General features: G+C 52.8%; 1 protein-coding gene across 1 annotated transcript; it reads right to left on the bottom strand.

The window, feature by feature from the left end:
• Positions 1-23,545: 23,545 nt before the first annotated feature.
• Positions 23,546-62,026, bottom strand: Prr5 (proline rich 5). Its single transcript, XM_032918921.1, is given in 11 exon segments — positions 23,546-24,193; positions 24,196-24,276; positions 24,279-24,425; positions 25,797-25,932; positions 27,504-27,644; positions 28,029-28,120; positions 33,246-33,303; positions 33,514-33,562; positions 37,429-37,509; positions 43,874-43,993; positions 61,983-62,026. Coding segments are annotated over 10 exon segments (1,128 nt in total). The 5' UTR covers positions 43,984-43,993; positions 61,983-62,026; the 3' UTR covers positions 23,546-23,960.
• Positions 62,027-71,219: the final 9,193 nt, after the last annotated feature.

Genomic DNA, 71,219 nt, shown 5'->3' with positions numbered 1-71,219 from the left:
CCTAGGCTCAAGAGCCACTGGCCCGGGCCCCAGATGCATACTCGGAATCAGGTTTGCTTCGCTGGCTGGGTACAGGGCACCAACGCCAGGCTCCACCAGACCACCCTCTCTGCAGCACTCCTCAAATCCAAAATCATCCGCACTGGATGACTGGGGACCTAGCTTGTGTGGGATGGCACTCTGGCCGGGACCCTGTGCCTACACCTTAAAGGGAAGATCTATTACAAAGGCCAGCGAAGGAACTTGGACCTCAGCCCACAGCCTAGGACACGCACACCCTGAGGCAGCTGGCCAGGAACCAGTAACGGCTGAGAGGCCAGGCCTCACGCCATCCACAGGCCGTAGTATCTGTGCAGAGCCCACCTCATGGCCTCTGAAGCAGCGAGACTTCCTTTTCCTCTGACCTCGGCTTTAGCCAATCAACATTCGGATCTTTTCCCTTTCCAAGCTCAAAGTCTTTACCCCTTGGCACAGGCCAGGTTGTTTTTCTTCTGAAGTTTGCATAGTCAGCCCTGCACCACTGCCAGGAGGCAGTTTGCTGGGGAGGGCCAGGGGCTCCCTTCCCTCTGCAGCCATTGAGTGGGAATTAAAGCAAGGCTCTCCCAGCATCCTACACTGCTCTCAGCATCACCTGACTCCTGGGGTTCTGAACCGTGGGGAGAGCTCGATATGTAGAGAAAATGATGATGATGATGATGATGATGATGATGATGATGATGATGATGATGATATAAAATATATATATAATATCACACACACACACACACACACTCCAGGACCAACCATATGCTAGGCAATCGCTCTTCCACTGAGACATACCACTCCAAACCTCCATATATATATATGGCATGTGGTTGTACAGACATGCAAACATGAAAGCCAGGGGAAGTCATTAGCGGTCCTGTCTGCCTCTGCCTTACTCCCTAGAGACAGGGTGTCTCACTGAACCTAAAGCTAGGCTGGCAGATAGCAAGCCTCAGAGATCCTCCTGCCTCCGCCCCTCTCCTCAGGGGTGGGGTTATGGGTTCATGGGCACACCCGGCTTTGAGCCGGATGCTGGAGACCTAAACTCAAGCTTTCACTCACTGCAAGCCCCCTTCCTCACTGATCCATCTCCTCAGTCCGCTCCCACCAATGTACGTTTTTAAAACTCCTGTCTCAGCCCTGGCCACAGGCACTGTCTGGCCTCTATCCATCTTCCTCCCTCTGAAGAATTCTCCCTTTCCCACAGGAGGGTCAATCCTCTTAACCCGACGTCACAGCTCCCACTAGGGATGACCAGAAATTCACAACTCCCTGCTCTCCCTTGGTGGAGTAAAGTTTCACAAGGGCTCAAGAGCACACCCGCCCCCACACCCCATGCAGGGCCAGCATAGTCAAGGCCCCTCATAAATGCCAGAGTGACAAGTCACACTGCAAACAGACCCTTTGTCCCGCCTCAGTGCTTCTGAGCCTTAGTCCTGTCCCCCCAGCCCTGCCTGGCTCTGCCTGTGTCCCCTGCCTCCACTAGAGCACCAGAGTCTCCCTCAGGAGGGGACTTATCCCTGGGGGGAGCCAGCGGCATCTATGAAGCTGGGAAAAGCTTCAGTCTTCATCAGCGCCAAAGACCAGAACAGGCGATCCCAGCAGCAGGCGTGCTATGCAAAACAGATTCCAAACCACCCAAGGGGTCTATTTATAATTCACAGCAAAATGGTTTGTTGCTGTCAAAATGTGTTTGCATATTACACAAACAGACCCTTATAGCAATTATCTTAATGTAGAACCTACTTACTTCGGGCAAATTAATGCAGGATTTACCTTAGCCAGCACAGCCGGAGAGGGGAGGGGGGACACACATATAAAGAGCTCGGGGATGTGCACACCTCCTGGCTCTCTCCGAATTCAGGAGAGGGGCCCCATGCCACTACGCCCAGCCCTCCAAGGCTCGGAAAGAAAGAGACACGCGCCTCAGACACACCACAGCCAGGGGCCATTTTTTTGTCTCAGCTACACTCATGGCCGCAAGCCTTCTCATTGCTGCTCATTACACCAATACCACATGGGCCTGGGCCTGGCAGGAGGCACACACTGGGCCAGGGGGAGATATAGGAAGTCACCAGAATCCAGATCCAGGTGAGAGTGGGGGGAGGGTTGGGTGGGGGAGTGGGTGAAGTCCATGGGGCTGACTGGCAGGAGCCAGCTCGAGGTCCCTCCTTGTCTAGCCTCCCTCTCACAGTGTGGGCCCCCTTCTATCACCATTTGGGGCTAGCTGGTAGCTCTGTCACAGCTCTCATCACCCATGTTCAGTGCTGGGCTGGGGCCCTGGCCTTCTTCTACTTTCCCCAGAGGGTGCTGAAGCCCCACATCTTCCCTGCCCTCCCTGTCAATGACCAGTCTCAGAAACATCCCTGTTTTAATTGTTCTTCTGTTGCTGTGATAAAAAAAACTCTGACCAGAAGCAACTTTGAGGAAAGGGATTGTTTCACCTTACACTTCCGGGTCAGGGGTCATCTTTGAGGGAAATAGGATAGGAATGTGCAGGAACTGAAACGGGAACCAAGGGGCCACTGCTAACCGGCTTGCTCACTGACTCACGCTGTTAGTTTTCTTAAAAACCCTGGGCCCACCTGCCTTGGGACGTGCTGCCCACAGTGGGCTGGACCCTACCATGCCAATCATCAATCCAGGCAGTCCTTCACAGACATGGCCGCATAGGCCAATCTGACTTGGGCAATTCCTCAATTGAGGCGCCCTCTTCCCAAGCGACCTTAGGTGTGTTAAGAATAAAAAGCCATCAGAACACACACACACACACCCCGGCCCTAGCTCCAGAGTTGACTTCACAATGCCTACCTGATGTTTCCGTTCCAACTTTCTTCACATCAATGGCTTCCTGGAGCCCCATCCCCCGCCCAAACGCTGCCATCCAGAACACAAGAGGGAACACTTCCACCCCCCCACCCCCCACCCCCGGTCCCTTTTCCTTTAGCCGCATGGGCCTCGGGCACTCTTCAAACACTGAGCTGTGACCACCTCTGAGTTGCTGCACAAACTGTCCTTGTTACCTAGAACACACAGCCCCATACCAGGCAAGGGATCGATCACCAGATTTAACCATCACCACTGGCTGAAGTCCAGTCTGGAGTCAAGTCTGCTCCATGGGAGCTCACATGGGAATCTCAGTGACCCAACGATTCTAGTTGACCTTCCCATGGAGTTAAGAACCATCCCTAACTCTAGTTCCAGGGTATCTGACACTCTCTTCTAGCCTCTGGGGCACTACACACATGGCACCCAGACATATATGTAGGCAAAACACTCATACACATAAAAAAATAATAATCTTTAATAGTTAAACAGGGGCTGGAGAAATGGTTCGGTAGTTAGGAACACTTACTGCTCTTACAGAGGATTGAAGTTCAGTTCCCAGAGTAGATCACAGCCTCTGTGACTCCAACTCCAGGAGATCCAAAACCCCTCTGGTCTCCCTGGACACCTGCACTTATGTGCACAAACCCACATATATACAGACACATAGGTATTCACACATACGTGTAATGAAAAATAAAAAATAAAAGTTTTTTTTTTCCCAAAGTGGAGAAATAGGGGCTGCAGAGGTTTGGCCTCCAGGTCTTTCAAGGATCTGAACTCGGTTCCCAGCACCCACCTCAGGTGACTTACAACTGCCTGGGACTCCAGTTCTAAGGATCTAATGCCCTATTCTGGTCTCTGGGGGTTCTGATCAACAGAGTACATACACACACACATACAGAGAGAGAGAGAGAGAGAGAGAGAGAGAGAGAGAGAGAGAGAGAGAGAGAGAAGAGGAGAGGAAAAACATAAATGAACCTTTTTTTTTTAAATGAACCTTTTAAAAATAGAACTTACTATCACACACACACACATGTACATACAAACATACGTGCATGCACAAACAAAACATGTACACATACACAAACACACACATACAGGCACACACAAACCCACCTGCCCAGCCTGAGAGACAGGTAGCACATCTGCAGAGACCTCAGGGAGACTGAGACACTAACTCAGAGCTTGCCCTAGGACCCCAGGGTTTCAATTTACTGCAAATCACAAGCCCAGCAAACCCCATCCGGGGTACCCAGTCCCTCCGGTGGAGGAAGGGCAAGATGACTCCTAGAAGTCTCCAGAATCCAGACCGGCCTAACCAGTTCCTTCGGAGAGTCCCTGGCTCCTGCCCCTTCCAGCTGAAAGGTCACTTCTTGCTCCCAAGGTGGAGCTGGCTGGCCTTCAGCAGGGAAGGATCAGCAACACACAAATTCACTCGACACCTAGGCTTGCTCCCAAAGGCCACAGACGGAGTGACTGCTCACAAAGCTGTGTGACTGGTTTGAGGCACTCACAAAAATCCACTCATTTTGGCCTCTCCATAATCGTAGAGTGTGAAACTTCACAGTCGAGGAAACCAAGGCACAGAGTGGCTAGAGATTGACTCAAGGTCACACAGCCTGTGACAGGGTAAGGGCCCCCCCCCTTATTCCCAGCTGTTAACCACTGAATGCACACACCATCCTCCAAGCTTCAAATGGCCTTTCGATGATGGCTAGGACAGAGGCGAGAAGACAGGGATCCAAAGAACTGACTTAAGGAGAGCCACCCACCCAGCCCTGCTTTCAAGAACCCAGAAACCTGGGTAGAATGGACTGCCAGAAGCCCTAGGTCCAAGCCTGTGGCTACCCACCGAAGCCACCCAAGAAGCCTCTGGATACCTGTGGGACATCTCCCTCAAGCATCAGACTCAACCAAATAGCAGGGGACGTTGAGCTTCAGCATAAGAGACAGAAAACTTACTTGTATCATCTCGCTAACATCTGTGACACAGGATAAAAAGGAAGGGAAAATTATGAAGTCATGAAAAGAGAAAGGCATCCTCACCCCTGAGTCTCTTCCCAGATGAGAAACAGAATTCTAGCCCATTTGACACCTGATTGAGGTCTCTATTCCTAGCTCTAAACCTTCGACTTTCTAGGGTTTTTCACCCAAAACCCCATATACAGGAAAACATACCCCAAGACCCTTCTATATTTCTTGATTTCACTTTATTAGAATATCACCCATCTCTAGAGCCACCCTGTAATTTTACCTAGCAAAGAGAGGGAGAAAAAAAAAATAAAAGGGGAGAGTCTTCGCCATCTTCTGAGATGTAATGTGAAAGTCCAATTAAAATGGTATAGATGGCTAATGCTAAGATATTTATTAACTCTCTTTTTTAATTTATTTATATTATATATGTGAGTACACTGTAGCAGTTTTCAGATAGGGCATCGGATCCCATTACAGATGGTTGTGAGCCACCATGTGGTTGCTGGGAATTGAACTCAGGACCACTAGAAGAGCAGTCAGTGCTCCTAACCACTGAGCCATCTCTCCAGGCCCCATTAATTCTCTCTTGATAAGCCCACACCCATGCTTGGCTATATCTTAGTCCTTTCCTTAAACCCCTCTTATTCTTTTAACCTTGGCGCTTAACGTTTATGCAAAAATTATCCTTTAGAGGACAGTCATAGTGGTGCATGACTTTAACCCCAGCACTCATAAAGCAAGAGACAAGAGGATCTCTGTGAGTTCGAGGCTAACCTGACCTACATCGCAAGTTCCAGGACAGTCAGGGCTACACAGAGAGATCCTGTCTCAAAACATCAACAAGAGTCGTTTAGGCACTAGAGAGATGGCAGAGGACCCAAGTTCAGTTCCCAGCACCCACCTCAGGTGCTCATAGCTACTTGGAACCCAGCCCCAGGGGACCTGACACCCTCTTAATGTCTCCACAGGAACCTGCACACACACAAATTTAGAATGAAATTTAAAAAAAAAAGTTTTTATAATTTGGGCTGGAGAGATGACTCAGAGGCTAAGAGCACTAATTGTTCTTCCAGAGACCCGAATTCAATTCCCAGCAACCACATGGTGGCTCACAACCATCTGCAATGAGATCTGGTGCCCTCTTCTGGCCTGCAAGCATACTTATCAGCAGAACTCTCTATATAATAAATAAATCTGAAAAATTCTTTATATTTTATTTTTTAGATTTATTTATCTTACTTTACAAATTAGGTGTTTTGCCTACACGTGCCCATTGAGGTCAGAAGAGGGTGTCGGATCCCCTGGAACTGGAGTTCAGACAGGTGGTTGTGAGCCACTACGTGGGTGCTGGACCCGGGCCCTCGGCAAGAGCAATGAGTGCCTTTAAGGGCTGTGCCATCTCTCCAGCCCTTAAAGAGTCTTTAAAGAACCCCAGACCCTTCACTGGGAAGCCTCCTCTTGTATTGCTTTCCTTTTCTTGAGTACCTTCCTTTCTACTTTTAACTAAACTTCGATTCGACCCTATTTCCCACCGCCTAGTCCTGAAATTCCCTTTCAAGTGGAAGCCATGGACCTCTGGTTTGCCTGAGGAGAGGTCTTCCAGAAGTTCCTTGGGCTATTAAGGGTGAGAGCAGTTGCTAGAAGGCTTCCAAACATCTCCAACTTAACCAGCCTGCTCTCACAAAGGCAGATGCCGAGACTGGCATCTATTTTCCAGCACTAAGACCATGGCTCCCCTGCCTCCGTTTCCCCCAGAAGTGGGCAGTGCCACTACCATCTCAGGAGGCTTGTGTGAGGGAGGGACCAAGCAATCAGCATGGATGATTTGACCTCTGCTAGAAAGGGCCAGGCTGGGGAAGAACCATGGGTGGGCCAACAGACCACTTTGCAGATAGAGAGGCTACTCCCCACGAGGAAAGTGGCTGGCCCAAAACCCACTAGTCAGGCTAGGCGAAGTGGTTCATTTTTGTAATGCCAGCTTTTCGAAGGTTGAGGCAGGAGGATTACCTTGAGTTTAAAGCCAGCCTGAGCTAAATGAGACCTGTCTGTAAAAAAGAAAAGATGAGGAGTTGGGGATTTAGCTCAGTGGTAGAGCGCTTGCCTAGCAAGCGCAAGACCCTGGGTTCGGTCCCCAGCTCTGAAAAAAAGAAAAGAAAAGAAAAAAAAAAAAAGATGAGGGTGATTCAGGTATTGGGATGGTTTCCTAGTGTGGTAAGAGTCTAAGGCCAGGCACCTCTAGGTGACAGCTCTTGGCTACCCTATTATATATTTTGGTTTACTATTAGAGACAAGGTCTCATACACTGAGGCTGGCTTCAAACTACTACGTGGCCGTAGATGGCTTTCTGTCCTCAATCTGATAAAGTCCTGGGATTACAGCCTCAGGCCACCACACACCTGGTTTATGTGTCTCAGGGAAACAAACTCAGGGCTTTGTGTATGCTAGGCAGAGGTTCTATATCTCATTAACGGAGGCCACCTCTATGCCCATCACTGACAGGAAACTCCCAACTTTACACAGTTCTCCAAAGTTACACTTCACTATCTGTGAGCTGATCCAAGCCCATATCCGGGACACGTCCACCTCGACCTCTTCAGGACCACCCAGCAATCTACGGGCCACACCCACCTGCCTATCTCCCAACCCATCTACCAGCTCTAAGGCAGCCTCCTCCAGGAATGTCCCCACACCCCCTGGCTTCGATCACAGAGAGTTGATTCTGGGCTCCAGAAAGCTGGGAACAGACAAGAGGCTGACCTGACCTCTGGAAATCAGACTGGGATCAGACTTCCAGTGACCTGCCCCCTCCTCCATCCCGGCTCTGACTGGGGGAAGGGTTTGACGGGGGACGTTCTACAAGGAACTCATAAACATATCCTGAAACAACAGAGGCCAATGAAGACTGCCTACTTTTTAAATTGTCGGGCAAACTGAGCTCTCACCTCGACCCAAGTTCACCCTGTCGTTTGCAAACAGCGCGCACTAGAATCTGCTAGTCTCTGAGCAGAACCTGGGGACCACCAGGCCCCCTCCCCACACCGGCCAAAAGAACTAAGGAATGCCACCCCTCCCCCCAGTGGCCTCCGCAGTTCCCCTAGCAGGGCCCCGGAAGCTAGCTACACTGACTGCACCTCCCTCCTAAGAATTCTCGAATTCTCGGGAGGCCTTTGCCAGGTTTGGGAAAGCGAAAATAGCCCGCGGCAGCCTGCCTTATCTAAGTGGGGACTTCCCAGGCCCACGGCCTATAATCCTGGGAATTACACCCTGTGTGACAAGGTGACCAGACAGACCCCAGCCTCGGGTCCCAAGTGCATCTTCAGCATTCGCCTCAGCCTCAATGTTGCCACCTGTTAGGCGGGAATGATGCCACCATGGTGCATTCAAGTTTGGTGCGAAAGCCGAAAAGGCTACTGCCATGGGATGACCCCGGGGACCCAAGGGGGACCGAAACCGGATTGGAAGGAGAGCAGGGAGCACAGAAAGCCAGGACAAGGTGGGGAGTGGAGGGACACCAGGAGAAGTTGGGGTGGAAAGAGGCTAGGGCCAGGGATAGGAGCCTCGCCTCCGGACCCGAGCAGGTCCCCAAAGTTGGGGAAGGGGGACTCACCGGACCACCGAGCACCTCTCCTGGTCTCAGCTACTCTAGCGGCACACCTGGCTGGCCCCAGGGCAGGCCGGTTCCCGACAGGCCCCGCCCAACGTCAGAGCGCACAGCCGGGAGTCCCCAGGGTAGGCGGGACCAGGGTAGGTGGTTCTAGTTCTAGGTGGGAGGGAGCTGAGGGACACTGGCCCTGAGTGGCCTTCTCAGCCGCTGCCAGCCCTCACATTTGCCCGCATTTGAGATGCGCCCGGTGAGACGGGAAACCTGAGATCTGTGCTGAGTTGGAAAACACAGCCCGCGTCCCCCAAGCGTCCGACCCTGCTCTTCCAGGCCTGTCCCAGGTGCGGGTACGAGGGGCTCTCTATCTGCTGCCTCTGCCCTTGGAGATGTCCGTGTGTCGCTGTCCCTGCCCTTCTGAGTCTCCAGCCCTTCGTCCCGGCAAGAAGTCCGGGCTAGAGGCTCAGAACCACTCCCACACTCCTATGACTTGCCTCCAGGCACAAGGAGGCCTTGGTGTTCCAGGGAGAGCAGACCAGAGGTGGAGGCATGTAGGTGGCTTTACCAGAGCGTGTACTTCTGCCTCCAAGCTTCCTGATGTCACGCTGGGCCCGCACCTCTTTCAGCCTACACCTCATCTCCTGCATCCACTTGCTGTCCACCAACCTACGACCTTGATGATCTCAGCTCTCACCCTAACCTCATGCTCCGGCTCCTAGTCTGCTGGAGACCCAGTCTATGGAGGGTCTCCATACTCCATACATTCACAGGCTCCCAACTCCTTCTCATCTCATTCTTCCAATGGTGGGGTCCAAACCCTCGAGTCCTTCTCATATTCTATGCGTGTTCCACCCTCAAGCCCCAATACTCCTACAAAGTATGTCATTGTACCATATGTTGACCCCGGGAGCCCAAAGGGGACGACGGAACCTGGTTCGGAAGGAAGGCAAGGGGCGCAGAAGGCAGGGACAAGGTGGGGAGTGGGTCAAGTTGGTGATCTCCTGGCTCCCGTCCTCACAGGTTCATTTGTCTCCACACAGGGTCAGGGGCCCCTTTCTGAGGATCCTCACCTGGAACTCCACTCGAAGTTTCCTCAGTAGATGAGTCAGCTCTACCGCCCGGCAGCCCTGCACAAAGTGAACATGGTCCTGCCGAACATTTGTAGAGCAGCTAAGACAGTGCAGTATTGACATCGCTTACCTCTAGAGGGTGTTGTGACTTCAGGGGACGATCAATATAAGCCACCACCTCCAGCTTCCCGAAGTAACTGGGACTCAGCCAAGCGTCCCAGGCCACCACGCAGGGCAAGATCTTCTAGTGGATCTGTTGGACCTTGCTGGATGGAGAAGAAGGGAAAATAGAGTTTGCTGCGTCTGCCACCCCCACTCTAGTGGAGGTGCTAGTGAGAGTGGAAACCATTCCCATCATCCTTTGCTGAGCACACAGCTGAAGTCCTGTCACAGAAGACAGCTTAACGGCTTAATGAGCAGGTAGCATGCCCGATTTCTTCCTGCAAGATTCGAATGTTTTTCCGTTTGTTTTTATTTCATGTGTATGGTGTTATGCCTTCAAGCATGTCCATATACCCCATGCATGCAATGCCCTCAGACATCAGAAGAGGGCATGTGATTCCCTGGAACTGGAGTTACAGAGGGCAGGGTCAAGAACTGCCCTGTGGGGCTGGAGAGATGGCTCTGCAGTTAAGAACACTGACTGCTCTTCCAGAGGTCCTGAGTTCAATTCTCAGCAACCACATGGTGGCTCACAAGCATCTGTAATGGGATCTGATGCTCTCTCCTTGTGTGTCTGAAGATGGCTACAGTGTACTCATAAAAATAAACCTTAAAAAAATAATTACCCTGTGGATACCGGCCACTGAATCTAGGTCCATCTGCATGAGCAGCCAATGTTCTTAGTCACTGAAATATCTCTTCAGTCCCATTGCATGCAAGTTTTACAGGATATGGAGAAACTTCACAAGGGAAAGAGGACCCAGAGAGACGGGCACATTTTGTATTTTCATGTTTGGGTTTTGGGAAGGATATTAGTCATGGAGGAATATGATAGGAGTGCAAAAGGTTATGGCCTAACTGTAATAAACTGGGGGAAGTCCACCCCTCCTCAATCAAACCTCTCTGGAAGCACCCCCACAGCCATGCCTACAAGCATCTCCGAGGTTGAATCTTAACCCTTTAAACTACCACAGCTCTTTCCTGCATCAGTTTTCCCAAGGGTCATGTTTGGGGGCAGTGTGTTCTGAGCCAACATCATCGCTAGCCATCGGTCACCATGGTGGGATCTAGGCTTAAGATGAGATAGAGTTAGCAAGGGTTTGAGTCTCTGGTTAACCCTCCTCATTCATTCCCTGGATCAAACCTGCCTATGCCTCTCTTACTTTAGCTGCAGGTACCCAAACCATCTATGATTGTTTGAGCTTGAGTTTTCTATTCCGTAGGATTCAGAGCATCCTGGTGGAGAAACCAACCTTCCTTCCTTTTTATCTGGCAAGACCAGAGATGGAAGCTAGTGTCTTGCACATGCGCAGAAAGCTATTCATGCGGAGAAAGCTATGCTACCACTGCTCTGGCTTTTTATCCAAGTTGCCAAATTGTTGCCCTTTGACAATGCTAGCAGAACAGGGGTGGGGGTGGGGTTATCCCAGGAGAGACCTCTGATTGACTGAGCCTGAGATACACTGTATTATTCGGGGTTCTCGAGAGGAACAGAATTGATAGAATGTATAGAATGTGGTTCAATTAGCCCAACAGAAGGTCCAACAATCCAGTAGTTATTCAGTCCATGAGGTTGAATGTTTCAGCTGGTCTTCAGTATACACTGGAATCCCAAAGAAGCTCTAAAACCAGTGAGGAAATGGGCTTGCCAGTGAGAGCAAACAGGCAGAGAGCAAGCTTCCTTCTTCCATGTCTTTTTTATAGGCTGCCAGCAGAAGTTATGGCCCAGATTAAACGTAGATGCTCCTATCTCAAAAGATCTGTATTAAAAATGGGTCTTCCTGGGTTGGGGATTTAGCTCAGCGGTAGAGCTCTTGACTAGCAAGCGCAAAGCCCTGGGTTCGGTCCCCAGCTCCGAAAAAAAGAAAAAAAATGGGTCTTCCCACTTCAGACAAAACAAAACACTAACAATCCCAGGGCTAGAGAGACGACTCAGCAGTTAAGAGCACTGGCTATTCTTCCAGAGGACCCAGGTTCAATTCCCAGCACCGACACGGAGCTCATACTTGTTTGTAACTTCAGTTCCTGGGGCTCTGACACCCTTACACAGACACAGGAGCCAAAGCATAAAGAAATATAAAATAAAAATTAACTAAAAGAAAAAAAAGAAACAAAGAAACTCCCTCACAGCTGTGCTCAGCCCTTTGGACTTTAGTAAACTCCAGATTAGTCAAATTGACAACCAGAATAGTCAATTCCAGATAGTCAAGTGGACAACCAAGAATAGTCATCATACACACACGTGGGTCATGTAGATAAGACTGCTCACCGGTTTTGCTGAAGATAACCATGAAATCACTAAATATGTGTTCGTAGAAAGGGGCAGAAGTGACCTGTGCTAAGTAGAGGCTGGTGTGAGGTTGCTTGCTCAGTGCTCCTGCACATAGTAGGACCGCCTCTGGACAGTAGTTGGTGGGGCAATTTCCTCCGGTTTCCCTCAGAATCCTCACAGTTGCCTCCTTCTGAGTAGACAATTTGCCATCATCTTGGCATGTGGCCCTGCCCACCAACACAGCTTGGATATGATTATCTAATGTCTGCCTTCTCACAGAGGACTCAGGGTGGCAGGAAGGAAAAAAAGGAAAAGGAAAAAAAAGGAAAAGAAAAAAAAAGGTTTAATTCTTTCCGATTTATTTATTGATTTGTTGATTTATGCTGTGCTACAGTAGCACACGTGTGCCAGGATGTGTGTAGAGGTCAGAGGACAACCTTTGGGGGTCAGTTTTCTACTTCTGCCAAGTGGACACATACACACACGCACGCACGCACGCATGCACGCATGCACGCACGCACGCACGCACGCACACACACTAAGCCAGACATCTAGAATGACTGCATGGCTAGGAACACAGTTGTGTGTGCGCTGCCACTGACGCAAAAGGGCAGAGGCCCGGAAAGGAGCTACACACCAGGCGCTCTTCCCTTTCTTTCTTCTGCTGTAATCAGCGGGTTGGCCTTTCCCTTCTGCCTCTAGAACAATGACTCTGCATTTCAAAGGCCAAGCAATAAAACACGGAGGAGGATAATGGGAAATGAACAGCTACCTCGGAATGGTGTTACTACTGGCTTTATTAAATTTGTTCCTGCAGATGTTTATGAAGTCGGAGGCTTCTTTTTTCCCCAAGCAGCAAATTCTAAGTTAATGAGCTTGCCTGGGTGGAGCGCTGGAGTCAGGAGAAAGACCCGGCCACCAGCAGAGGTCCTGGATTTCCTGTTTGTGTTCTCCCCAGTGGCTTGCCTAGCCAGCTGCAGGAGCTGCAAGCTTCCAGGAAACCTGCATTTCCGCCCAGCTGCTGACGCATGGGGACAGGCAGGCAGAAAGGAATCTGGGCGTCCCCCAGCCACTCCCTCTGCGGGCCGGCTGAGCCACTGTAACCCACCCGTTAAGGGCCTGCTTTCTTTGGGTAGCCCAGAGCGGAGACAGTGTCATGCTCCTGTTTCAGAACAGAGACCGGTCTGACATCACACAGAGGAACCGTGGTGCTTTCTCCGCTGTGTTCTATGGGACACTATGGCCCAGTGTGGAAACCCTTTACATGCACAGCCTAGTGGTCCCCTGCTCTGTATACCCTACTGACTAAAACGGTTATTATCTCAAAGGGAGTAAGCATTTCATCTGGAGCCAAATTTGAGTGACGCCAATGTGGTATGGTTGCATGAAGTTCTTAGTGACAGAACAAAGAAAATCATAAGTCAACTTCTCAAATACAACGGTGGGGACATCAATCAGGCAAGCAAGGTCCACAAAGGTGGGTAATCATTGCTTAGACCTCCGATGCTATCTGATGACATTCTTAGCTTATAGGTTACACTCGAAGGTCTCTCGGGATAGTCATCAAAGGAGGGCGATGAATGGCTATCAGGGGGTAAGAGATAGCACCAGATAATTTGGCTCTGGATCTGCAACATTCCAACCTCTTCCCAGTGACTCAGCCTTACAGATACAGCGTCTTTTCTGGACCTTCGGTTCACACCTGCTTGACAGAAGCACAGCTGCTGGTGTCCCAGGCCGGCACCCCAGTTCTTCAAATGCCTGTGTTATCAAAGAACCTCCACCTGGTAGACCTCTGCCTTCGTTAAGTTTCTCTGCTGTGATAAACATCATGACTAAAAGCAATTTGGGGAGGGAAAGGTTTACTTCAGCTCACATATCCTGATCACAATCCGTCAGGAGGTCAGAGCTGGAACCCAAGGCAGAAACTGATGTGGACACCACGAAGGAAACTGCTTACTGGCTTGCTCCTTGTGACTTACTCAGCTTGTCACCATCCAGGCCCACCTGTCCAGAGGTAGCACCACCCCACAGTTACCTGGGTCCTCCCACACTAATCATCAATCAAGAATATGTCCCACAGGCTTGCCCACAGTTCAATCTAGTGGGGGCATTTTCCCAATTGAGGTTCCCTTTTCTCAGACGACACTAGCTTGTGTCAAGCTTGCATAAAACTAACCAGACAGCCTCAGGGATGGACAGTGACCTAACTAGCTAACCCAGGCTCCTTCGTTATCAAGGCATGGGCAGTGACAGGCTCCACCATGATGGGGTACACTCTAAGAGAGAGAGCTAACTGGGAAAATCTTGTATCACCGGGACCACTGTGCCCAGCATAGGGCTCTGTGTGTGTGTGTGTGTGTGTGTGTGTGTGTGTGTGTGTGTGTGTGTGTGTGTGTGTGTGTAGGAGGCATGCAGGTCCTTGTGCTCACATCTAAGCACTAGGGGAACCAGGAATGTTAAACACTCAGTTGTCTCTTCCAAGAGAGAGATGTGTATATAACCAGTTTTCTAGCCAGTGTCTGGCTGGGAGCAGACACTGTTCATAGCCTGGTGACCTTTGTGCTATTTTATGTGGTCAAGCTTTCTTCCCCAAGACCCTTAGGCCAAGCCTGTCTTCTTAGTTAATACCTTACAGAAGATGTCACTTGCACTTTAAAAAGAGTTTCGATGTAGTCATGTCCTCAGTTTAGTTGCAAACGCTGGACTGAGTTCATTATGGAAACTTTTCACCAAATTGGGCTGTGCTTACATACACCTAAAACGAATCACTCAAGGTCAGACTCTCCAAGTGTGAACCAATACTGGCTACTGAGCCGAACTGAACCGCCTTCTTGCCTCTCTCAGATCTGCTGGCTGTGGTGTTTGCAGAGACCCCTGCGGTGAGGATAGGGGTGTGTACAGGATGACTTCAGGCTGACTTGGGACCTCCTGGGCATGGCTGCTGGGGCTGTCGGTCTTGGATCAGTGCAACGAGAGTCTCCTGTTGGGTAGTCTCTGTATTGGGTGGGTGTCTCCAGAGACATGGATTCACCTCCGGGCTGGAGTCTCCTGGGGGTTACTGTAATAGTCACTGCTTTGCCCTTAGGCCTCCTTTGCTGTGTGGGGTGGCTTTGGACACTCTTCCTGGAAGCTAAACTTAAGGATGGCTCCCCACTCCTGGCAACTTGGAAAAGCTCCTGCCACCAGGCAATCAGCATTGACTGATTAACAGGCTACTCATGTGGTTCAGGAGTAAGTTCCTCATCAGTATCCCCATGTTGCCCTCATCCCCACCAAACATAGGCTGAGGAGCGTCCCAGAGAGTCCTGGGATGAGAGATCCTTTCTGCAGATAATGTGTGGGATTCTTTACTTTTTAAAAAACTTTTCATTGATTCTTTGAGTTTTCCATCATGCACCCCGGTCCTGTTCATCTCTACATCCCCTCCTATCTGTGCCCTTTGCCCTTGCAACCGCCACTCCAAAATAAAACACCCAAACAAACAAAAAGCATAGACAATACCTCGCCGTGGAAGCTATAGCATTAGCAGTGTGTCCCAGAGTATATCCCTCTGTCCACACAGCTTTACTTGCAAATGTTCGTCGCAATGAGTCAATGGTCTGGTAAGTGGTCCCTGGCTTCTGTGACATCATCAATGTTGGTGTCACAGAATTGGGCCTCCTCCCGGTTATCCTGTTGTCGCCTTGCGTCATGGAGATCCTGCAGCTTTAGAACAGCAGGGCTGGCCCTTTCGTGCGTCCCAACCATTAGCAGATGCTATAGCTTTTAGGGTAGGGCGATTGAGAGCCCTGGATCTGGGCCTGGGTGGTAACTGGGCCAGCTCTTCTTTATCAGCACCACCCGGATGAGCTCTCCAGCACCAGTCTGGCCAGGAGCATGGACAGGAGGCAGGGTCAGCTCTTCTGTTCTCTTGCCCTCAGGGGCGGCTCCGCTGTATTACCCAAGTGAGCTACAGGACCCCAGCTCTCCTAAGTGCTACAGCTAGTGAGGGGATGGGGTTAGCGCTTCTGCTCTCATGATTCCAGGGTCAGCTCTTCCAGCAACCGCAGGTAGCAATGGGGTTGGAGGGAGAGGAAAGGTCATCCCCCCCACACCCATGCCACCTCACACCAGACAAGTGGTGGGATCAGCTCTCCCATGCTTTTGCCCTTGGGGCCAGCTCTCCAGAGGAATACATCCAATGAAGGGAGGGGCCAGCCGAGCACAGCCTCTGAACATCCACACGACAGTATGAGCCACCAACATCAACACCAACCCCTGCCAATGCGTAGCCACAGACTCAGACATGGCCCTCAGTGGCAGCTCAGGCTGGACCTCACCCTGGCCCCAGGTGGCAGGATAGCCACTTATAAGAGGCTCCTCCTCTCCACCCTCAAGTCTCCAGTCCCATCTCTCTACATAATACTCGAGCGGCTCCATTTCTGCTACTCTCCCATCTGACCACCAGATATTCGCATGCTGTGGTGGCTCCTGCTGCAGGCTGGCCACACGGCTGGGTGATACCCTCCATCTGTGCAGTGTGGTGTGGTGGCAGCTGTCTATGACTCACCTGTGCCATGCCCTGGAGGGCAGGTGTGGGAAGGCATGGCGGTCCGCAGGTCTCTGTCTTCCCCTTCCTGAGCTGCTCTGCCTGGATTTGATTTGATTTTTATGTGTCCGAGGCAAAAAAACAGCTTTGGCCACCAAGCCAGAGGCATCAAGCTCGGATGAACAAAGGACGGCCATCTGCTCTGCCCGGCTGCTAGAAGAACATCATCACCAACGTGGTGTCTCTTTGCCATTGCCGGTGTGGGGAGGGTACTTTACATTTTTATAGCCTGTTACAGCTGGTTAGAGTTTTGGCTTGCGTCTCCACAAACGCATCCATCAATAAGGGGGGGGGGCAAAGCCAATGGTTTAGTATTGAGCCCTTATCTCCTGCAGGTCAAAGCCCACTAAGGACCCATCTGCTACTGATCAAGGTCCTTTGTGCAGCGGCCATTCCTGTGGCTTTAAAACCCTACAGCCCTGCTCTATATGTGAGTCACAGGCTCAGAGAAGCCAGAGAAAAGTCACCAGAGCACAGCGTCATATCCTTCACATGGAGAAACCGAGGCTGTTTGACCGCCAGATATCTCACCCGTGATTCATGCGAGTGGTACTGTCCCCAAGAGAGGTACTGGGGACAGATGAACATGGACATCAGCCTTCTTCCCATCTGGGAACCCACAAGCCTCTGGAATCCTGAAAAGATTCATGTGTACTCAGATCACACTGAGTGCCGCTCCCAAAATGACAGCACCCTGGCAACTTTCATTTTTTTCCTTTTTTTCTTTTTTTCTTTTTCTTTTTTTTTTCGGAGCTGGGGACTGAACCCAGGGCCTTGCGCTTGCTAGGCAAGCGCTCTACCACTGAGCTAAATCCCCAACCCCTAACTTTCATTTTTTTAAAGCCTATTTTTAATGATGGTTCTTGTAGCCCACCACCCACCAGAGGTAGTGGATAAGAGAGGCAGGGGAGAAGTGGACCTGTTTAGAAGGGAGCTTTGGAAATTGGCAGTTTAGTTCACAGGTCCGCAGTGGTGGCACTGCCTAGCAGAGACAGCCAGGCCTCAGCCTCAGCCTCCCTCAGCAGGAGGGACCCGGAGGGATGCCAGAAGTTCTCAGCTGTGCCTCTCTCAGCGAAGCAAAGATCAGCAAAGACGAGAGACCAAGTGTTGCACAGCCTGCTCCGTGAGCAAGACTGGCTCAGTCTGTCACTGTCTGTCGAGTCCTATTTATGTCCTCCCAACGTCTCCTGTCCTCCATGAGTCTTGCCTCAGAATGTGCGACTGTCTCAGCTCACTCTGTCCATCAGCCCGAGGTCATGGAAGTGGCGAGAAACTGCAGCACACCACCAGAAGTTTTTTGGTGCACTTCTCTCTATGGAGTCTAGACAAATACCACTCAACTACATAATGTAAGGTGGACCAACACATGTGTGTTGTTAACAAAGAATCCTTCATCACGTGCCCTTTCATGTGCTTGCTTTAGCGGACATCCTCTCTCCTGTGTCTGCTTCAACTAAACGTTCCTTCACGAGTCTGCCTTAGCTTTTCACACCTGTGTCCACTTCAGGAAAACACTCCCTCACGTGTTTGTCCCAGCAAAACACCGTCCAATACAGCATATTCACGGTGGTAGTTGTGTGGGATCATCTAACCTGGGTTCCATAGAGAGATCTGCGAGGGGCTACTGCTGCTGTGTGCCCCTCTGTCTTGTAGGGTCTCTGTTCCTGCCTCTCCCCCTCCCCCTCCCCCAACAAATGTCTTTCAGAAAGGTGTAGGCAAGGTCACTGGGAGGCCCACACCAACACATGCCTGGCAGACAGGCCACTGAGGGGGCGAGGTTCAGGAACCTCCCCCAACTTCCGTCCTTCCCTGCCTTTTTCTAGCCTTTCTTCCTTTACCACTTGGCCACAGAACCTTATCACACTCCATTCCCAGCCCCTTGGTGCTTGCAGCTCGTGGAAACACAAGAATGATACAGGGTGGTGTCAGCACAGGCTTTTAATCCCAGCACTCGGGAGGCAGAGGCAAGAGAATCTCTGCGTTTGAGGCCAGCCTGGTCTTCGGAGTTCCAGGACAGCCAGGACTACACAGAGAAACCCTGTCTCCAAAAACCAAAATAGTAATAATGATGACGATGACGATGATGATGATGATGATGATGATGATGATGATAAGAAGTACCAGTTAATCCAATGCCCCAGCCTCTGTCCCTTTTGTGCCCTCCGAGCTGCGCTGCCTGAGGCCTAGAGCCTGGCAAAACATAGGCAGAGTATTGCTTTCCTGAATCTGCGGTCAGATAGTGGTGCCCAGAAGCCAAGGGGATACTCTAGGAAAATGGGAGTGAGCTGAGGTGTCACAGACCCCTCCATACTTACCTCTCCCAAGGGGAGGGCCAGGAGGCTATCCCTTCCAGGGCTGTGTGTACAGGCAAGTGTGAACATGTACTGTGAGTGGGTATCTAAGCAAGTATGTGTGTGTGTAGGATATGTCTCTGTACATGTGTATGTGAACATGTAAGTAGGGATGTGTGTGTGTGTGTGTGTGTAGTGTGTAGTGTGTGTGTGTGTGTGTGTGTGTATGGGACAGTATGTGTGAATAGAGATAGGGCAGAGAGGCTTCCCAGAGTGAGGTGGGAAGGGCCCTGGAGCTTCAGGAAGCAGGCTGCCAGGTCCTTGGAAGAAGTTTCAAAGGTTTTGAGTGATGGCAGTGGCCCAGTTTTTCCCTCTCCCTGTGCTGTGGCACTCGAAGAGCTGAGGCTGTTGGGAAGGGCACTGAGGAGGTACAATCCTGTGCCCTGAGAGCATGTTCCTGAGGGAGCTGGTGGGAGGGCAAGCACCTCTGTGAAGGAATGACCTTCACCACCAAAGTGGCTTTCATCCCAAAGGGCACTGGGGAATGGTACAGAACTGGGGACAAAGGGACACTGTTCCTTAATCCCTAGGTCTGTGACATCTGGGCCAGGCTGCTGAGGGTTGGGTACAGGAGCCACAGGAAGTATGGTGACTGGACTTGGGACAGGGTGGGAACAGAGGACTCTGGGTAACACGCCCCTATGGCATGCTGGGCCCTAGGGCCTGTGGGTGTGAGGGAGAGGCCAGACAGGAAGCTTGACTCTCACACTAACACTAACCAGGGCCTCATGTGAGGCCACAAAGCACCTCAACTTCTCATTAGCCAAGCTGAGGCTCAGGACCTTGGGCCACCTCTGCCTCTAAGCAGCAGGAGTCTGATAATCGGGTGGAAAAGTGACTTTAAAACAACAACAAAACAACACCCCCACACCAAGGTTCAGTAGACAATAGTGGAACACACCTTTAATCCCAGCACTCAAGAGGCGGAGTCTCTGTGACTTGGAAGACACCTGGTCTATGCAGTGAGAGTTCCAGGACAGCCAGGGATACATAGTGAGACCCTATCTCAAAACAAATGACAGGGTCCACATAGTCCAGGCTAGCCTCAGACTTATTATATAGCTAAGGATGACTTTGAACTCATTTTGAGTGCTGGGATTAGATGGGAATCACCAGATGATTAAACTCAGGGCCTTGTGCATACTAAGCACTCTACCCACTGCTCCACATCTTTAGCCACAACATCTGCAGCTTCAAAGTCTAGTCAAGGCTTGGTTTGCTAGCAGTGAACCCTACCCTGATAGTGTGATCCCAGGGCTCACTGAGATCTTGAATGGCCTGTCATCCATGTTATAAAAGATGGACACACATTCATTCTTCCTAAGTTTTTAAAGGCCATGGCAGCATCCTCTCCTGTAATGGCTATTTCTGGTTGACAACTTGACTGTATCTGGAATGAACTACAATCCAGAATTGGAAGGGTCATCTGTGATCCTGATCTTGAGGCTGGAAGACACAAGTTTCTGACCTGGATCTTGGCATGGAGATCTTGAGGCATAGTGGCTATGAATACCAGGAGACTACGGATCGTAAGTCATCAACAAATTCCCTTACTATACAGAGACTACCCATAAGTTCTGTGACTCTAGAGAACCCTTACTAAGACAGTCCCAGAAGCCTTTGAGAGTTACCACAGAACAAGGCAAGAACCCCTGGAGATGGAATGTTATGGAAGCCTCACCAAGCCATGTCAGTCACCAGCGGTCACTCAAGTTGAATACATGTTTCCAATGTCATTTTATTATTGTTTCGGAACATTGTTTCATCGTGTCACTCCAGCTGGCGATGAACTGGCTATGTAGACCAGGCTGTCCTTGAACTCACAGAGCTCCACTGCCTTGGTGTCCCAAGCACTGGGATTAAAGACAAATGTCATCATACCCCAATTCAACTGTTTCCTATGGGGTCTCTAACCCATGCCCCCAGGAGAGTGGATTAGGGCTAGAGTTGATGGCTAATAGGTAGGGCCTGGTCTCTTCACATGACAGTCAGCAGTGCCACGGGCTTCTTGCATTCTGGGACCTCTGATCAATTAGTAGGGCTTGTCAACTGTGACAAGCACCTGCCTCCCAACCCTACGGGTGGCAGACACACATGAAGATCTGTAGAGGGAGGTGAGCCCACGGAACCCATGGAATCAGCCTAGGACACTGAGAGCCGACCCCCAACCCCTGCCTCCACACTGGACTTCTTGTGCCCCAGGCTGATCTAGTAACTGACAGGACACAGGGCAGGCACTTGGACAGATCTGGGAGCTCAGTGGAAGAAAGATGGAGCTGCCTGGAAAGGGGATGGGGGAGGAGGGCTACAAATGAAGAAACAACTCATTTCAGCCAGCACAAGCCCCGTCTAGGCTCACGAAGCAGAGCTTGGGCTGCCTGGCTAGGGTTCTTCAGGGTGTGGGTGGTGCACTCAGCAACATGTTTGCATGTTACATCCTGGTGCACCCGTCTCTGTACACCTGGTGTGGGGCTATTCTTGGGTTGCCAATTTGACTACAACAGGAATTAACTAAGACCCAAGTGGCCGAGGGCAACTGTGAGGGACATTTTTTTTTCTTTTAAGGTGGGAAGATTCACCTTTAACCTGGGCCACCCCTTCTGGTAGCAGCCTATACATACGTACGACATGGAGGAAGGAGGCTTGCTCCCTCTCTCTGCCTGCCTTCACTCTCGCTGGCGAGTCCGTTCCTTTTCTGACATCAGGGCCTACTTCTTATGTATGTTCTATCAATTCTGTTCCTCTGGCATTTCTCAACCTGTGGGGCGTGACTCCTTTGGAGGATGACTGACTTTCATAGAGGTCACATATCAGATATCCTACATATCAGATATTTCCATTATGATTCGTAACCGTAGCGAAGTTATACTTAAGAAGTAGCAATGAAATAATTTTATGGTTGGGGGTCACCACACCATGAGGGACTGTATTAAAGGGTCACAGCATTAGGAAGGTTGAGATCCGCCACTCCAGAGAACCCTAGCACACCTGGTCAACACTGCTCATTCTGCTTACGGTAGAACCGTTGACACAACGGAACCCTCTACCCATAATTCCACTTCCACTTCTCAAAGGGGTCCCAGAGAAGGGAGGGTTGAAGATGACTTGGAGGGTGTTAAGGGAGGAAGGTGGCAGAGCTTAGCCAAGTCCCAGGCCTGTCTGGCTTCCCTGAGAGCCTGTGGCAATGCTTCCAGCTTAGAGCATTCTCTCCAGATTGAGGTTCCTGCCTGATGCTCTGCGTGTCTCAAGGCTGGAGTGGCTCTTGCTCCCCTGGGTCCCTGGGGAGCACTTTTCCAAATCCTTGTGTGCTGCCCAGTTCTATGTCATCTTGACACAGGCTAGAGTCATCTGAGATGAGGGAAACTCGATCCATAAAATGCTTCACAAGACAGGGCTGCAGGCAAGCCTGTAGGGCATTTTTTAAATTGGTGTTTGATGTGTGAGGGCCAAGTCCACTGTAGGTGGGGTCATCCCTGGGCTGGTGGTCCTGGGTTTTATAAGAGAGCCTGGTGTAATGGTGCAGGCCTCTAATCCTAGCACTCAGGAGGCAAGGTAGGATCTCCATGAGTTGGAGGCCAGCCTGGTCCACATGGTGAGTTCCAGAAGAGCCAGGGCTACGTAGAAGAGACCCTGTTTTTGAACAAAACAAAGCAAACTGACTGAGCAAGCCATGGAGAGCAAGCAGCAATGCCACAGCCTCCATACCAGCTCCTGCCTCCAAGTTTTTGCCTTGACTTCTTCATCACAGCACAAAGGCCCTAACTAAGACACTCTGTGAGGGGATCATGTTCTCTTAGAGGCAACGCAGAAGCTCAAGCAGGCCATTCCTGGCTGGAACAGGTTGTTCCTCCTGCCCTGAAGGGGAGAAAGCCCACAAGCATGAAGTAGCTGCCTCCTGTCCTGACTATTTTCGGGTCAAATCCAGCTATCCGGACCCTGGGTCTATCTGCTTTCTCATTCTCAGTGGACAATCATTTAAGACCCGGAGCACTAGGGGTTGGGGATTTAGCTCAGTGGTAGAGTGCTTTGCCTAGGAAGCGCAAGGCCCTGGGTTTGGTCCCCAGCTCCAAAAAAAAAAAAGAAGCACTTTGAAGAATCTTCAGCAGGGGATCGGCATGTGGTTCACAACACAGGCTGAACCACACTTGCCCTGGCTCTTTAAAGAGGATCTCAAAGGGACAGAGGCCTACTCCAGGCACGGCTTGTTAAGCTAGGCTGCTGGGCCAGTGCACACCTGGAACAACCCCGCCAACTCTCAAGAACACTTAAGTCTATTTACCGAGGTCAGGCAGTCGGACCAGCCCGTTTGCGGACCAGGGAGGTCCTGACCACCCTCAGACTCTGGAAGAGCTGGGCTGCCCCTCCCACCTGGCCAGGGTCTTCAGCAACCCTCGCCAAACAAGAGCAAGATCAATAGGTCTCGTGACCCCTTTCTCTCCCTGGCTGCATGGGGTCAAAGCCAATGCCTGGGACTAGGAGCAGGGACCCACAGTAGGGTTTGTCTTATACCTAAGCATCACCCATTAAGGTCTTAGGCCTTCCTTATGTGCTTTCTAGGCCCTTCCATCAAAATGACATAGCCACACTGGACCTGAGAACAAGTGGCCTGGGCCCCAGCCTGGGAATGCGCCCGGTAGGAGGGAGAGGAGAGGTCAGGGAGGCAGGGGTCCCAGAAGGACACCAGGGGGCAGAATGGAAGCCTGGTGCTGTAACTTTATTTCATGCCTTCCTGTTTTGTGGCCACCGAGGGCAGAGGGAGGCAGGCAGGCAGGTCTGTCTGTGGCTTGAGTCCCGTCACTATGAAGGCCAGGCTGGGCTGGCGTAGGCAGAGCCCACTGGTTCACATTTTCCTGGGTAAGTTGTGGGCACCGAGAGTGGGGCAGGCGGGAGGGCACATGGTGGCCCATTCCTCCAGGTGGTTGAGTATGCATCTGGGTGGGTGGGTTTTCCAACAGACTGGGAGTACAAAGTGACTTGAGGCAGTGAAAGGGGGCTGGCAAGGTTTGGAAAGAGTAACAAGTCTCTCACGCACACATACAAGACATGCAAACACACAGGGGCAGTAAAAACATGAACTAACCTCAGGCCATCACACAACACTCGGCCGGCCGCCTGCTGCCTCAAAGTCAGACACACTGGAGCGACTACCCCGCCCAAAGTCAATGAATATCCCTTCGGAGTCTGAGTCCACGGACTCCAGGATCTGGTCCACGAGTGTCTCAGGGCTGGAGGTGGGTGGGGAGCCATGGTCTGGGCCCTGTTCGGGGGAATGGGCAGGGGGGTATAGTCTGCTGGGGCAAGGCCCTGAGTGGGGTGTTGGGAAGACCTAAAGGTCCCCAAAGGGCCCTGTCCAGGCATGTCCACAAAGCCCTGGGGCTCAGGACAAGATGTCATCTCAGAGACTGTCTGCGGATGCTCGTGCCACCGGACGCTGTGCCTTCTGCCTCATGCTCAGCCACAGGATTGAGCAGGGGAGTATTGTAGCTTTTGGAGCGCACCACTGGGTTCTTGGCTAGGATATCCCCAGAGCGGGAGCGGCGTAGGAACCGTTTCTCTGCAGAAACAGACATAGTTATACGCTCGGATGGTGGCTGCTGGCCCACATGCTCTCTGAGCATCCAAGTCCCTCCACTGGACGGAGGCTTCTGGCCAAGCATCTAATCCACAAAAGGGTCACCCAATAAAAGGTCAGTGGACGCTAGTTCTGGACCAGCTCAGCCTGCCTGCTGGGAAGGGTTCAAGTCTCCTGCCTTAGCTGGAGAATTTTTTTTTTTTTGGTTCTTTTTTTCGAGCTGGGGACCGAACCCAGGGCCTTGCGCTTCCTAGGCAAGTGCTCTACCACTGAGCTAATTCCCCAACCCCTAGCTGGAGAATTTTAACACTCCCAGCCTTGGCCTGAACAGGCAGTGAGACCTCAGCTGCACAGGTTCAAATCTGTAAGCTGTCAGTGACCTGTGAATGACCCCATGTCTTATTTTCTTCACCCATGGAAGCCTGTGGATCCTAGGCACCAGTGCTTTCCTTGGTAAGACTGGGCACCAAGGGCACAAGCCTGCGTGGAGGAGCTCTATGAAGCAGCTGTTTGCAGGCCTCGCTGGCTGTGTAGAGAGTGAGGACAGAGTCAAATTCCCCTGGCCAAGGAGAAGAAAGGATTCCATGCAGGACCCTGCCATGCCTGATAGTGTCCATGGGGTGGCACTCCTGAGTACAACAAGCTCAGAGAGCCTCTCCGGATCAGGAGGGGTTGCCTTTTTAGTTTGGCTGCCAGGTATCTGCTGTCTACAGCCAAACGGGTCCTGGGAGGTGCGAAGTTCCCCAGTTCTAACTTGTTTGAGCTGGAAGACACCCAGTACCTTAGGTAGCAGCCCAGATGATGGGGAGCCTTCCAAGTGACTCTATCTGCCCTTTTTCTATGAGCCAGTCTGCATCTGCTTCTGCAGCCCACCGGTCACCATGGGGGCTTACTGACCCATCTTTCCTGCTAGACCAAAGCTATGAAGGAGGGCTTGGTTTGGTCTCTGGGCTGGTACAAGTGCTCAAGCCACAATGCTGAATGAACAGGGAGGGCACTGCAGGCTTCTGAGGGACCCAGCAGGCTCTCTTGGATCTACTTTCCCTGTACCCTTCTCTGAACCAGTACAGGTATGACATCTTGGGGATGATGGGGGTTGTCTGCATGGTGGGGCTCTACGGAGAGCCATTACTGCTCTGGGGGTTGCCTGATAACCTCCAACGCCCCCTCTACCCTGGGGGTCCAGGTCTACACACAGCAAGGCTAGACAGGTGCATGGAACAGATTTTCTGTGTGACTGTAGCTAGTTCCCTGTAGTGTCCTGGTTTTGCCAATACTGTCGCCCCAGCCCCAGCCCCAGCCCCAGCCCCAGCCCCAGCCCCAGCCCCAGCCCCAGCCCCAGGCAGTACCTACCAAGGATACAGGAATGGGTACAGGGCCCTTCATTGGAGTAGAGTCCATAGGTGCCCAGGTACGGTGACACCACCTTCTGGATCAATGTCTCGAGGCGCAGGTAATCTTCAGTCACACCCCTGGACTCATGTACTCCCTGCAAGGGGATGGGGGTCACACACCCTGGTCCAGCAGCATCTTATCCCTCCCTCATCTTCCCCAGCTGGAGTCCCAGGCAGGAGGCTGAGTGCCCTTATAGCCACATGAGATGACTTACACTAAAGTCACTGAGCCCTGGTGTGCAGGGGGCCCCGGGTGGTCCGTGAGAGACAGTATTATCTAGGAAAAGCCGCTAGCCAGGTTAGCCAGGTTCCTGGCCCATGATCTTTTTAAGATAAAAGTCTCATTATGTGTCCTTGGCTGCCTTCACTGTGAGGGCTGGGACTGCAGGTGCCACCACATCCTGCCCTTTCTACTTCTGTAAGTCTATGAAGTCACATCTCCCCTGCCGTCTCTCCTGTACAAGGGAGAAATAGGGGCTGGGTCATCTGTATTAACACACATGTGGCTGTTAAGTGTGACTAGCACCCCACCGTTTGGAACCCCAGTAGAAGCTGGGATCCTGGGAGGGAGTCAAGGGCACACAGTAGGTCCTTAATACACACTGACTAGTCCTGTGACCTCAGCAACTCAAGACTTAAAACAGTGGGGGCTGGGTTCACGTGGGGACCAAGGTGAGGTAGGAAACATGCTCAGAGAGGCCTTAGAGCAAGGCCACTCAGTCTGGGGAGAGGTGACAGATGGGACAATGGAAGCCCCTGTGGTCAGAGGCTATGCTGGAACTGTAGAAGCAGAAGGAGGCACAGTAGCCAGCAGGGGGCAGCACTGCTCTGGGCCTAGGAATCCCAGGGCCCAGCAAGGCAGAGACCTGGCTTTCCAGCTCTCCCAACTCTCTTCACACTCGAGCTGCCAGACTAGATGCAGTCTGTGGAAATCCCACTCAAGGCCTATACTTGGCTTCACTCCACAGTGACCATAAGCCTCTGACCCAGGGCAGCCCCTGGACCCTGCACCCTACACGGCAGCCCATATGACCCTTTACATTTCTTCTGGTCCCTAGGCCTGAGCCCACAAACCCTAACTCCAAAGGACTTCCATAAACATGGAACTCATGACAACAGGGCTTTTGATGCTTATGAGAATCCTAATGAGGCCACAATCCCTCCAACAGAAAAATGTCTCCCTGTCAGTCAGATGGGGCAGTTGATGGTACCTCTAAAGTCCTGCAGGATTGCAGGTTGTGAGAGCTCAGTACAGTGAGCCCGCACAGTAAGGGGATGTGTCAGATGTAGGGTACATGTGCTTGCTGGTGGCCCAATTCTCTTCAGTCCTGGGGCAAGTCCCTTTAATCCAGCCATACTAGCTGGTCACTGTCCCTTCTTCAGAGCTAGCCTTGTTGATGAAGTCCATGTGTACCAAGTGCCTGGAACACGTGTGTGTGTGTGTGCGTGCGTGTGTGTGTGTGTGTGCATGTGTACGTATGTGCACATGCACACGCTCATGTGCTGGGGTGGGTGTGGGTGCATGGGGGTCCAGCCCTGATCAAGTATACAGAAGCCAGTTGCTGCACTGAATAAGTAACTGTGGTCTGGTTGGCATCCCAGTCCCAAAACCTCACTGGCCAGCTCCCTGCCCAGTCCGTCTTGGGTCCCCAAGCCCTCGTCCCACCTGCAGTACCAGCAGCATCTGTGCGATGGCAGGGGGAACACGCGCGTGGGAGCGGGCCAGTGCGTCCTCCAGCTTCACGCTGAGGGTGATGGTGTTCCGGAAATGCAGCAGGGCAAGCTGGCGCACCGACGGCTCCTTGCCCTGCGGACACAGGAAGAGACAAGCTGGCCACCTTGCTATTACGCAGTTTGTCAAGGGTGGGATGTGGGAAAGGGCCCAGTGACACCCACCCTTGCCCCATTCTCTCACCCTGCCCTAAAGATACAAGATTCCCTGTAGCCTCCTCTGGCAGGGCTCTCTCTACAAACAGAGCAGATCTCTGCCAGTAGGCTTCCCCGCTCTAGGCCTTCCAGGCCCTGAGGAGTCACACATCTGACAGGCCCAGCTGGTCTGTAAGGGACAGCCTGGGTTAGTACAGAAAGGGTCATCAGGGCTGGAGGACTCCTATGAGCCATCCGATGTCCTCATGGTGTATCTTGGACAACTGGGACTCCCCGTACTCCCATGCATCGAGCCATAGCACACCTGCACAGGGTAAAAGATGGCCTGCAGGGTCGGCAGCACATCACTGAAGAAGAAGTCCCAGGTCTCCGCCAGTGAGTCCAGCAGCTTCTGCCCTGTGGGCACAAGGAGCCATTACAGCATGCCCTGAACACACTAGCAGACCCACCCGCCAGGACAAGGAGCCTAGGAAGAGTGGGAGGTGCACTGAGAAGGCCTCATTCACCCCCAGCAGAGCACAGTGTTCTGCCACCAAGCCCATTCTTCACTTGTGAAGTGAGCACATGACAAGACCTACGGTCTAGAGCAGATGGGACGTCAGCCATGAAGGTGCTCAGCCTGGGTGAGTGATGGCAGCTGGTTCCTGTCCCGCCTTGAGCATGCCGGGGCTCAGACCCTTCATCAGCCTGCCTGTTCCTGTCTGTCCCATCCATTTGTAGAACCCCCTAGATGAGACACTGGGCACTGGGGACAGTCAAGCCCCCAGTGGCTCCAGACATAAGTTATTATATAGCAGGGAAGCAGGACATAGAAGAGCCTTGGGAAAGACAGTGGGTAAAGGGTGGCCTCTAGGGTCCATGACCCAGGCTAGTCTCTGGCGCCCTCTCTTGAGGGCCCAAGCCACAACATGTCACCCTACTTGTGGGAGACGGGGCAGAGGGTGGGCAGGGAGAACTTCCTGGAGGAGTTGTCTGATGTCTGAGTTGGCTTTTCAGATGGATATATGTTGGGCATGTGACACCCACCCCTACCCTACCTCTGCCAAGAGAAAGAAGCATCCGTGTGGGAAACGCGGGTTTGGATAAGATGTAGGAACTTGGCTTGCCTCAGGCAGCGTGGCACCACCTGACGGGTGGGTGTGGTTGTGGGGGAATGGGGCAGGTAGATGCCTCAAGATGACTGACTCTGGTTTGCAGACATATGAACTTGTCACCAAGATAGACAGCAGAGACAAACAGCCACTGGGTCTAGGGGTGAACAGACCCAGCCATGTGTCCTGTAGGACTCCGGTGCCCTGTGGGTCTGAGCAGGAAGGGAAGGGTCCTTCTCTATTGGCCTGCCTGCCTGCCTGCCTGCCTGCCTCCTCATTCCTATGGGAACGAGGAAGCCTGTGAAAGCCTTTGCCTACCTTTCCAGTACTTGATGAACTTTCCCTCACGGAAAGCCCTAGGTCCGAGTAGAGCGAGGATGTGGGGAACAGAGAGCTGGCCTCAGGAGCAGGCTGGCCTCTGTGTGTGGCCACCCAGGGCTGTCTGCTGGCGGACAGCTCTAACATTCCCCGGGTGGCCCACACCTGGTTCCAGGGGCAAGAAGACTGCAGGAATGCCCGGGGCAGGCGGATGCTCACAGCCCCTCAGAGCCCTGCCTGAACACAAAGTCCCTTCAGTTCTTGCCATCATACAGGAAGAAAGGCTGTTCAGTCCTGGCTGGCTGTGGGGTGGCCCTGGGCGCCGGCCAGGGCAGTGTGCCACCAAGTGAAGGTCGTCCTCTAGCCCACAGGGCGGACACACCACAGAAAAGCAGATGTTGTAAAACACAGAATCCAGGCCCCAGCTGGAGCTGTGAGCTGTCAGAGACCCGGAAGGATAGCCTGGTCCCTGGCTGGGTTCTTGCCGGGGACTGTGGACTGGGCTGCGTGCCTGGGAGCGAGGTCAGCGGAGGCTACTGTCAGACACACGGACAAGGCCTGAAGCCGTGCTCTGTGGCTACAGTGGAGCCCCAGAAAGTTCTTCCAGCCAGACCTAGTGGCACCCTGTGTGAGGGACAGGATAAGTCCCCAGGGCTTGATGACAAGGTACCCTGTGTTTGCTGCTGGTATGACGCAGCCAGTGAATGTGTGCACCCTGACTGAGCCCCAGCCAGAGGTGGAGCATGGGGCCAGGCTGAGGCTCCATGATGACTTTCACTGGGATGTCAGTCTCTCCTTTATTCAACCCCATGGTGCTAAAATCCAACAGGGGGGAAGTACTCCCGCTCTAGCCGGCTCCTGACCCCACGAATCACTTAGTTTGGGACATGATGGCAGAGGTCTCACTGGAGTCTTGGGTTGCCCGCTTAAGGCTACCATCTGACTCCACGTGTCCGTCCCCTCCAGCAGCTCCGGGCTGAGGGTACAGCCAGCTTTGGGGATTCAGGGGGGCAGATTTTATGAGATGGAAGGGGGATGAGATGGCTGAGCCACAGGGCAGTGGTGAGTGACTGAACAGGATGGACAAGCTCTGGCAGGCCATACCCAGGGACTGCTACCGCCACCCTTCCTCCCCAGAGTTTCCCCGCACCTGACATTCATCACACTAGCCTGTCAACATCTGGTTTATGTCTCAGGCCCTGCAGGGTAAGGCCTGTATCTTTTCCATCTCCAGGTCCTTAGAGACTCCCCTGGGGCCCTGAGTGGACACAGTTCCTTCTTTGCTACAATGGTAAGAAACGGGCCCCAAGGGCAGGGAGGCCGCAGTATGTGATACCCACGGTGTATTCACATGTGCTTACAGCTTGCAGCATCCCCTGGGCCTACAGGTCGGACATCCCTTCCCCTTTGCCTGGGAGGCCCTGCCTCACAGTCATGAGGTTCCATAGGCCTCACAAAGCTGCCCTTCTCTCAGGACCCAGCTCCCCTGGGCTGTGTTAGTAGGAGGCACCTCAGGGAATGCGCTGAGTCAGGCCAGTCAGGAGGGCGTGGGAGGCCTCTTCCCTCAGGTGCCAAACATTCACAGCACCATCCAGGGGCTTGGCTAGTAGGACGCCCCCTGGACCTTGGCTGCCCGGGCCTTCTGCCCACACCCACTGTTCTCAGGGTATGCTCATTCCTGTCTGGGCCTGCCTCATGTAGGAAGATGATGGGGAACTGGGGAGGGGGGTCCCCTTGGAGTGAGGCGGGACTCTAGGCCTCAGCCTCCACTTTCTGAAGTGGGCTCACAGTCATTTGCCCAGGGCCCAGCACTTGGAGGAGACACCTGGAGCAGTGAGTGACTTGAGTGGGTTTCAGGAAGCCAGTTATCTGCTCTGCACTTGGGCAGCCATGTATCCTGTGTGGCCCAAGCAGGACTGAGCATGTGCCTCCTTCCCAGGGTTGCTGGGTTACCCACCTGGTCAGCAGAAGCAAGCCAACCAGGATATAACCTAGTGGAGAACAACCTGGTGCCTGGCCCATGGGAGGTAACCAGCAAACGTTCATAAAGCCCATAGTCAGTGTGAAGTCTGGCCACATAGTAGGTGCTTATGAAACACTCCCAGTCTGAAGCCAGCACAGGGCCTAGCATACAGAAGGTAGGTGCACATAAAACCCTTGTATATTGAACCTAGTATAGGACCTGGTATACAGTAGGTGCTCATCAAATGCTTATGGGATCCAGGGTCAGCACAAGGCCTGGTACACAACAGGTACTTGTCACATGCTCACAGGCCTGGCGTACATTAGAGATTTGCAAAGTCCTCTAGACACTAGCCTTGCCATAGTGCCAAGCCCCTTCTGGGGCCTCAAGACCATCAGACAGCAGGGGCCTGAGGTGCTGGGACCGGGAGGTCAAAGCCTTATAATGAAGGCTGAGCCAGGCAGAGAGGTTTGCTGGAACTGTGGGGCCTGAGGAAGAACTAGGGGTACCCTGACATCACAGCAAGGCTCAAGTATCCCTATAGTGTGGCTGTGGACCAACCGCTTACCATCTCTGCTGTCCCTGTGTAGGGACAATGACCTTCTGCCCTAAGCCAGTTCTCTGGTCTCTGGGAATTCATACTCAGGACAGTATCTCTCAAGCCATAGAATGGGGCTCCTGTTACACTTTATATACCCGTGGTCCTTGTATATAGTCTGGATATAAGGTAGCCCCTAAAATAGCTCACTGTTAATGGCTCTGCCCATAGCCAGTGGTGCCGTGGCGGTGACTGGCTCATGAGGTTGCTGGCTGCATCACTGGACAGACCCATTGACCAGTTTGGAGCTGAATGTGCCTTGGAGGTGAGGCTTGGTGGAGGACGGTGGGCTGTGCTGTGATGGTTAATACTGACTGTTGGCCTGACAGGATTTAGAATCACCTCCTCTGGGTACGTATATGAAGAAGTTCCTAGACTGGATTAACTGAGGAGAGAAGACTTGCCCTGGGTTTCACATGCTGGGGCCCTGGGCTGAGTGAAAAGGAGGCGCACTGAGAGCAGCACTCATCTCTCTGCTCTCTTGGCTATGGGTGCGATGTGACCTGTCTCTTCAGGTGTCTGCCGACATGCTATCCCCACCATGACGGACTGCAACTGTGAGCAAAATACACCCTTCCTTGAGCTGCTTTTGTCATGGCAACAAGAAACACAACTAATTCCCTGCAGGAGTGCCTATGAAAGGTACACTCTGCCTCCGGTCTCTCCCTGTCTCTCTGCTTCCTGACCACAGAAGCTGTTCCTGGTGAACAGCTAGGCTAACCCACATCTCTCTGACATGACTTTGGCTTCTTGCCAGGGTCAACACGACAAGGTCAAGTGTGCAGGGACCTCTGACACTGTGAACCGGAATAAACCTTTTCCCTTGGCAATGGTTACCTTTGCCAGCTTGAGAAAACCTACAGTCACACGGCAAGAGCTCGGTCAGGAATTATCTAGACCAGGATGGGGCACTGCCTTGATTGTTCATTGATACAGGAAGACCCAGCCCACTGTGGGCAGCACCAATTCCTAGGTGGGGACTCCTAAACTGTGTGAGAGAGAGCTGAGCACAGCAGAAAGCAGCACACACGTGTTCATCTCTGATCTTGACTGTGACTGTACAAATTCCCACCTTGATATCTGCTATCAGGCCTGTACCCTGGAATTGTAAGCACCATAAACCCTTTCTCCCCTAAGTTGCTTTTTGCACAGTGCCTTATCACACCAACAGAAATGAAACTAAGACGCCCTTCAAAATGCTGGCTTTCTCGTGGTGATTAAAAAAGCTGGGGGTGGGGTTGGGGATTTAGCTCAGCAGTAGAGCACTTGCCTAGCAAGCGCAAGGCCGTGGGTTCGGTCCCCAGCACCAAAAAAAAAAACCAAAAAAAAAAAAAAAAAAGCTGGGGGCACAGTCTCTGTGAGCAGTGAGACGAAGCAGGACGCCTCTCCCTGGAGTTGCACAGCACTCTGGACTGCCAAGTGGGGCAGACCTCAGTCCTGCTGCCCAGTGCTGTTTCCTTCTTTTCCGCCCAGCATCTGCCATGCCGCTGTCCCAGGACATCAACCACACCATGCCACAGCCAGCCGACTGCATTCAGCCCCGAGACTCACCCTCGTAGAAGCGTATCTTGTCACGAAGAATCACCATGCCCTTGGTCAGCAGCTGGTTCTGAAAGCGAACAGAGGTGCCATCACTGACCTGGAGCTATTCCAGGGTGATCTGGCCCACAGGACCCCAGGAACCTACCAATAAGTAGCCAAGACCTAAGACCCACTGCCATTAAGTCAAAACCTCATCCACCCTGAGAGGTCAGCCTTGAGTCGGCCTGTCACAGGTCATATAACTATAGAGACCTCCTCTGTGGCAAGGCCCATGTACCTGCAGGTACTCAGTGAAGAAGGACCCCAGCTCCGTCTTCAGCAGCTGCCTGTGGGGGAAGGCAGATGAGAACAAGTTAAGTACTGGTGAGGGCTAGAAACATCCAGACAGCCAGGGACCAACCTGCACAGCGTAGCAACACAAGTGGCCCAAGAGAATATGTTCCCTCTATGACCCACAGAGTGGCGGCTCCCCAGGGAGCTCCCTATGCATCTCACAGACGTCTGAGGGTCCCAGTGGGACCATCTTCTCTTCCTCAAGCAGAGACCCACAGGTTTGGACCTGCAACACTGGGCTCCATCCATCCAGCATCTGCTTGCCTGAGTCCCACAGCCAGCGGGGACTCCTTTCCTAAGTGGCTTGAGCACCAACTTGAGTCTTCATAGAGCCACTGACAGGCACTGGGTGGAGCTCTCCTATATAGCAGAGGCCAGAACAGCTCACAGAAGTTAGCTACCCACCCCACACCGCACAACCCATGGCGGATGAACATGGGAATCTCTACTTTGTGAACAGTACTGCCTTCCTTTAGTGGAGTCATTTTCCACCCTGATCCCATTCTGAAGAAGTCCAGCCACTGGGAGGGTTTGGATGAGAATGTCCCTCGTGGGCTCAGATGCTTGAACACTAGGTCCCCAGATGGTGGCACTGTTTGGGAGAGGTTGTGAGCCTTGATAGCGGAAGTCACTGGGGGGCAGGCCCCACTTCCTGTTTACTCCCTTTAATGCTTGGGTTTGAAGATGATTTCTCGGCTTCCTGCTCCTGGCCCGATGCCAGCCCTTTGCAGCCTGCTCCTTGCCGCCATGCTTCCCCACCACGATGGACTCTCATCCTTGTGAAGTCCAAGTCAAATAAACTCCTTCCCTTAGTTGCTTTGGTCACGGTGTTTAATCACAGCACCCGAAAGGAAATTAATATAGCCACTGACATCCGCGCAGTCTTCATGTTCTGAGACAAACCCGGCAGAAGTCTGACATTTTCTGGCTGCTAGTTCCACTTGGGAGACGTAATCAGTCCAGAGTTACAGGTAGGCCTCACCTTTCACGGTTCCGATACATACGAATCTGAGTTACTCAGGCTTAACGAACACCACCCCCAACAGCGTGGTCCTAGCTCGGTTTCCATACAGTGAGTGTCTACACTATAAGCTCCTCCCCCATCCTGATTGGAAGTTGAGTTTGGCATTTCCTTCAAAGTTACTGTGATTGGTCTCGGTCATCTGTCCTTCCTTCAGTTTACACACAACCTGGCACATGACTGCATCATCTCCTTGTCTCCCAGTAACGACCCCCTCCCCTAAGATGCTTTATAAAAACAGACAGACCAGGTGCTGGAGAGGTGGCTCAGAAGTGGAACACTTGCCCTGCATATAAGAGGCCCTGGGCTCAGCCCCCAGAACTGCAAACAATGAAAATAAGGACAGGCCACATAGGAACTAGAAACATATGAGGGATAAAACCCCAAACCAAACACAAACCTAAAACATAACAAAAAGAGGACGTGACCAGCAGAGGCAAAAGCAAGTCAGCCAGGTGGAGCGGACGCTGTTCCCACACATGCACCAGAAACGGAAAATGCCTACATCCAAACTATATGCACATAGCAGGATGCCCATGGCACACATCTGTCAGGAGACTGTGGTCATCCTTGGCTAATGTATAATTTGTAGGCCAGCCTGGGCTACAAGAGACCCTGTCTCAAAAAGCAAAAGATGCACCCGCTCCAGCTGATGATTGCCAACAGCGTGGCTGGGTCCATCTTGGACATGCTCAGAACACACTCAGTCTCCTGTTAGTCCACACTGATACAAAGTGCTGACCCAGGCAATTTACTGACTCTCATACGGACCATGAAGGCGATGGTGTCCTGAGAGAGAAGCTTCTCTCACAAGCGACTCTGCAGAGCGTGTGCACAAAGGCAGGTCTGCTGAGGACAGTGTTTGAGCAGGTGCATCATGGGCCTGGAAATTCACACCACTGAGTATCTCTGTACCTTGTCCATAATACACAGCACCGAGTCATGGTGACCTAGTGCTCAGGACAGCTGACTGGCCCACAGGTGGCCAGGGAGCACTGGGGAGGCTACACTCTGCACCACAGGCATGCAGCTGGAGCTACTGCCTGTGATTACCTCATGGTGGGAGTACCTGCGGATGTCAGTGTGACCAAACCACAAAAGGCTCTATGTACATGTGTGCACATGTAAAGCGAGAAGAGTCATGTGGTCTAACTGTCCCTACCTAGGTACATGCCAATACACCCCTGTCCATGTCAGTATCTAGCCCTTACTGTGGTGATGGTGGGGAACTTTTGGACATGGCCATCAATGATTCCATCCATGGATCAAAGCCAATGACGAGCTGTGTACTTGAAGCACACTCAGACCAAGATAATTTTTGTTTCTGGCAGGGTCTCAGATATGTCAGGATGGCCTTAAACTCAATATGACCCTTGAACCCCTGATCTTCCTTCCTTTACCTTTCCAGTGCTGGGATCACAGGAGTGAACCATTGATATTAGAGTTGAAACTCAGGTTCAGTGCTCGGCAAACACTCTAGGGACTGAGCCACATTCCCAGCCCCAGTCGTAGTTAATGTGGCCACGTGTGCAGGACTACAGTGGGAAGGGATGGTTCTGAATGGCCATGGACCCTGGAGCTGGAACCTGGGTTCTAGTTTAGCCACCAAGCCACTCAACCGGCAGCCAGTGACCCTATAAAATACAGACGTAAAGGCATGGACCCAAGGGCTGTGTGTGTGGAAGGCTTAAAGGCGCAGCAAACACCATGCGTGCTTGAGCACACGTCCCCGGCATTTTGTCCTGCACTGGTGAAAAGGCAGCATCCCTCATCACCATGCTTCTAGTCAGGTGCTGGGACACAGGGTGGCTTCTCTAAACCTTGCCCCCAATCCATCCTAGGGAGCCGGGTAGCCCCCAAGGCCTACCGGCCTCTCAGAGAGGAGTCGGCAGTCAGAATCAGAAGGGCCAAGGAGGTGCAGTGCTGGGCTCCACCCACTCTGTGGATTTAAAGATGCAGGTACCCTCTGCACCCAGCAGATTCTTTCCCTGTGTGTGATGCTGGGGTTAGACCCTGGGCGTCCCTCACACATGCCAGGCTGGAGCTCTTCCCTGGCTAACCCCACTGGCCAGCAGATCGTTTAAATTTGTTATATAATGGGTTCCCTAGGCTTACAGACGCATTGTGAGCAGTGGGGCACTGTTAGCAGTGACAAGCACAGGGACTTCAGAGGCACCTTGCTCCATGCTGTTCCCAGTACCCTGGGCCTCAGTTTACCCACATAAAGGCCCTTTCAGGTAGGTATGGTGTGGCTGACCCCTGTTCTATTATCCCTTCACCTCCCCTTCGGCCAGCAAATGGAAGATTCGCTGTTGACTTCTGCAGATATACTTTGGATCTGGAGACAGGGTACTCTGGGTCAGGGCTGGGGGTTAATGACACAGACTGGAAGTGCCTCATTATGTCAGTTGTGTGACCCAGGGGAGGTAGCTTGACCACTAGGAACTCCATTCTCTTCCCCCTACAAATGCTGACTGTGAACTGTCTCAAAGCCACAGTGACCTGGTGTGCAGCAGGAGTCTGAGAGCACTCCTCTGTCCTCAGCTGCTTCACAACCTGGTTCCCAGCTAGTCAAAGGAAATGAGGGGTGTTCGTGGCTGGACGGTTTCCGGAATGGCAGTGGGTCATTAAGCAGGTGGGCCCTTCCTCTTTGACAGGATAAATATCCTCTGTAATGCACCGGGCGGCAGGGAATGTGGACGTTATCTCGAGCCAATGTCCAAGTTCCACCCTGCTGACCCTAGAAGGGCGTCCCCAGGAGGGTGGGGTGTGGGCCCTCCCTCCTCTGTCCCCAGCGGCATGGACGGGGTTTCCCGGACAGGACTGGCTTACACTCACCGGACACCCTCGTTGAGGATGAAGAGCTCTTGGTCAGGCAGCCCCTTTCGCTGGAAGACGGCAATCACACCGTTGTGGATACTGTGGGTAGAAAGGAGCCTAGTCACCCAGAGGCGCAGGGCCTCTTACTTCCCTCCAGGCCTGCCTTCTCCCACCTATCCAGTCCCATCCAGTCCCACTCAGACCCTTCTGAAATCATGGGCGTGCCCACACCCTGCTACAACTCTGGGCTCCTGACACAGACTCTGGCTCACCAAAACCTGCCAGGCATCCTGCAGGCCCTGGAATCCAACCTGGGCAGAATTTTCCTTCCTTCCGGCATGTTCTCAATCCTCCCAGCTGGGCCAGAGACTGGGGGCCTTCTATATCTCTTCTCTCTTTCCTTCCCTTATGTCCAGGTCCTGACTTTGCCTCCACACCCCAAGCTTCTAGTCCTGTGGCGGAGCCCCCATAAGCCACTGGGGTCCCAGCCCCCACAGCCTCTTCCCCGGGGCAGAGGAACGTGAACAGTGAGGCTGAACCTGTCCAAGCTCCGCTGACTAAAACTCTCTGAAGCAGGAAGCTGCAAACGCTTTTCTCTAGAGGGCCAGAGGGTCAGCTGTGAAAGGCCTGGGGACTGCTCAGCCTCCTGCAGCAGGTATTTAAATAAAACTTTATTATCCACTTATCAGGTGATGGATTGGGTTTGGCCCCTGGGAACAGCGTGAAGTTCGAGCCTTGTGTGAACTGGCGAGAGCCCCTGAGCTGAGCCTCATAGCACTCCAGCCTCCTTGTGCTTAACAGGGCACTCAGGGGAAGCTGCTGCTGGCCCCAGGACATTCGCACATGCCTTTCTTCTGCTTGGCTATCTCCTGCTCCTCTATTTACTCAGTCCCTTCTTCCAGGTCACAACTCCTCTCAGCCTGTACAGCCTATATCAACTCAGAGCATGCTGAGTCAATGTCATCACTGGACTAACCTTTCTCCACTGCTAGGCAAAGTCTGCCTGTCCCAGTGAAGACCGGACCACTGTTGGGCCTTCCCTTGAACTTGGTTCACAGTGATGCCTAAGAACTTTCCTACCATGCTGGGGAGGCCTTGCCCAGAGAAATGGATCACATCCTGAGAAGCCCGGGACTCCATTACAGCAGACGGTGGAGGTTCAGAATTGCTGAAGCAGGAGCAGCCCTGGTTTTCAAGGCTCCGTTTGTCTTTCCTCTTCCATTATACTTTCTAGGGAGACACCCTGACCTTGCCTAGATAAGGTCCTTCCCAGTTCCCTGTGGCCTGGGGTGCAAAGGTACTGGTGCACTGGAACCCCTCCTACCCAAGGCTGGGCTCCTCCGGTTGTCAATGGTGTGAACCACACTGGTCATGAAGGTGGCTACTTAACTACTCTCCCCTCCTACATTACCCTAGGCTGCCATGGCCAAGCCAACAGTCCTGAAGTGCAAACCCTACCACCACCACATAGCCTCCTGTCCATCTTCTAGGCTAGCTCCTAGTCCTGCTCTGGCTTCCAGGCCTCAGTGTTCCCTTGAGCTGAATGAACACAGTGCCCACCTCCTAGGGGCATTTTAGTCAGGGATGGATACTTGGGACACCTGGGCCACACCCAACCCGCAGACCACCCATGTGGTCTCTCAGTGTTTTAAACGCCAACATGTAGTGGGGACAGTCAGACCTCAGTTATAGAAGACACTATGGCCTAGAGAGGCCAAGGGACGCATCTTCTATTCAGCAGATCCAGAACTGAAATGAGGCCTACGGTTCCCTGGTCCCGTCTTTGGGCATAGACCCTGTTCCTTTTGATTCTTCCTTGCTCTGTGAGGCTCTGTGGGCTTTCTGAAGTAAACCAAACCAAATCAAAACAAAACAAAAAAACCCAAACAAACAAAACAATAAAAAATAAACAACCCCAAACAACCCTCCCCCCCAAAAAACCAAGGAAACAAAAAATCAAAACCTGTTGGCTACTTGGAGAGAGGGAGAAGAGGGTCAGGGGACTCCATGTGATTTGTCATCCTGAAACAAAGAAGTGAAACCCTGCCTTTCTCAGCCACAACCTCCCGGCCAGTGTGGCAAGCCCAGTCAGGACATCTGCAGATGGTCCCCCAGGAAACCACAGGATGTGGAGGGACTTCCGGGTGAGGCCAGGGGAGGGCATCCTCAGGTGTAAAGCCCCACCCCTCTCTGGCCTCTAGCATCTTCCAGAAAACAAGGCTCTCTGTGCAAGCAGGCTGGGTTCTGGCCCTAGAGCGTGTATGACCTCATTGGGTGGGCACAGGGAGAAGCAGAAGCCAGGCCCAACAGCAGCTCAGTCTGAGACAGGCTACCACCAGGGGAGGGGCCGCCTAGCCCCGAGAGGAAGGGCAGGTCTCTGAAGGCCAGTCTTGGTTCCACTGAGGATGAACAATCTCACCAAGAGCCTGAGATTCCTGTAGGGAGGTGTGGGAACACCATCTTTCCCAGACTCCCAGCCTGCTCCGGAGTCCCCTAGAGGCATAACTTGTTTTTTTATTTGCCGGGTGGGGGGCGGGGGGGGCAGCTACAGGTTAGGAGGCCATACCTGCACCTCAGACCTGGCCCTTAGTGCCTAGGGAGGCAGGTTGGTCCTTGAGACCAAGTAGGGAAGAAGAGGAGCCAGAGGTGGATCTCTCACAACTGCTAAAACCATTTAGTCTAACAAAAGCCAAATCTGTTCTGACATTGGCCACTCAGCGAAACTAGGCTGAAGCACAGCGGAACACGGCTGCCTCTTGGGTGGCTCTGGGTTCTACGTTCTACCTTGTCTGATTTCTGGAAGCACCTGAGTCCCTCTGCTCAAGGTTCTTCCTTGTCTTTAAGGACAGCAAGACAGGACTCTAGGCAACAGCTCCTTCTCTGACTTGTCCCACCCTTCACAGATTCTGTGACCACACCAAGCCACCTAGACAGCCTGGGCCCCCACCTCAGTTCAGCAACTGTAATATAACCACATCTGCAAAGTCTCCTAGCCACAAGAGAGCCCACATCCACAGGCTGAGAACTAGGGCAGGGACACTTTGGAGGGGGTCACTGTTCTGCTAACCCTAAAGAGCTGAATGCACACAATGCCCACCTCCTGGGGGCCTTTCAGGGATGGGCACAGGACACCTGGGCCACACCCAATCCATGGATCACCCACTCTCTGTGGTCTCTTCAGCACTGTAAACACCAACATGGTGTTTACAATTATAGAAAAAAAAACGCTAAGACTTAGAAAGGCCAAAGGGTCATATCTTTTATTCGGTGGGACCAGAACTGAAATGAGGCAGTGGCCTATAGTCCCTCCTGGCCCAACCCTTTAGGATACACAGGTCAGACCCTGCTCCTTTTGATTCTCCCTAACTCTGGAGGCTTTCTAAAGTCAAACAAACAAACAACAAACAAACAAAAAAAAAAACAAAACTAAAACCAAAACCAAACCAAACCAAACCAAAATACCTGTCGGCTTCTTGGCGTGAGGGAGGATGGAGAGAGGCCCACTCCAGACTAGGCCCCAGGGCAGATCGAGAAGACAAGGTAAGTGAGGGACGGGAACCCCAGGACCCTAGCCTGGAAGCTCAGGCCTGGGTGGGATTTAGGGCGTAGGTAGTTCCTGCATCTCTCTGAACCCCAATTTTCTCATGTGTATAACACGTGCTAAAACCCAGGTTCCTGAGGGCCCTGCTGCTTCTTGTTCCCACTTGAGTTCAGGCCATCAGCCCTGGAAATCAGCTCTAATCACCAATGCTTGCTTCTCTGTCCCCAGCTGGGACAGGAACTCAGAAGCATCCCTGGACACTGGGCTCCCTGGCAGGCCTGGTTCAGATCCCAGACCCTACTGTCAGGGGGCATCCTGGTCACCTCCTTCCTCTCATGTCCTCATTCTTTTTATGGACACGGAGAAGGATGGTTCACCTGGGAGGAAGAGGAGGGCAGGGGCAGGGGTCACGCTTTACTTTGCAGGGGTTCTTTCCCCTGTTCCCGCCCAGGGTCTCTACCTGCTGGGGGACAGAGATGAGGCACTGGATGAGTAAAGGCTCAAAGGCTAGGATTCCCCCATGTGTTCCCCTGGCACCTTAGATCTGTTGTGGGTACTGGCTAGCTTCTGGGAGTTTTTCTGGAGCCTCTAGGGGTGAGAGGCTGGGGGACAGCAAGGCATCTCCCTGGCAGGAGAGAGCCCTTAAGCCAGGTGGGGAGGCCTGCTATACCCTTGAGCTCTGGGACAGCAGCCAGACTCCACATGGTTGTAGGGGACAGGCGGGCAGCGCCATGCCTCTTTCAGAGAGCTTCCCGTGTTCCTGTACACCTAGCAGGCATGGAGGGCAGGGGCGGGCCAAGTGGCCAGCAGTCCAGTGTTCTCCATTCTACTTCCTCCACGTGCTAAGCCACCACAATCACCTTTCCCTCTCATAGCCCCTCATTTACTTTCCGACTTGTCCTTGGGTCTCTGGCTCTGAGCAGGCTGTTCGCTCCTAAATTAAGACCTCAGCCTGGTCAAGCCGACATGGAGAAAATGAATGAATGAATGAACGAATGAATGAATGAGTGTGTGGACTATCTTAGGACATAGCAATAACTGTGCACCGAATTTGACGGTTGTTTGTACCCAGTGTCACTGCAGTGGGTTGGACAGTCTCTAGTAAAAAGCTAAAGCTTCTGACTAGGAAATATGACTCCAGCGCTGTAATGGTCGTGAGATGAAGAATGAGGACCACAGCTTAGAGGATTAGCCAGAATAAAGGCGGAACACAGCTCTCCTGACCCTGCTTAGGGTTGATGTCCTGGAGCCCTTGCAGACACAGGAAAGGGGGCAGAAAGAGGCAGGAGCTGGGGCTGGGAGGGGACTCTGGGCCACCATCTCTAGTCCCTTCCCTTATCTATGTCTGTGCACCTGCCTTGGAGGGTATCAGGCCTCAAGGCATGCAGTGCTGTACAGTATGGGTCCTGGCTGCTTTGGGTGACCCTGAATCTCCCAGCTGGGATCGGGGGCTAGGAGGGTGAGGACCCTGAACAGGCTGGCACAGGATTGGAGCACAGAACACAGCCAGAGCCTGCTTCCCCTGGCAGGGAGAACCTCCCACCCAAAGGCTGGAGAGAGGGGAGCGAACATCAAGCCTCAGTAGTCTGATAAGCCACCAAAGGGGAAAACTGTGGAGAACTTGGATGATCTCTCCTTGCAAGCCGCACCCCCACCCCCAGCTCTGGCAAAGAGTAAATCTCCTCACAACCATGACAGGTGGGACGTGGAGCCGTCTAAGCCCTCTGAGTCAGAGGCCCCCAGATGGGGTGAAAGGGTCTCCACGAAACTGCTTCTAATAACTTCCTAGGCACTACTCCTCTAGGCGTTCTCTGAATGTGCCCAGACTCGAGTTCTGAGTCAACAGGGTACCTACTGTGTGCCAGAAATCATGCTCACAGCCTTAACAAATCTTCACATTGAATCCAACAGTCACTCACCCATATTATTGATAAAGAAACTGAGGACCAGAGATGGTAAGCAAACTGCTTTAAGGCCACACAGCAGAGGAGTGGAGTTGAAATCTGAGCCAAAAGTCAGCATGGCTCCACTAAACCCTGGCCAGAGACAAGGAAGGGGATGAAGACAGTGGTGAGCAGTTCTGGGGCAAAAGGAGTCTTCCTTCTCTCACAGTTCTGCTCCCAGCCCAATGAGGAGACCTGTGTAGGCCCAGGAGAGAGGGAAACTGAGGCAGGTAGTCTCAGCTCTCAAGCAGGCTGCGGCTTATTAGAGGGTCTCAGCTGGCACCCAGGTGTTCCCGGGTTGCTCTCAGAGTAGATGAACAGAAAGCATGTGTCCAAGAGACAGCCGTGTCCCTAGTGGCAGACCACAGAGGGTGAAGCACCTGGCAGGATTTTACTGCCAGGTGGAGGGGTGGAGTGGAGAGCCAGCATCCACAGACCTCCCTCGACAGCCTGCCTCATTCCCTCGATCCTTATTTTACTTTGGGTGGAAATACTTTCTTTTTTTGAAGGGTCAAGAGGAGACTTATGGGGAACTGGGCTAAAAGAACTATCTGTGACTCTCTCTGGTTGAGAGCACAGCTGGGGGAGGGGCTTCCCACGCCCGTCTGGTCCTGGATGGGCCTCCGGAAGGGTCCGGTAAGGAATGTCTGGCAGCTGGCGCACCCCCGCGGACAGCTGGGAGGCCCGGGGTCCAACTCGGGAAAGCCACCGCCCACCCCGCGTCGAGGGCCCGACACGCATACAGGAAGTGCAGCGGCGCCCTGCCGAGGGCCCACGAGGTTCAAGTGCGCCCCTGCGAAGTGGGGGCTCAGAGGCCTCCTGCTCCCGGCCGCCCGTCCCCGGGGAGCGATCGTGGGCTCGTGCTGCCGACACGTTGCACTCACTTCCCTCCCCGCGCGCGGCCCGGCGGCGGGGCGAGCTGCGCGCAAAGTGGCGCGGTGCGGTCTCCGGCCACGCCGCTCCGGGCTGCGCGCCTTACCTGTTCCAGGTGGCGTTGGCGCAGGCCCGGCGCTGCTGCGTGCCCCGCTCGTCCGCACCCGCCGCGCCCGGCTCCCTCTTGCCCAGGTCACTGAGGCTGGGCGAACTCATGAACTTCAACCTGCGGAGAGTCCTCATGCTCACCCCGGCCCACGCGCGCCCCGTGTCCCCTACGACGATAGTCGGCTGCTAGCAGCAAGCCCGGCGACCCCGTGGCGTCCCGTCCCGGCTCTGCGCCCCCTCCAGGGGCCGCACGCCCAGCGCCGGGCCCTGTGAACCATTGCTCGCGGCGGCGGAGCGTGGAGCGCTCGGAGCGCAAAAGCAGGCCGGGGGCGGGGTCTCCCATCTGGGCGGGGCATTGGTGGGCGTGGTCTCCGTTGGGAGGGCGGGGCCGGCGTCTTGGAGCCCTCGGCAGCCAAAGGGCCAGCTCAAGGGGGGTGGGGGCGTGGGGGGTTGCTCTCAGCCGTTTCCCTTCTTCCCATCGGAAGCCACCACACAAGAGCCACAGGGCAGTTCAACCCCAACTGTCCACCCGGCACCCAACACTGTGGTCACACACACACCATGCACAGGGACTCATAGGCTCCCATTAATGTCTCCTGAACTCACTCCCTCTCCAGTCACCCATCTCAGGAGAAAAGGTTGTGCCCACAGAGATCCATCCAGACCCCTTCACGTGGACACAGGCTCCTCCCACTGCGGATCAAAGCTTTCAGCCGGGTGCCTCAGCCATCAGCCCCACCCCACCTGAGTCTAGCAAGAACCAGGCTGTCCTAGAGCCTTTCTCTCAGGGGAGGGGCCAAGGACTAGGGTCCTCTCAGGCAGGTTGGTTCCTTGGATGATTGACTGGCCAGAGGGGTTGCTGCACCGAGAGTAGAAGGACCAGAGGGCAATGACACCCCCTGAATCTTAGGCCCCCTTGAATGGCAGAAGTCAGAGTGTCTCCTCAGTCCTTGTGACTTAGGCACCAGGCAAAAATGATCCAGGGACACAGGACAGCCCTGGGACATTGAGACAAATTTGAGTTCTACCTGTTGGGGGGTGTCGTGGGTCACCCAGGACAAAATAATCTCTCCAGGGTTCTGCCACCAGAACATGCAAGCTGGACCAAGCCCACTGAACACAGAGTGCCCCAGCCCCTGACACACAGCCTGCTTCAACCGGGATCTGGGAGTCCCACTGGTTTTGCCTGCCACTTCCAAGCACAGCCCCAGGTGACCTGCAGAAGAATAGAATCATGGTTCGACTACAACATCAGCATTTCCTGAGCAGCCACTGGGTACTGGACACCCCCGCATGCCTGTCTTAGGAGGCAGTGATTAAACAGGCAACTCCTTGTTCACAAGAACTCTCACAGAGCCAAAGGCCACTCAACCTACTGTGAAATGGCAACCAGGGAAGGGCTGGGCTCCCCCTGCCTCCTTCAGTCAACGCCTCCAGTGAGGACCTGACTTGGGGGTCAACAGCAGATGAGTTCACCAGTCTCCAAGCAAGGGTGCAAGTGACAACGGCAGGCACCAGCTTTCTGAGCCACACCAAGGAACCCAGGTCTGGGAGGATGAGGCCTTCAGGTGGGGATATAGAGACTGCTCACCCAGATAGGTGTACAGGGCTTAACCAACTATGGAACGCTGCCCATACTGGCTAGGAGCTCTGCTCAAGGGAGCAGGAGGAAGCCAGCTTGGACACTTTCCAGCCATACTGACACACACAGGACGCTGTCACAGCTGGACACGGATTTCCTATCTTAATGTAAAAAAAAAAAAAAAAACCTAGATGAAAATCCAGTGATTTACTGACCCACCAGCCTATGCTGGTGTGCAGTAGCGGTCAGCATGGTTGGTGTGTGTGGGAGGGGGGCTGTCACTGCTCCATAGCACTAGCCCCCAGCCCCTGGAGCATCTGTAGCCTTGGGTGAGTCACTTCTCAAAGGCTTCAGTTTCCTGTGTGGAAAGTGAAGGCCACAAATCCTTGGCCTCTCCCTATCCCTCCAGGATACACAGTCCAGGCCCTGGGGTTTTTTCATCCAGTGTCAGGCATGTCCAGTCCCTGCCTGTGAACTCTATGGGCGTCAGGATAGGTATGAATGCTGGCGACACAAAATCGCAACCCTAACCCTCAGGCTGGAGAGATGGCTTTGTACTGCTCTCGCAGAGGATACAAGTTTGGTCCTCAGCGCTAGCATCCGGCTTGTCACAAACTACCTGTAACTCCAGCTCTGGGAGTCCAGCACACTCTTCTGGCCTTTTTGGGCACTGCACGCAAGGACACAAGCCCACACTCAGATACACACACTCACACACGTAATCAAAAATTTAAATAATAATAATAAAAAAAAGAGGTCGGATACAGGTGCTAGACCTTCCTCTCAAGTCTACCCTCCCTGCCCCCATTCTCAGTCCCTACCACCCTACCCTGGACTGCAGACCCTTTCTGACCACTCTCTCCGAGTAACACCCGTTACCCTCACAAACAGTAGCTGGAGCTGGCCCAGGGCATACACACTGCCCTCCTGAGTTCCCACTGTGGCAAAGAGCAAGCCCAATCCTCGAGATGCCTTCAAAAACCCCCATTCCCCGCTCTCCAGAACACCCTGCCATGGAGATCAAAGTTGAAGAGTCATCTCCCTCATCTCTGATTTGCCCCTACCCTTGTTTAGACTTAATATGGCGTTTCTTGACATTTTCTATCAGAGCCAGGAGCCGAAACTTGTTCATACCTACATTCCCTAGGCTTAGCACATAGTAGCTAGTATGTAGCAAGCATAGGAATGGCTAGACACGTCTATCTCATGTTTTAAGGTCATACTGGTGAAAACTAAGATGCATAGGCATGAGGCCGCCATTTCTCTGCCACTGGTGTCACTCCAGCAAAAACCCTGGGCCCCTCAGAGAGGCCTGACCTTATATCCACCACAGTTGGGCAGGACAAGGGGCAGAACTGACCCCTGGCTACCTGACTGGCAGGAGTGGCCTCTGAGCAGCCAGAGGAAAGGAGAAGGCTGGTAGGTGAGGGGAGAGCACAGTGGGCAGGAGTGGGAAGGAAGAAGTGAGCTGCAGGGGGCTCGAAGCAGGACACATAATATGCAGAATGGGATGTGTGACTGCGGGACTTAAAGCCAAGTGCAGGGGTGCTTATTGTAATCTTAGTTGTTGGAAGGTTGAGACAGGAGGATTGCCTTGAGTTTGCAGACAGCCTGGACCCTATAGTGAATTATAGACTCTTCGGAGACAGTGCCTTGAAGAAAGGAAAAGAAAAAAAAAAAAGACCTCTCCAGAGAGTAAAGAAAGGAGCTGTCCCCACCCCAGCACAGATGAACACTGGTTACACCCACAGCCCAATGCAGAAGTGCAACGGAGACGCGGGGGTGCAGTGCCGACGGGTGTTGGGGCTGGTGGTAGGCAGCGCGGGTGCTGCTGGGTGCGAGTGTTGGGGTAGGCAGCAAAGGACGGAGCTCTCTGGGCTCAGAGGAAACCAGGCTGTCACAACCCCTCAGCAAAGACAACTGAGGAGTTGGGGGTTTAAGTCAAACTCCTATAAGTGTTCCTGTGCATGAAGTGTCAGAAACTCCCCCAAACCAAAACACAACAGCCATTGCTTGGCAGAATTCCTAGACATCTCTTGGTACAGTTATGAGCCCTGTAAGCAAGTGCAGGGGGCTTCACGTGCCCCACTGGGTCCTCTGGGCACTGATGGGGACCTCTGGGTTTGGAGCCTAGATCAAGGATTGAACAGTTGTTTTCGGAGTGGCCTTGAAGAGAATCACCTGTGTCTAAGATTATTGGCTAAGGACATGGGAGTCAAGTGGCCTCATTCGTGCATCCCCCGAGTTGCCAGTGTCCCTACCTCAGAACCACAGTCTCCTCCCACAGGAACCAGGTTTCATCCAACCTCCACCTGACCAGTTAGGGACGTGAGACAGGATGCTGGCCACCAAGGGAGACTCAAAGAGCAGCAGGCCCATCCTTCTTGGAGTTTGCCCTAAGTGAGCAGCCAGGATGGAGGTCCTGGCTACCAGGTCAGCTGACTCAAAGGGACTTAGTGAACACATCTGGAGGATGGGTAGCATCTCAGGATTTGAGGGTCAAGAAGATAGAAACGGAAGCTCTTGCAGGGGCATGCACTCCCCCAAAGTCCTCTCTGACTCATGGGGTATGAAAGTACTGAGGGCCCAGATGGTTCATTTTCAAGTCATGGTACTCTCAACCCTGACCCCTGATTTCTAGTCTAGGACACGATCACAGTGTAGTTTCACCCTCTCTTTTCCCATGTCAATCAAAGGGGACAGAGAACTTATTTGAAGGACCCGATTGAAGAAGGGATCCTTGCCTCGGGTGGGAAGAACAAGAGACAGGGCAGAAAGGCAGGACTTAAACACACTCCTCCATCTGGGGCTCCTAAGGCTGTGGGGCTCCCAAGGCTGTGGTGCTCCCAAGGCTGTGGTGCTCCCTGGAGGTGAGGAGGTCTCATGTCACAACAGAGAAACAGGGGTTCAGGGAGGCTGGGGCATGTGCTCAAAATCAGGATGGGTAAGTGGCAGGGCTGAAGCTGGAGCCAGGCCTGGTGAGCAGGAGAGAAGCAGTTCCAGCTCAGTGACTGTCACCTACCACTCACAATGCGCCCTCCCTAGGCTCTCCTCCCAAGGGCCATCCACCCCAGAAGCGGCCATTTTGCTCCCCGTTGGCAAGGTCTGGCAAGCTGATGTGTAGGTTCCTTACCCTGGGGTCCCAGAAACTCAGGAAAGGGCCAGTAGGTAGCTAAGGCATGTACCTGGCTCTGTCTCTCTGGCCCGTGCTCCTGGGCCATGCTTCATCCCTTCCTTGGTATGCAGAGGAGGTGAAACAGGACAATCACAAGGTCATGGGGGGGTCACACCAGGAGCTTGGCAACTGCTCCTATTTTAGCAAAGTGGGAGGGACATTGAGGCCAGGCTGCAGAAGCCAGGTGAGCCTATCACCCTAGGGCAAGACTAGACTAGGACCTTGGAGGGCTCTTCTCCCTGCACTCCAAAGCCAGCTGATCAATCAGCACTCAGGGTAAGACATGTGTCCATCAGTGTAAGAAGCAGCACATGACGCCATCTGCCTCCGCACTTCGAGTCACCTTCTCTTGGGTCTTCCTGACCCCATCTGGCTAGTCCCGGTCCCCATGTTAAATGCTTCTCCCCTCCTATGCTCCTGGCTGCTGTGGGATTCCGACCAGCAGAGATTCCTTGTCTCCAACACCCTCACCTCATCCATGTGACCCTCAAAAGACTCTCCCTCCAAAAATCTCCCATCTGTGAAGGCCTTGGATATCAGTTTCCAAAGGTTCTTGGGGACAGTTTTAGAACTCTGGTGCTGAGCTGTCACTCGGTGCCTGGGGACAGTGAGGTTCCCTTTGGAGCTGAATCTTGGAGTGACAGAGTTGGTACTTTGATTCCCTCAAGGAAATCCGGCCCTGCCAAAGGCATTGCGACCTCAGCTCCTGTTTCATGTGGGTGCCAATGGCGCTTGTCCCCACCCTGTGGATAAAGGCCCCCACACCAGCAGCAGTGACCTACATGTTGCCAGCTAGCCTGCCTGCTCTGTACTCTCCTCAGGGCACTTCCAGCCAGTAGTTTTTCCTTAGAAGCATTCCTGGAAAGAATGAATGACTTAGGAATCAGCTCCTGCTGGTGCGACCCAAGAGGAGCCCGGACAGAGTACACAGGCGTGGTAGGAGACCTGAATGAAGAGTTCATTTTCTCTCCTGGTTTCTGAACCTTGCACCTAGCCCTGCTAGGTGGGAAGAGCTATTCCCTGTCAGGGATCCAGATCCAATGTGGGCGATAGGAACGGGAAGAACCAACCCTTGGCCTGTATCCTTCACTTCCTGTTTGAAGCCCAAAGAGCCAGCCAGGGCCTCCCAGAGGAGGGTGCTGCTTTTGTGGGTGGTGTTCCCCCAAGCTTCCCTAAGATCAGGTAGTAAGACTGGCCTTCTGCACCCAATTATCTGAGGAAAGCCCTTCTAGTAAAATATCTCTGAGCTGGGAGAAGGGTCATGTCACCTGGTGGAGAGGAGTGGGGACAAACCCCAGCAGTCACAAACTTGGCTCCTTCAAAATCTCCATGAAGGAGAGACTCCCTGGAGGGTGACATCCCCAGTGGATCCAGGCACCAAGGTCAGGAAAAGCAGCAACATTTATCAGGTACCTGCTATACCCAGCCTAGGCCACTGAGGCCCAGCTGAGGTTCCAAATCCTAAGGTCACAACAGAGTCACAGGCTGGTGGGAGGCAGGGCCAGGACTGGCTCTGGAGTCCTTGTTTCCTGTTTGGTCTCCTGCTTCTCTAATATCAGGTAGCAGGACTGGAACCCGTCTGAGGGAAGCTGGGCCTACCACTGCGGCCTGAGCAATGTGGGCGGGGCTCAGGGGTTCTGGCTGGTCAATGTGGGTAGGACTCCAGGAGCCCTAGCTGAGCAATGTGGGTGGGGCTCCAGGGGCCCTGGCTGGGCAATGTGGGAAGGGCTCCAGGGGTCGTGGTTCTCTATTGATCCCCAAACCCCAGGGCTTTAATAGGGACCAGCAACTTCAGTGGGCTCAATTCCTCCCCGCCATCAGCTTTGACCAGGGGGTCTCCAAATGGGTCCCTGCTCTGCCTGCCTAATTCTCAGATCAGGCCCCATGCCTTCTGAGAAAACTCTATATTCCAAAGCCTCGAATTCAGGACCCCAGGCAGGCAGGGCCCAGCTTCCATTCTTTGAGTCCTGCTTCCTCCCTTGAGCTTTCCAGGCCCTGGTCTCCATCCTTCTGGGCCCTCAGAATTCGACCTGCTTCCCACCTAACATTTTCCAATCTCTGTCCTGCAAAACAGTTTAATCACATGCATAATTACGCGGTCCTAGTCAAGGTGCAGCCTGGCGATCTCTCTTCGGCTCCACCTCCCGATGGCTATGTTTTTGGTTTGGTTTGGTTTTGAGCGTAACCATTATTGATGTCAGGGAATTGTCCTTGGTGGAAAGCACACCGCACAGGCTCTCTCTGGTCCAACAAGGCCATCAAAGGCAGACTGAAAGCACAGCGTGCCTCGGTTCATTTTGTCTGTGTCCTTCTCTTTGGGTCACCTGCTTACTTCTGTGGGTAGACATGTCAGTCACTCAAGGGTTGTCTGTCTAAAAGCCGTACCTGTTCCCTTAGCATCTTGCTTCCAGACTAAAGGCACAAAGAACAACCAAGGCAGATGCTGTCAACTTTCACAATGTCCTGTTCCAGACCTGAGAAAGCCCCAAAGGTCTCCAATCACTGTCCTAAGCCTGCAGTCACCTTGGATCCCAACAACCCTGAGAGACAAAACTCTTTATGAAACGCCCCGAGCAATGGCGAACTGCAGAGATTCAAGGGACAGGACACTCCGCCCCCCACAAGGATAGTCTCTTCTAGAGTGGCCAGGCTACATGCTGGACTGGGAGTGTCTTATGGGATTGTTTCGTGGGAATCAGATCAGTCCCCATATCAGGAATAACTTGGGACCACCCTGAAGAACAGAACCTAGATAGGGATCACCCAGGCTACACCTTGGCCAGGACTGCTTAATTAGGTGTGTTTAAATCGTTTTGCAGGGGAGATAGAGAGGTGGCTCAGTAGTTAAGAACTCTCAATGCTCTTGCAGAAGATAGTTCAGTCCCCAGCATCCACATGGAGAGTGGGAGACAACTCATAACTGCCTATAACTCTAGGGGATCTGACCCACTCTACCGGCCTTTGTAAGAATCTGCAAACATATTCATGCTCTTGCACACATGAATAAATATAACAAGAATCCTTTAAAAATGGAACATGGTCTCACAGTGTAGCCCAGGCTAGGCTGGAACTCACTATGTAGCCCAGGCTAGGAGGCTTCAAACTTAGTGTGTTGTGTCTCTTGCCTCAGGTGGTATCCTTTCATGGGCCACAGGGCCTGACATTTTTAACCCTGTGATTCCACGCCCAGGGTGGATAAGCTGAGCCAAGGGCCCTTTTCCAGTTCCTTCTACTCTTGTCTAGGCTGTACTTTTCGTTCTCCGCAGACCAGCCGGGCCTCCTTGGAGAGTCCTGGGATTCTGAGGAGAGAAGGACCCAGCCTGGGGTCAGTGTGTGTGAGCCTTGTCCATAGCTCATCATAGCCCTTCCTAACTTAAACATTTTTATTACCTTGATTTACTTGGTGTGTGTGTGTGTGTACACCCATGCACCTTGGCACACATAAAGAAGTCAGAGGCCAGCTTGTGGGAGTCCGTTCTCTCTACCATGTGGGTTCCAGGAATCGAACCCAGGCCACCACCTTTACCCACAGAACCACTTTCTTGGCCCTATCCTCCTGGCATTTATGGAATGGAGTATCGTGGTTTTTGAGAACCGCAAAGGAATGCATTGCAGTTTTGTTTTTTTTTTTTTGACACCATCATTGCAGCTAGCCTGCCCACCTCTGTCACCTCTGTTTCCATCTTGCCCAAAGGTCAGCCTCCCTTCTGGCAGAAGCCCTCTAACTCCTTGACCTAATTCTGCCCTCCTCATTCCTCCTCCCCCTTGGCTTTGTTAGGATCTTGGGCTGGCTGCCCTGGGGCTGGGGCTCCTGGATGCTGAAATGGTTTATAAACAGCCAGGGTCCACTTTGCTCCCTGCAGGGCTGGGCTTCCTCATGCCCTGCCCCATCTCCCCTGGTCTCTACTGTCACATGACTCTTCTTTGTCCTCTTGGTCACTGATCACATGGCCTTCTCTCCCCTCCACTGCCCTCCCTCCACGGGATGTGCTTTGCTCCTTGTCCCCAGTCATCTTGGCCAGTACCACTTTTCCTGCTCTTCTGAGAAAATATTTCAGGAAACGTTTCTATGCTCAGCCTTACAGTCCTCCCTCTGAGGGTGGAGACCCCCTAGTACTTGAGGGTGGAGCCCCTAAAGTATCCACTCCGAGGGTAAAGTCCCCACGGTGCTCACTCAAAGGGTGGAGCCCACATGGTTTTCACTCTGACGGCAGAGTCCTATAGAGTTCACTCTGAGGGTAAAGCCCCACGGAGCTCACTCTCGGGGTGATGTTTCTAGGATGCTCACTCTGAAGTTGGTGCCCCTATGGTGTTCAGTGCTGCACACGCCTTATTTCCCCCACTTGGAGTACATCTTGATGAAGGACACTCACTGGGGCACACCTGCCACTACTGCCCAGATGCTGTGGGAACCCAGTAGTGCCGCTCCCCCATGAGAGGAACCAGGCACCAGTGCTACTCAGTGGGTCTCCTGTGCTGCACATGCTGACCTCCAAAGGTCAAGGGCCTGGTAATTCCGAGGCCCAGAGCTGCCAAGTGAGCAAAAGCAAAGCCCCGCCTGGGCCAGATGGGGCTGCTCAGTAGCTGCAGCAAAGTGGTCTACATCTCGCTGCCTCGAAGCCTCTGTCCTAACCCACTTATCAGAGTGTAAGTGTTTGCCGTCTGGGGAAGTGGGGGACTGGGAGGGCAGGGCAGGCGATTACACACCTTGCACTAGGCTGCCACCTTCTGGCTAATCGCCTGCTATAGCCATTTTGTTTGACTGCACAGCTCCGTGATCTCCCAAGCAGCCCAGTGTTCCTGGAGTTTGCCCCACAAGCTCTATTGCTGAAGCAGGCTGGCTAAATCAGGCAGGCCCTCACCTTCCGAGAGCCGAGCAAAGACTGCTAGAACATCCCATACCTACTGCCTGTGTGTTCTGCAAAGTGCAAGGCTCCTGGGAGTCTGATGGAGGGGAGCTGGCTCTCAGCTGTGCAACTCTCAAGGACTAGACACCTAGAAGTGACAGGCACAAGTCCCTTATGTGAATGCTGGGAGGAGTGCCCAGTTCTGCAGATGTTGCTCTAGGAATCCACCAGCAGGGACACCTTGGCAAGCCATTAGGCTCCATCAGACTATCATCGAACCTCCCTTATCAGATTGCCTGGTGGTTAGCTTCCTCCTTCAGACTGCCCAGCTTCTCCTGTCAGGTTGTGTCTGGTGAAACTAGCCTAACAGACTGGCTTGCCGGCCTCTGCCATCAGACTGTGGTCAGCCCGAGTCTCATCAGGCTGTGACCCTGAATGACCTTGTGGCCACAGAATTCGAGGTTTGTCACTGGACTTTCAATACATACAAAGTCACTGAAGGAACCCTAGAATGCTTCTCAAAAGCAGAAGAAAAAAGAGGAAGGAACCTCTAGAGAAAGCTTTATCCCTACTAGGGCATTCCTGTGTCATCCTTTTCCATGCCTGGCTGTGCATATGTGTCAGTCACTATTAGCAGTGTGACAGCCCCAGCCTTCCTGTTCCCTGCCTGCTCCTTAGAATCGACAATACTGGGCCTGCCCCCTGGACTTGAGACAAGGTGTTTCCTGCTCTGGGCCCCACCTGTCTCCCAGGCCCAGATGCCTTTACCCCCACCCCCACCCCCATCTCATCTTCCACCACCTTTGAAAGCCAGGCAAACAGAGGTTATTTGCTGAGACCTGCACAGACAGACAGATGGGGGTTCATTCTGCCCCAAGGTGCCTTCACTGGACATCTGTCATCCACACTCCCTGTCTTCACCTAACAGACACTCTAGGGCACCACTGACGAACTTCTAGACACAGGAGCTTGAGCAGTGTCCTGAGCAGACATGGAACTGCTGTAGCAAACACTTTTCAGGGCCAGGAGCAGGATTCCATGGCTGATATGGGACACATGACTGGGAGTGTGTGTGAGTGTGCATGTGTGTGTGTGTGCGTGTGTGTGTGTGTGTGTGTGTGTGTGTGTGTGTCCATGCACAGACAGCCAGGAAGGCTCGGCAGAGCAGGACAATCTCCCACAGGAGCTTGAAGACACAGCGCCCTTCTGGAGGAGGAGCAGCAAGAAGCTGCGGTAGCAGGGGGAGAGGCCTACGAGGGGCAGCTGAGCAGGCAGGAATGGGGTTAGCAGACACCAAAGGCAGCCAGAGGCACGATGGCCTGGCCAGAACTGGGGTGTGACCCTGGTTTGGCAGCCCACAGGGTCCCCACTAATGGCTAGGGTGGACAGCTCCCTGTCCCATCCCCAGATGTTGTGGCAGCAGCTCCAGGGACCACAGATTTTCCCCAGGGAACTTGACAACCTCAGAGACACTTCCATCTGGCCTAGCGAGTTCTGTCCTCAAGCCTCTGGTCTACCGCCTGGCAAGCCTCCTTCAGGCTGTGCCAGGGCCTTTTTGGAAAAATGGAGCCTTTCCAAATGCCCAGTGAGGCCCATCCGGCCTCAGGGGTATGAGGACATGAAGGAGATGAAGGAGGTATGAGCATCAGAGAGGTGGAGCAACCTACCCAAGGTCACACAGCACAGCGTGCACACACATGACTCAAACTAGATTGCCAGCCAGGGCAGGCAAACTGTTTTATGAATGGATGAGCAAAAGACTCAGCAGCCTGGGCGCTCTCACACCCCGAGCAGCAGAAGGAAGGTACCATCTGCCGCTGTTTTTGTTGTTGCTGATTCAAACGTAAAGTCCCAGTACTGTCACGCACGTTAGGCTGGACCTAGGAATTGGTCCTTATCTGAATCAGACTTCTCAGAGACAGACTCGGGGTCAGACAAATGGCAAATCTCCTCTAACTGCCAGCTCCTGAGAGATCTGACCCATCCTACTTCCATACAGACTCAGCATCCCCATGCCAAAGAGGCCAAAAACCTACCTTGCTCGAGAGCCAGAGGCTGCAGGGTGGGCGAGGGAAGGGGTACCCGTGGTCTGTCTGCCTGTGACCTTGGCTGAGGCCTGCACAGTCCAGAGAGGTCTGATGTTGGCTCAGCGTTCACTGTGCTGGGTGCCCTGGTCCTGAGGCTACCCAATGGCTTACATATTATGAGGAATCCACGTGGCCACAGGACAGCAAGCAGGCGGGCTGGGCAGAGGGCTCACGGGCTGTGACTCAGCGGAACTCGGCGAGGCTGCAGCCAGCTTTGGTGGGAGCTGCCCGTGGCAGCCTGTGCAGGGAAGCCCAGCTGCCTGGTTCCTGATAAATATTTTATCATGCTTACGGAGTAGGTCCCAGGCGGTTGCCCGTAGCCTTGGATCCTAAAGTACACCCCTTCCTGTCTAGGCCTGAAGTGGGGAGAATAGCCGGTGTCAGGAGGTGTAACTGGACAGCTCCTTTCACTTCTGACCCAAGATGACTTCAGGACATCTTGGTGCAGCTCAGCACTCAACCCCACACCATCTATACCCCACTCCACTCTGCGGATGTTAGGTTTGGCCACGCCCCTCACATGAAGTCTCCTTCACTCTACCTAGAATGCCAGGCAGACTCAGCCCTGCCATCCTGCTGGCTCAGTGCTGGCCACCTCCTTCAGGAAGCCTTCCTGGATGTCCCTTCCTGTCATGTAATCCTGGGAAAGCCTATTTTGGACCCTGGCTCTACAATGGAGTTAAGGTTGCCCAGTGATGGGAGACAAGATGAGGTTGAATGAATGCAGTGTGGCCTTGTGCACTGGGAGGCTCACTCTGGCTGGTCAGGTGGGCACAGAATGTAAGACCCAGCCCCTTCTTGCAGGGACAGCCATGCTAGAAAGGCTATAGTCAGTATAACTCGGAGTGACAGCAGTCACCACGAAGGCCTTTACACACCTTCCATGGTGCCCCATCTAAGGCTCACTCCTTCCAAGGCCTCTGAAATACAGTGTTCTGGGTCTCACTTGGCAGAGCCTGAGATGCACAGGACTGTCACATTTCTGCAACATGGGGACCCTCCAAAGGGGTGTGTGATGTACAGGATGTGCTCCATGCAGGGTGTTGCCTGGCTAAGAACTCAGGTAGGGTAGGAGCTGGGAGCTGGGCATTGTCTAAAGACAGAGAGGGAGCTGGGAAGACACCACATGAAAACGCAGGACACACACCCAGGTGTTGCCTGGTGACCTGTGTGGGCTGGGCAATGTAGACACCACCCCACTCCAGGATCTACTGGGGAAGAAAAAAGGCCATGCCAGGCAGTGGTGGCCATGCCTTTAGTCCCCAACACTTGGGAGGCAGGGGCAGGCAGGTAGATGTCTGAGTTGAAGGACAGCCTGGTCTACAGAGAAAGAGAGAGAGAGAGAGAGAGAGAGAGAGAGAGAGAGAGAGAGAGAGAGAGAGAGAGAGAGTGTGTGTGTGTGTGTGTGTGTGTGTGTTTTCCAGGTCAGTCAGGGCTGCACTGAGAAACCTTATCTGGAAAGATCTCAGACAGACAGACAGACAGACAGACAAAGGAGAAAAAGGAAGGAAGGAAGGAAGGAAGGAAGGGAAGAAAAAGAAACCAGAAGATGGGCATATGGTGCTCACCCATAATTCCAGCACATGAGAGGCTGAGGCAGGAGGATTGCTGAGACATGAGGTGAGCTTGGGTTATATAGCGAGTTCCAGGCCAGCCTGGGTCACAGAGTAAGACAAGGTTCTGAAAACAAAACCCAAACTCTCACAATAACAGCATTGATCTGAGGGTCGGCAAAGTGAGGCTGGGGTCTCCCTCCAGGCCTTGTGATGTAGAAATAGCCTCCTGTTACAGGTTACCAGGGACTGGCCCACTGGAGGGTCCTTGAGCACGTCCTATTTACCCTCCTTGTTGGCATCTCTCTCTGTCTCAAGCCTGGCTGAAGAGAGGCAGGATGGATAAAGCTGTGAATGGTGCAGGTGGGAGAGTCTCCCTCTCTACGGGAGCCTCCCAGCCCCGCCCAGCAGCAGGACCATGCCTATGCTCTATCTTCTCCTGGTACATTGAGACTACGTACCGAGGGCCATGGTCACCACTACCCAAGTCCTAGACTGACAATCCTAGGGGTGTGAGCTCCCTCCCAACTGGAATAATCAAACCATGTCTCTCTACCAAGAGGTAGCTGTGGTGGATAGCTTGTTCATCTGAGTCAGACTATTTCACGGCTGCGTGTGACCTTCGATGTAGATACTGACCTCACTGCCCCATGTTCATCTGTACAATGGGTTCACTATAGTGCAACTTCACAGGACAACATGGAGGCAGGTCTGTGTGCCTGTGATTTGCCTTTCTAGAGTGTTCCTAAGGCTAAGACTGGTTATGCTGGCTCTCAGTACTGCAGGCTGCTCCCCTCACACTCTCTGCAGCCACACAGGGTAGAAAGCTTGTTTTACATGGAGAAAACTGAGGCACAGACAGTAAGGACTCCTCAAACTCAAAGAGGGTGTCCAGGATGAAACCAGGTCTAGAACTTGGATCTAGAGCTAAGGGGGTTGTCTCCCAGGCTGGGTGTTTTCTTGTGTCTTTCTCTTGGACTGTCCTCTGGGTACAGGTCCATTCATTTTGCTGGACAAAATGATTTTAAAATTTTATGACGGCCTCCAATCAGTCCAGCAAGCAAACTCTGAGAGCCTTCTAGAAAAAAAATGCATGCAACCGATGCTGCGATCTAGGGAGCCCACATGGTAGCCCCTAAGGGTAAAGCTTCTTGTCCTTATCTTCAAGCACATCAATATGACAAGTGTCGAGAGGCTGGCTACAGAGACCCAGGTCTGGGCCCTGACCCTTTTCCTTGCTGGTCCTGTGCCTCAGTCTACCTATCTGATAACTAGGCAGGACCACAACAACCTCCTAGGCTGCTGGGAGAGTAGACAGAGGCCAGGGAAACTCCCATGGGGCCCAACATAGAGGAGATGACCAAGACACAGGAGTACCTGTTCACTTAGGGTGAGCCAACCTTTGCAGCACGACCTCTGCATGCCTGAGGGACCATCTTCCAATAAGGGGCCTTGCCCTGTCCCCTCCCCACATGTGCCAATACAGAGAGGTCAGCAGGCTCAAGGCAGTAAGACACACCTCCTCTGGAGTGGTTACAGATGGCACAGGATGGCTAAAGGTTCTTTGTTCTCTACTATGTGGGTACCTGTTCCTTCCTCACCTGGATCCTTTCAGTCACCTCAGCGCTGACATCAAGGCCCACAATGACACTACAGCTTGGGCCTGGATGGCTCCCCTAGAGTCTACAGTCCCACCAAGCCCATAGTACTGTAAAATGGTTTCAGTACAACAGGGTCACCCCAATCCCACTCCCAGAGCTGTCCTTCTACCTCACCAGTGGAGAACCCTCCTGGCTGGGGCTACTCTCTAATTCTCAGGGTGACACATAAGGCATGTGGTGGCCATTTTCATCATCTGATAGACAAAGCAGGAGGCAGCTAGAGGCTGGGAAATTTGCCAAGGCTGCTGGGCTAGCAAAGGTGCACAGATTAGTCCCCGGCAGCCGGGCCAGAGCCTCTACTTAGTCCAAAACTGTCTATTCCCACTCTCAGAGAAGAAAGCCACAGCTCACAGGGGTCAGGCAGCTTCCGGAAGCAGGTGGCTCTGGGTTTCCTCTTGTGCCCTCATCTTGTAGGCTTCTCTTCCTGGGCCATCATGAGCTGACGGACTGAAGGCAGTGAATAGCACTGACTACAAATCTCCAGAGTTTAGGGCCCCTGAAGTTCCTAAAACATGACCCCAAGGTTCCCTATCTGTGCTGACTGTGGTGGTGAGCATGGAAAGCCTAGCACTCCAAAGCTGAGCCCAGGAATTCAAGGCCAGCCTGGATAAGGAAATGAAACGTCTCTCCACCCTCCCTTCCCTCTCTTGAGACAAAGTTGGAGTATCTTGCTTGGGCTGGTCTGAGACTCACTACGGAGCTGAAGATGACCTTGAAGTCCCAATCTTTCTGTCTTCCCATGCCCAGTGCTGAGATTACAGGTTTGCACCATCATGCCTAATTTATGTGGTGCTGAGGATCGAACCCAGGACCTTGTGAATGCTAGGCAAGCACTCTGCTAATTGAGCTGACCCCAGCGGAGACACTGACTTTTAGAAAGAAAAGTCCTGCATCCAGAGCCAGTTTTGATACATAAAGAGGAATGTGGTTAAAAGAGAAGAACATTGTTACATTGTCTTTAAGGAGCCACCACCTCATTCTTGGCAAACCTCTGCTTCCTATCTCCTGCCACTCAATGGGGAATGACTGGTCCCTGTGGCCTCCTGGGCTTCACGGCAGGCCCTGCTGTGTAACCCAGGGGACCTCCAACTCTCCTTCCACTTGTGTGTGACTGGCTCTCTCTGTGAGGTCTCAGTCCCATCCCCAGTCCCTCCAGTCATCTGCAGGTTTGGGGAAGGCCTTTGAGAACAGATCACTTTCCTGTCTTTCCATGGGGGTCTCACATGTATTCTGTGAAGACAGGACTGCACTGAATGTGGATATCTAGAGGGAGCCTGGGTCTGACTCCCTGACAGGATGGGGAGTTCTCTAGGCAGCTCTACGGCCACCCCTCCAGGCCCTTCCTTGCTCATAGAAGCTGGCATCACACGGAGTGCCCGCTCTTCCTCCCCAGGCATTTCCGCCCAGGCAGCCCAGGCCTTTCAAGCCATCCATTAGAAACAAAAGCCATTTGCCAAGCAGCGACTGCACAAACACTTTCCCTGCTGGTGAGGAAGTACAACTGTCCCCATCACCCTCCATTAACACAGTTATCCCGAAAACAAATGCCACCCACCCTGGGGCTGCTACCGCCCCGTTTTGTGCACACCAGTAGATCCTCCTGGGGTACCCAGTGTGGGTAGAAACACCAACTCCTAGCTTTTAGCTTTTAGGCTCCAAGGATCAGAGAAGCAGTGATTCCCCAAGGTCCATACACTCACTCAGCAGTGGGCCTTGGAGTTGGCTCCTGCTGACTTGGCTTCATAGCAACCTGTGACCTACAATTCAACAAAGAGCTGTGGACACTAGACTCAGCAGGAGGACTATTCAGGAGGTCATAACCTCTGGCAAGGGGACTTAGGTTCATGGAGAGCGATGGCTGGCTCAGGGACACAGCCTTGGGACACAAGCCTTCTTTAGGGTGAGCCATTGTTAGCCCCGCTTCTCTCGGTGAGGCTCACACCTGAACGTGCACCAGAACAGGGCTGAGGGACTCAGAGGTAAGTGCAGAATCCTAGGGCCCCAGAAGCATCCCAAGACAGCCCAGGAGCCTGCATCTGTGAATCAAACATCCTCAAAGAGGACTGGGGATGCCCAGAGATCTGACAAGAGAGCTGCTAGCCTCTCCTAGGAGAGATTCTCCAGGGTGAGCCCTGGTAGGGGTCACAGGGAGATGAGACCCCTCTGAATGCAGTCCAGGCAATAGGCCCAAGGCATTTGGAATCTGGACACAGAGGCAGGTGCAGCTACTCCCTCAGCCAAGCGTATCCTCAGTCCCTCTGCTTGTCACGTCACAGTCTCCACAGTCCCTCACAGTGTCACTACCACCCATGCCTGACAGGGATATGGAGGCTCAGGGAACAGGATGGAGTTGGCCTTCTGGGGCCTGCAAGGCCAGGGACCCTCCCGCAGCTCTGTGCTTTCTTCTCACCCTGGCTCTGGCAAGGGAGATCTTGGAAAGCACTGGGTTCTGCTGTTCATATGGGAAGGCGTGTAGGAATCATGTGATTTGGTCACTGGTTCAGACCCTGGCCAGACTAATCTGCCAGGTGTCCGGCCCTACCTGTCAATGGCCAGGGAGAGTGATGGATCCCTAAGTGCTCCCACCCTGGGGCCTCTGCCTGTGTGAGATCAGCCTGCTGCTCTCATCCAGCTCCTTGCCAGGAGGTGACTGGAGGCCCAGGCCAGAGGCCAGAGGCCAGAGGGTGTGGGGGCACAGCCTGAGCCAGGAACAGCTTGGGAACAAGGGCCCCCTCTCTGGACCATCTTTGTTTGCTCTATTAAGGGGGGGATGATGGAGAGGGAGGGGCAGACTTCGATAATGAGGAAGCATTGAGGAGGATCATGACGGAGGGAGGGTGATAGGATGGCTAGGCGGCTGGACAGAGGGCTGGACTGACCCCAGCGGGACCCACCCACAAAGATGGGGAGAAACTCAGACACCAAGAGAAGGGGGCGGGGCAGGGGCCTTTGAGGGACAAACCAGGAAGATCCCCGGAGGCTGACGGAGGTGCTGTACTCCTCTAGGGGTCGTTCCTGCTTAGAGGTCGCCCCCACCCCTACCCCACCTCCGGACGCTCGGCAGCACTCACGCGCACACGCACACATGCACTCGCGGCGCCGCCCGGGTTTCGCCTCCTGCGAAAGCGTGTGCAGCCCCCTCTCCCGAGCCCCGGACCCTCCCTGCCGCCCCGCCTCGCCTCGAGAACCGATCGCCGCTCACCTCGGTCCCCGTGCAGCCGCCGCAGCCGCCTCCACCGCGCAAAGCCAGGACAGGCTGGGGGAGGTACTGCGGAGGCCACGCCCACCAGAGACCACGCCCGCGGAGCCCGCGCCCCTGCGAGACCCCGCCCAGCCCGCAGAGGCTCTGTCTCTAGCTAACAGAATTGGGACGCTCAAGGGGTTGCAGACACGCCCATTATCACGGCAGCGCGGCCCCTCCTTGTATACTACTGCGTGCATTGCGCAAGCTGTTCGTCCCATCCTCCCGGCAGGAGGCTCCTGGAGTCACCCATGGGCCAGAACTCCCAGGACACATCCCTTGGTGGTCCTAAGATTCCCACCGAAAGCATCCAGGTGTGAGAAAAAAAAAATCTGACAAACTCAGCCTTGTCCTGAGTCTCTGGGACATTTGCAAATATCCCGGCTAGGTTCTTAAAGCTTGTAGCGACCTGGGCCACGTCAGCATCCCCTTGATTAGAAGAGAAACACTATCCTGTCTCCCCACCCCCCCTCCACCCCTCCGGGGCCCAGCTCAGTTCCTGGTGGGCCATGGCCCTGTGACATTCCCATTTTGCTGCTGAAGAACTGCTTTTGTGGGAATACCCAATGCTCCACACCAATCCATGTCTGACACCCAAAGCTTTAACCTCTTGTCTCAGAAAGTTATGCTTTATTCACCTGACCCCCACTCTCCTTTTCTGATGTGGTGGTAAGAGGTGAAGAGGTCACTCCAGGACCAGGACTTCCTAGACAGGAAGCCCATCCAGTGTCCAGGCTTCCTAGCATAAGACTCAGTGCAGATGGTTGCTGGCTATTGTATATGTATGTGTGCATGCGCATGAACATGTATATGTATAGAGATGATTTGAAAGTTCTAGAACGCTATTGTGCCAATCTGTGTCCACTCTCACACATAACATACACCTTTTCTCTCCCATCATCTGCTCATCCGCAGTGAAACCGCTCAGGCTCAGAAGTAGTGTCCACTGACGACAGGTAAGATGTCAGCCCTCCTGGTGGCCACACTCCAGGAGGGGTAGACTGAGCCAAATCTGGATTAGACCCAGGGCCCACAGTCCAAGAGTGAGGCAGACTCCCCGAGGGAAGGTATACCTGGCAGAGGGCACACTGGAGCAAAACCTGGGGTTAATGTGTTCTTATGAGGCATCTAGTCTGTGCTGAGTATTGGAAGGGGTGCTGGCTGAGGTCCCTGAGGTGTTAGAGGGACACGGGAGCAAAAGGTTATGGTGGCACTGGACCCATTAGGCTATCCAGTAGGCCTCTGGTGTGTGACCACATACACTCACCATTTCGTTTTCAAATTAAATGACTCTTTTCCTTTATTTACATAGCTCTGATTGGCCTAAAACTCTATAGCAGCCCTGGCCAGAAACTCACAGAGATCTTCTGCCTGCCTTTGCCTCCAAAGTGCTTGGATTCAAGGCATGTGCCACCATGCCTGGCTCGAGTTAAATTGTCTTATTTTGAGCATATTGCAGATATAACGTGAAGTTATGAGAAATAATACAAGGGCTTAGGGAGCTAGCTCAGCAGTTAAGAGCACTGGCTGCTCTTACAAAGAACACAGGTTCCGTTACCCGCACGGTGGCTCCCAACTGATTGTACTTCAGCTCCAGGGCGTCTGATGCCTTCTTCTCCAGACACACATGAGGTGCACACATATACACATGAGCAAAACAGCCACACACGTAAAAATAAAAACAAATAAATATTTTTTTAAAAAAAGAATACGGGGCTGGTACTGTGGCTCAGCAGTGACGGTTTGGCATCACGTCTGACGGTCTGAGGTTGAGTCTCAAGACCCACACAGTGGAACAAGAGAACCAACCTCTTAGAGTTATCTTTTGACCTCCACCAGAGCACCATGGCACACCACCCATCTCTAATAAATAAATAAATCTTAAAAAAATTAAAGAGATTAACTGGGCATGGCCATGCACACCTGTAATCTCAGCACTTGGAAATTAGAGGCAGGAGGATTAAGAGTTATAGGTCATTTTTGGCTACAAAGTTCAAGGCTAGCCGGGTTCATGAGACCCAATAAATAAATAAATGCATTAATTAATTAATTAGTTAATAGGCTGGGCAGTGGTGGTACACGCCTTTAATCCCAGCCCTCGGGAGGCAGAGGCAGGTGGATTTCTGTCATTCAAAGCAAGCCTGGTCTACAGAGCAAGTTCCAGGGCAGCCAAGGCTACACAGTTGTCTTGAAAAACAAAACAAAACACAAAATAAAATGAAATAAAATAGAAAAAAGGCAAGACAGACCACGGAGAGCTCTATTGGACATCCCCCAACCCCCGCTGATCAAAACAGTAAAAGAGACAAAGCAAAGAAACAAACAAAAACACATTAAGATGAAGGACGTTGGTCACAGGAATCAGGATGGATCTGTAATCCCAACACTCATACAACCGGCAGTAAGTCCACAGGCCAGCTAGCCTGCAGTACTGGATAGCCTTGGGGCAGAAACAAGAGAGACTCGGCCTTGAAATAAAGTGGAAGGAGAAAGTCCACTCCCTCACGGGTAGTCCTCCACGTATGGGCCCAGGCCCCGGCTTGTCCTCCCACACTGAGATACAAATCAACCTGTAAAAGAAAACGCATGAGTCAGCAGTCTTCCTTGCCCGCCTTCTAACTGGGCTCAGGTATCAAAAGCCGGCCTCACGTCCTGATTTTGGAATTGTCTTCCAAGGGATGGGCATGCACAGTTTATGTAGCCGATCCCTTGCGGAAGGACAGCTGGATTGTTTCTAGTTTCTAGTGCAAAACATATAGGTTTTCGTGTGAACATATGTTTTCATTTGTCTGGGAATGGGCCCAGGAGTAGGATGGCTGGGTTCTGCGGTATGTGTGTGCTCACACCCAACTGTGTTCCAGGTGGCTTCGCCACTGCCATCTCTATCCAGTCCCCTCTTTCCGGTCCTCCCTGGTGTCTCGGGAGGGCACTGTATTCTCCTAATGCTGCTCTGTCTATTCTTCTCCGTTTGTTTTTTATTTTATTTTATTTATGTTGTTGTTTTTCCTGAGACAGAATCTCACTGTGTAGCTCTGAGATTGGGCCTGGAACTTGCTGTGTATGCTTCAGAGGCTTCAGACTTACAGAGATCCTCCTGGGTCTGTCTTTCAAGTGCTGGAATTAGGGGTGTGCACTTAGCTATTGATTTACATTTATTTATTTATTTAAAGTGCACACCAGAAGAGGGCATCAGATCCCATTACAGATGGTTATGAGCCACCATTTGGTTGCTGGGATTTGAACTCAGGACCTCTGGAAGAACAGTCAGTGCTCTTAACCACTGAGCCATCTCTCCAGCCCCCTAATTTACTTTTTTTGAGACCGCCTTCTGTATCCCAGGCTGGACTCAGATCATTGCTTAGCTGACCTTGAACTTTCAGCTCTCCGACTCCATCTCCCCACTGCTGGAATTGTGTGTGTGCCACCACACCAGGGTTATGCTGTGCTGGGGATAGAACTCAGGGCCTTGTGCATGCAGGGCAAAGGCCACCCACCGAGCTGTACCGCAGGCCCCCACGTCTGCTCTATTTCTTACTTTACGCTTAGTGTAAGCAGCACAGGGTGCAGGTCCTGCAGCCAGGCGTAGTTCCTTACTTAGGATTCCATCCACTTTGATCCGCAGGCTTTGTCCCTTGCAAGAGCCATCAGCACCAGCTGATCACCGCAGTTTATTTTCTTCTGTTTATTGGCTCGTTGAGAAATGGAGAAGTCTTTGAGTTGGCTCATTGCCTGTGTGTAAAGGAAATGTATTGTGACTCTCTGTCTCTGTTTCTGATTCTCTCTTTCTGTCTCTCTCTGTCTCTCTCTCTCTATATGTGTGTGTGAGGGAGGAGGAGGAGGGAGGGGTATGGGGGAGGGGTGGGGATGGAGGGAGACTATGTAGTTCTGACTGGCGGCCTGGAACTCTCCATGTGGATCACATTGGCCTCAACGTACAGAGACCCACCTGCTTCTGCCTCCTGAGCGCGGTGTGGTGTATCTTAACTCATGTGCAAAACTTCCTTCTCCTTACTTCCTCCACAGCCTCGGGGGTGGGGGTTCGGGGTGGGGGTCTGTTATTACCCAATTTGGCCAGTGAGGCCTTTGGTCCTCTGTGAGGTGGATGAAAACCTGTGGACCGGCAGAGGTCAGGGAGACAGGCTCAGCAGTGCGGGAGACTCGCCAGGGCCACACTCAGTCCCAGGCTGTCCTATCTTCTCTCAGAGATGTTTCTCATCTCAGCCCCTGTGACCTGACATAGTCCTTATGACAGGATGGACTATGACTGTGCCCAGGGATTTTGAGATGGGACTTCTGGCCCCGATCATCACATGGGGACAGAGGCCGTCACTAGGGCCCCACACGGAGGAGCAACAAAATAACAGAGAGGAGGGGTATGATGGGCAAGGCTGGGGGTGTCTAGAGTAGCTGACAGTGGAACTAAGAGACATCTCCCTCAGAGCTACTGAAGGAATGTGGTCCTGATGATAGTCTCTAGAGGCCAAACTTCGGTGCTTTGAGCCTCAAAGTGTGGCCATTGGTAGGAGCAGCCAGAGAACCCTGGACACAAACTTAACCTGGACTGGACACTGGCTGTCCTGCCTGTGGCCTCCCATTAAGAACTCAGCAGCTGGGGAGATCAATTGGGCCCCTTCCCTTGGTGCTTAAATGTTATTTAAATGTTACATTCATTTAAAGGACCAAAGGGGTTAAAAAGGAAAGCAGGGCTAACTTCCCAAGTATCCCCAGTACCCAGTGGGACCACCAGGCCCTGGTGTCTCTCTCTGAGCAGATCTCCAGGATCAGAGGGACACTGTCTCACCCCTGGTCTCCTCTCCACTTAGGGTCTGAGATGTAAAGGCAGCGGCCGTGCAGCATGCTGGGATCTGAAGAAGGGAAGGAGGTTAAGGCTTGGTGAGGAAGGAGTGTCTGCCAATCCTTCTCCTTGCTCTGCTTGACCTCTGTGTTTGAGCCTGAGTCTTGACTGTTGTTCCACTTGCTGGGTTTGGTTTGGGCTTTCTTTATCTGCAGCGGTTAAGGGGGCGTTGGGGGAGCTGCCTAACTCAGTCCTGGCCGTGCAGTCATGCTGTGAGTTCTGGAGCATGATGAAAGGAGCAGCTATTGCGATGCACTCTTTTCTTCCCCCTCTCCTTCTAGAATGGAAAGTCCTTGAAAGCAGACAGCCTGCCTTTCAGCTGTGTCTCTGCAGACTGCGTGGTAGATGCTGGGGTGGGAGGGGGGATGCCTGCTGAATGATGGTATCCCGCAGGCTTACAGAGACATATCACTGGTGTTCACAATTGAGTGTGGCACCTGTGCCTACTGTACCTGCCCTCCACACCTGTGTATCATGCGTGCCCTTTGCCTGCATGCCTCACAGCTGTGCCTCACACCGATGCCCTGTAATTGTCCTCCACACCTGTGCCCTGCACCTGTGCTTTACATCTGTTCCTCACACCTGTGCCTCCTGCACCTGCCCTCCACACCTGTGCATCATGCTTGCCCTTTGCCTGCATGCCTCACAGCTGTGCTTCCCACTGATGCCCTATAATTGTCCTCCACATGTTCCTCACACCTGTGTTCTAGACTTGTCTTCCACACCTGTGCCCGGGGCCTGTGTCCTGCACCTGCGTACCTCACCTGTGCTCTGTGTGGATGCTTCATGCCCATGCCTTGCAGCTATTCCTCACATGTGTGATCCACACTGATATCTCATCAACCCCTGCATTCTCTCACCTGAGAGGAGCAAAGGACCCATGGGAGCCAGAAGAATCTCAGAGTTTAGCCAGGTCTGAGAGGCAACTTTCCGCTTCCAGGCTAGAGAAGCCTCTGGCTGTGTCTCTCTGAAACTTCTGGGCTCTTCCTTGGGCTCTGGAGGTAGAGTAGCATACTCTGAAAAAGACAACCACTGTTTCCATAAGAATAGCTGTGTCTGCTCGCAAAAAACAGCTGGGCTTGTTTACCATCGCCATTCTAAAAAGATGGGGCAGGGATGGATGCTAGACCCTTCTCTCTCTCTCTCTCTCTCTCTCTCTCTCTCTGTCTATTTTCATTTTTATGTGTATGGGTGTTTGCCTGCACGTGTGTCTGTGTACCACATGAATGCAGTACCTGCAGAGGCCAGAAGGGGGCACAGGATTCCCTGGAACTGATCCTTGTTAGGTACCACGTAGGTGCCGAGAATTGAACCTGGTTCTTCTGGAAGAGCAGCCGTGATCTTAACCACTGAGCCATCTTTCTAGTTCAAACCAGCAGACGCTCAAGTCAAATATAGCATATGAACAGCCCAAAAAGAATCTTTGAGGGACGCTCTATAAAAACCCCCGGAGAGGACCTTTCCCTCAGGGAGGAGTCCTGGGCCCAATGACCGATGAGAGTCCACTCAGATGCAATCAGCAAGAGGGTTTATTGAAAACACAGGTACCTCTCTTGGGCACACAGTCTCTTCGAGGAGGGACTTCCCCAGCAGCAGCTCCAGCATGGGGCTTTATAGGGATTGGGGAAGCAGGCGGGCGTGTACAGAAGCAGATGCATAGTTCTGGGATTGGTGGATTAAAGCGAGGCACATAGACATGTTCACATATGATTGGCTATTTCACATGATGAGGTAATAAGGTATAGCTACACATTGGCAGGTTTGGGGCGTCCTGGATTGGGGCTGGGGGCTTATCTCTTCCTGTCAGGTGGCCTGTGAGTCAGATCCAGTACTCCTGGTCTGTTCTGCATTCCTTTCCTTTTATGGTCTGTTAGTTCTAGCGGCAGGGCGGGGCTGCCTGGACTTGCTTTTCACAGTGTTTAGTCCTGAGGTTGTGAATTTTGAAACATACTCTTTTAACTTCATATTTTTAAACCTTAAATCTGTATAATTTTCCTTTCAGCTCAACCTTCCCTCGAATACTTTGCCATCCACATTGCTTTTAGCATCCCTACCTTGCAAGCTTCTGTTAAGCTCTGAGCACTCAATGACTTTTCTAACTCAGAGTTCTAAACACTTACACGGTCCTCCCCAACACAACACGGTCCTCCCCAACACAACATGACAGTACCCCATGCTCCTGGAGCCAGTTTCTATCCTAGTTAGGTTTCTATTGTTGGGATGAACACCATAACGTAAAGAGCAGCTTGGGGAGGAAACGGTATATTTCAGCTTACACTTGTCGTCCACCATGAAGGGAAATTGGGCAGGAATCAGGAGGCAGGAACTGAAGCAGGACCATGGAGGGATGCTGCTTACTGGCTTGCTCCCCATGGCTTGCTCATCCTGCTTTCTTGTACAGCCCAGGGACCACCTGCCTGAGGTGGTAGCACCTATGGAGGTCTGGGCCCTACTATGCCAATCACCAATCAAGAAAATGTCCGACCGATTTGCCCACAGGTCAGTTTGATGGAGGCAGTGTCTTAATTGTGGCTTCCCCATCCAGGATGGCCTTAGTGCAGGACAAATTGACAAATAAAACCCCAAAACCAAAAAGTCAGCCCACAGGGGAAAAGGTTCCCTCCTCATAGACATAGAGTGGCTACCATCCATCATCCATGTTGAGTGTAGACCTCCCAGTGGGGGTATGTTGGGGGTCCCCTGTGCTTCATACCCCATGAATTGTCATTGGGACCTTATGAGATAGATATGAGTCACGTGTTTCCTCCAGTGAAGAATTTTTAGCAACATGGCTCCATCTTGGGGTGCGGCTGAACGAGCTGCACCCAGATCAGCTCTCGTACCAGGAAGCTTTTCCCTTCGAACGCAAGCCAAATGTCACATTCTGAGCAACTCCTCAGGGTGCCCAGGACTTCTGAAGGCTTCCAAGTTGCCCCTTCTTCTGCCCCTGAGCCTGTAACAATCTGTCAGGAATAAAACTATTCTGAACAGACTCATGCACCCCTGCCCTTGGCTGGGAGACTAATGAGTTAGTGCACCCCACGATTCTGGGGTGTTCCTGGGTGTTTCATGCTAGGAAAATCTGACTCCTGGTGCTGACCAGAGGAGGAGCTTGCCTCCTACAAAGAGATTCTGCACGGTCCTCATAATTTATCAGACCACCTGAGGGACAGATTAGATACCGACAACGATGAGGGGCGGGGCCCACCCTTGGTCCAGGACTGCTTGGCTATGTGTACCTCTTCCTCTCTATGTCAGCCTCAATGTCCTGTTAGGACACAGGAGATGGACTTGAATGGGAGGCAGCCACTGGGCCTCTGTTCACCTTCCCAATGTGGCCGTGTTGAATAAAGTTCCTTTTCCTCCTCTCTGCTTGTTATTTGTCTTGAATTGGCTTATCGAGGACAGTTTTCTGAGCTTGGCTTGTTGGGGGACTGCCAGGGCCCAGACCTTAACCTGAGTAACAAAACCACGGGAGGCCTAGCAGCTGGGGAGCTGGGGTTGGGATGCAGAAGGACTCCCAACTGTTCTGAAGAGCTTGCAGGTCAGGGAGAGCAAGGCCCAGACACTAGTTCTGCCAGTTGCTAGGATGATCAAGGTTGTGGGGGGTGGTGGTGGTGGTGCAGTGGTTCTCAGCTTCCCTAATGCTATGACCCTTTAATAGAGTTCCTCATATGGTGGTGATTCCCCAACCATAACATTTTTTCATTGCTGCTTAACTTAAAATTGCATAACCGTAATTTTGCTACCGCTATGAATTGTGATGGAAATATCTGATATGCAGGTTATCCTGCTATGCCGCCCCTCCCCCACCGCAGGTTAGGAAATGTTACCATAGAGGTTAGGTTGCTTCTGTCCACCAGGGAGCTGAGGAAAAATCTCCCTCAACAGCAGGATCACAGATTTACCATTGGGGGGGGGGGGTGTCATCCTGCAGTCCCCAGCTGCCCTACCAGTGAGGACCTTGTAACTTGAGTGTACACCTTGAGTCCCCACAGAAGAGCCTGAGAGGATGAGGAGATCAGGACCTAGGAGCTTCCTGGGTAGACCAAATCCACTTCCCAAGTTCTGAACCCAGAGTGGGTGCCTTTCCTTCATCCCCATAGGGACAACTCCAGCGGGCAACTGTTCCTCCCCAACCCCAAGACATAGAACTCGGGGATAAAGGAGTCTAGGCTGAGGCTTTTTCCTCACAGCCAGCTCCTTCCTCCCCTACACTCTGAAAGCCCAGCAGGCAGCCCCCCTCCCTTATCCACATCCTGTGCCTCAGGGTAGGATTAGTGACGAATGCTGTGGTCAGGCATTCTGCCAGCAATCTGTCCACAGTGGCGGCTTTCAGGTTT

Source organism: Rattus rattus, chromosome 1, assembly GCF_011064425.1.
Source record: "Rattus rattus isolate New Zealand chromosome 1, Rrattus_CSIRO_v1, whole genome shotgun sequence".
NCBI lineage: Eukaryota > Metazoa > Chordata > Mammalia > Rodentia > Muridae > Rattus > Rattus rattus.
Note: the sequence above shows the minus strand (reverse complement) of the source record. Positions and strands in the feature narration are given on the sequence as shown.